Here is a 68,590-nt window from a genome sequence, read left to right on the forward strand (position 1 = left end):
TGAGAGTATGTGTTGTACTTGCCTTACAGAAGGATTCAATGAAGGGGTATGGCACAGTTGGTTTCACACAATGAGCCCTCATTTAATGTTGGCTGTTATTGCTACTATTGTTATTGTTGAAATTGTTGATGTCAATATTGTTATGATTGGCACTCCTGGGAAGCAGCCCCAGGACGCCCTCCCTACTGGGCCTGGTGGGGGATTGGGTCGGCCTTCACTCCTGCTCCACGCCCCCGCAGTTACTCTGCCGATTGTGACGTCAGCTGACGCTGGGGGCGGGTGGGGGGATCTGGCCGGAAATCCCTCTTCCTGTTGCAGATAAGCCCAGCTCAGCCCAGCTGACCCCAGACCCTCTCCCCTGACTCCCCCCATGTCGCAGGATCAAGACCCTGAGGCAGACAGCCTGTTCACCAAGCCCCTCGCCCCGCCCCCATCACCCCGTAAACTTCTCCCAGCCTCCGCCCCGCCCTCACCCAGCCCGCTGTTCCCCAAGCCCCGCTCCAAGCCCACGCCACCCCTGCAGCAGGGCAGCCCCAGAGGCCAGCACCTATCCCCAAGGCTGAGGTCGAGGCTCGGCCCCGCCCCTGCCCCTGCAACTTGAGCCTGGCTGCGACCCCTGCTCTGACGTCTCGGAAAATTCCCCCTTGCCCAGGCCCTTGGGGGAGGGGGTGCATGGTATGAAATGGGGCTGAGACCCCCGGCTGGGGGCAGAGGAACCCGCCAGAGGTGAGCCATGAACTGAGGACTAGATGCCTGGGTGTCTGGGTTAGGAAGGACCTGGGGGACTAGACTCCCAAGAAGCCAGGGGCCTGGACTCCTGGGTCTGACAGAGGAAGAGAGCTAGGGTCCCTCATTCCCGGGACCAAGATTCTAGGCTCCTGGGGAAGGAGGGAGCGGAGGCCTGGACTCCTGGCTCTGAGGGAAGCTCGGGCTGGGGCCCAGACTCCAGGGCCTCCAAGTGTCACCAGCTCACCCATTGCCATCTGGACTTTTCCCCACCCAGAATATTCAGAAGACCTTCATCGCATCCATGGACGTGTGGAACTGGGATGAGGCATCCCCACAGGAAGTGCCTCCAGGGAACAAGCTGGCAGGGCTTGGTAGGCTGCCGAGGCTGCCACAACGTGTGTGGGGAGGGTGTCCAAGTGGGGCCTCTGCTGACCCTAACCCCTTATCGCCTGCAGAAGGAGCCGAATTAGGCTTCTATTTCCCTGATCCGGCACTCCAAGGGGACACGCCGATAGCGACAGCAGAGACATGCTGGAAAGGTGGCTTCGGGCTGGGACCCCTGAGTGCTGGAAAAGAAGAGGGGAGGCTGGGATCCTAGGGCAAAGGGAGGAGGGGGGCGTGCCTAGGCTCCTGGGACTGGGGGTGGGGGGGGCGCGTGCTTGACCCCCTGAGGGTGAAGGAAAAGGGGGCGCGGGGTGCTGAAATAGGGGCTGGGGGGTCATAACTCCCAGTCCCTGACAAGTAAAGACTAGAGAGTGGGTAGTTAAGGGGTCTCTGTCATTGCTCACACTCCTCCCCAAACTCAGGTACAAGCTCATCCCTGGCAAGCTTCCCACAGCTGGACTGGGGCTCCGCGTTACTGCACCCAGAAGTTCCATGGGGGGAGGGTGAGTGTGGGGAGAGGCGGTGGGAGGTGGGGACTGGGGTCCCGAGGCACCGGGGCTGGAGGTGTAGACTCCCTGATCTTTGAGGACTGAGAACACCAGCGCCCTCAAGGTGGCATGACCTGGATACGGGACATCCGGCCCCCAAGTGCCAGGGCTGAGAGCTGAGACCCCTAGAGTTTTTGAGGGGGCACCTGGGCTGCCCTCACTCGGGATCCATTACTCCTCACAGAGCCCGACCCTCAGGCTCTTCCGTGGTCGGGAGACTGGACAGACGTGGCATGCACAGCCTGGGACTCTTGGAGCGGAGCCTCGCAGACCCTGTGCCCCGCCCCTCCCGGCCCGGGCCCCATCCCCGCCGCCGGCTCCGAAGGCGCCGCGGGCCAGAACTGTGTCCCCGCGGCGGGAGGGGCCACCTCATGGTCGCGCGCCCAGACCGCCGGGAGTAACACCAGCTGGGACTGTTCTGTGGGCCGCGACGGCGTCACCTACTGGGGCAGTGGCCTGGGCTGGGAGCCGCACACGGACTGTACCATTTCGTGGGGCGGGCCCGCGGGCCCGGACTGTACCACCTCCTGGAACCCGGGGCTGCGTGCGGATGGCACCATCACTTTGAAGGGGTACCAGAGCTCAGCTCTCACCGTTTCCTCCGAACCGAGCCCGCAGTCGGACCGTGCCAGTTTGGTTCGATGCCCCAAAACTAACCACCGAGGTGAGAGGGCCGCAAAGACTGCGGGGAGGGCAAAGCTGGAGTCTTGAGCCGGCACCCAGGCACCTAAGGGGGCGGGGCTCGGGAAACTGACAGTGAGGGGGCGGGGTTTAGGGACCAGGGGCTCGAGGAAGGAGGGGCCGGTGGCCCGCACTCCAGGTCCTTGGGGAGGAGAGGGCTAAGACACTGGTAGTCTTATAGGGACCAAGGGGATGAGGACCTAGGCTCCTGGATTATATAAAACGAAAGCGATGAAGGCCCAGATTCCTGGGTCTCCGAGATGGGTAGGCCAAACTCCTAAATCTCTGAGACTGGGCCCTTGGACGCTTGAGTCTCCAAGGCTGACTGTTGGGTCCCCTATATGGAGGGATCTGAACTCGTGGATCTCAGAGAAGGGGGGGATCCGGACTCCTGGGTCCCGAGTTGGGAGGACCCGCACCTCTAGATCATTGAAGTGGTGTGATCTAGGGCCGGGAAGACTGAGTGTGCCCCTCCCTTCATCCCGCAGGTCCCATTCAGCTGTGGCAGTTCCTCCTGGAGCTGCTCCACGACGGGGCGCGTAGCAGCTGCATCCGTTGGACTGGCAACAGCCGCGAGTTCCAGCTATGCGACCCCAAAGAGGTGGGGCAGCTCCCCTGCCCAGCCAAATCCTGCCCCGTCTCTTCTGGTTCTATTTAGCCCCGCCCAAGGGCTAGGTTCAATCGCCTAGCCCTCGGCCCCGCCCCTCCCCGGCCCACTCGAGGCCCCGCCCAACCCTTCTCAAACCCAGTCTCCCGCCTGGACTCCTGCCTTAACCAACCCACTCTCCACCCGGCTCTGCGAGGCCTCGTCCAGGTCTGCACTGCACACCGCCCCCAGGCCCGCCCCGCCCCACTATCGCCAAGCCCCGCCCCTTCCCACTCCGACCGAGCCCGACCTCTGTCCTAGGTGGCTCGGCTGTGGGGCGAGCGCAAGAGAAAGCCGGGCATGAATTACGAGAAGCTGAGCCGAGGCCTGCGCTACTACTATCGCCGCGACATCGTGCGCAAGAGCGGGGGGCGCAAGTACACGTACCGCTTCGGGGGCTGCGTGCCCAGCCTAGCCTATCTGGACTGTGCAGGGGGCGGACGGGGAGCAGAGACACAATAAAAATTCCCGGTCAAACCTCTTCGCGCGTGCTCCTCTGCTGCATTCTTCTCGCTGATACTGACTACACCAGCTAGGGAGCCTAAGTGTGCAGCTCCGCATGTTGGAATTTGGCTTCCCCACCTCGGAGACCCAGGCGTCTGGGCCTTCATCTCTTTCCTCTCACATGATCCAGAGGCCTGGATCCTTGCTCCCTAAAAGACTGCAGTGTCTTAGTCCTCTCCTCCCCGAAGACCCTGAAGTGCGGGCCACCAGCCCCAAGTCTCTTAAGCGCCCAGGTCCCTAAGCCCCGCCCCTCGCCGTCAGTTTCCCGGGTCCCGCCCCCTTAGGCCCCGCCTCTCGACCCCGCCTTCATTCCCTCCGCAGTCTTCGCGGACTTCCCACCTCTGTGGTTAGTTTTGGGATAAGGAACCACTCACCTCCAGTGCTGGGCAATGACCAAAGGAGACCCAGACTCAGGGAGCCTGCCATGTGCCCGCCCTGTGATGAGACATGCAAAGAAACTAAACCCAAAGCCCATAGGGCCTACTGTGTCCCTGCCCTGTGTCGGGATTTGTAAAGGAATCAGACCCAATCATGAGAGTATATCTGCTGTGTCCCCTTGAAGAGAAGACTCAGACCCTGAAAAGGGCTTACTGTGCTGTGTGTCCTCCCAGTGCAAGGGATCGTCAAAGAATTAAAACCAGTGCTTGCACCCCAACACCACTCACTCTTTCCCCACTCCAAGCTGGAGGACACAGGACTCAGACCTACACTGTAAAGAAAGCCTACGCCATTCTGAGAGCCACTGAGCCCCTAAAGAGAGCCTGCTGTGTGGTCGTCCTGTGAGCGATGCTGGGGATACAGCAGGGACCAAGACAGCCCTGGACCCTCCCCTTAAGGAGCTCACAGTCCAGTGGGAAGACAGACCCATCACCAGAGTGTTTTGAGCTGGGATGAGAAGACTCCAGGGGATTGAGGGAGGGCCAAAAGGAGAGACCTGATCTAGCCCAGGAGGAGAAGGGTCAGGGGAGACTCCCTGGAGGAGACAGCTGATTTGAGAAATCAGGTGGGCAAAGAATGTTTCAGGCAGAAGGAACAAGATCAAAGGCCCAGAGGTGGACGATCTCATACCACTGCTCAAAAGTATCAATGTGGGCCAGGCATAGTGGCTCACACATGTAATCTCAGCACTTTGGGAGGCTGAGGCAGGAGGATGGCTTGAGGCCAGGAGTTCCAGACCAGCCTGAGCAACATAGGAGAGACCCCCATCTCTATTTAAAAAATTAAAAATAAACGTGGCTACAGCAGCAACAGGGACCAATTCATAAAGGATCTGTGGGCCGTGGTGAGGAGCCTGGACTGTCTCCAGGGCTCCTGGGGAGCCATCAAGGGTTTTGTTTTTTGAGATGGAGTCTCGCTCTGTCACTCTGGCTGGAGTGCAGTGATGCAATTTCAGCTCACTGCAACCTCCGACTCCCAGGTTCAAGCAATTCTCCTGCCTCAGCCTCCCAAATAGCTGGGATTACAGGTGCGCACCACCACGCACAGCTAATTTTTGTATTTTTAGTAAAGATGGGGTTGCGCCATGTTGGTCAGGCTGGTCTTGAACTCTTGACCTCAGGTGATCCACCTGTCTTGGCCTCCCAAGGTGCTGAGATTATAGGAGTGAGCCACCGTGCCTGGCCCCCATCAAGGGGTTTTAAGCAGGGAAAGGGATTTCGATTTTAGGAAGATCTCATTGCAGGGGATGAATACATGCACGTAAACAGGTAATTCCACAAATAATCACAATGTTGATGGACACAGAATGTGTAAGAAGAGGTTCCTGACCCAGTTCCGTCTGGACACTGCACCCCAGATGGTATGTGAGAAGCTTTAAAGGCCAGATAGGAGAGGAAGGAAAGCAGTTCTCTTTCATAGCTCCCTCTCCTAGTCCCCAGATGCCTCCTTCATTTCCACAAGAAATTCTTGCATTCAGCAAATATTTATAGAGCACTACCTGTGTGCCAGGCACTGCTTTAGATACAATGGTGAATGAATAAGGCAGACAAAAATTCTTCCTTTATGATGATTCTTTTCTATTGAGGGAGGCAAAAAGAGGTAAACATAATTTAAAAGAACAGACATAGCCAGGTGCAATGGCTCACGCCTGTAATCCCAGCACTTTGGAAGGCCAAGGCGGGCAGATCACCTGAGGTCAAAAGTTCAAGACCAGCCTGACCAACATGGAGAAACCGCATCTCTACTAAAATTACAAAATTAGCCAGGTGTGATGGCGCATGCCTGTAATCCCAGCTACTCGGGAGGCTGAGGCAGAAGAATCACTCTAGCCCGGGAGGTGGAGGTTGCAGTGAGCCGAGATCGCACCACTGCACTCCAGCCTGGGCAACAAGAGCGAAACTCTGTCTAAAATAAAAAATAAAATAAAATAAAAAAGGCCAAATTGGCCAGGTAGGGCAGCTCACGCCTGTAATCCCAGCATTTTGGGAGGCCGAGGTGGGCAGATCACCTGAGGTCAGGAGTTCAAGACCAACCTGACCAACATAGTGAAAATCCCCTCTCTACCAAAAATACAAAAATTAGCCGGGAGTGGTGGCGTGCGCTTGTAATCGCACCTACTCAGGAGGCTGAGGCAGGAGAATCGCTTGAACCCAGTAGGCGGAGGTTGCAGCGAGCCAAGATCGTGCCACTGCACTCCAGCCTGGGCAACAGAGCAAGACTCAGTTTAAAAAAAAAAAGAAAGAAAGAAAAGGGCCAAATTGTGTAGATCATTTATAAGGACATTGGCTTTAGACTAAAAGTCAGACCAGTGTTCCTCTGGCTAGGTGGACACATTGCAGAGGGCAGCTGGAAGTCAGGAGACCAGGGAGTGGGCTACTGCAATAGCCCAGTCTGAAGGTGATGATGGCTTAAACCAAATGTGCTAGAGGACGATTATGGATATATTTACAGGCAGAACCAACAAGATTTCTTGATAGGTCAGCTATCGGGTGCAAGAGAAAGATTAGAGAAAAGGACAACTCTGTGGCTAGAAGGACAGAGTTAGCCATTTTCCCAAATGGAATCCTTTCTGCCAGACCCTTCACAGATCCAAGCTTTAACTCCTAACCCCACCTGCCTGGGATGCAAGACAGGTTCTTGAGCCTTTGGCCACTCAAATCTTTGTTAATCTGTGCTTTCTGAGGTTTGGGAAAAGATGGTAACGAGCAGGGAGGTAAAATCCGGGCATTCCTCATACCCTGACGAGTGACACCTGGGGAGAGACTGGTTTGTTTTCAATCCCCTAACAACTGGCGCTGTAATTATTTAATATTATAAGGGTAGGGATTTTTGTGTTCTGTGCAGCATGCTTTCTCAACCCGTAAAGTGCCTGATGGCCGGATACGGTGGGTCACGCCGGTAATCCTAACGCTTTGGAAGGCCGAGGCGGGAGGATTGCTTAGAGACAAGGAGTTCGAGTCCAGCCTGGGTAACACAGCAAGACCCCATCTCTACAAAATGCACATATATATATATATATATCTCCAGGAGTGGCGGTGCGCATCTGTAATGCCAGCTACTCGGGAGGATGAGGCAGGAGAATCGCTTGAACCCAGGAGGCGGAGGTTGCAGTGAGCCGAGAACGCGCTACTGCACTCCAGCTTGGGCCATAGAGTAAGACCCTGTCTCAAAAATTTAAAAAGAAAAAAAATTTTTTAAAGAAAAGAAATACCTGATACAGAAAAAGCGTTCAATAAATATTTCTTGCATTAATAAAAGTACTTTCGCTGGGACATTTTTCCCCACACCTACCCTCCAGCCAGCCCCGGGATCTATAACGCTCTCTCCGAGTGAAGATAAGGAAGTGATGAGACCGGGTAACCACAGGCGCCCGAGCCCCAGCCGCGCAAGCTCACGATTGGGCCAGAAGTGATGATGAACAAGCATTTAGCCCAGTAGAAAGTCGTAGTTCTCTTGCTGGGCGTGGCTTGAATGACTTCGGTGGACTCCTGGGAGGGAGCTGAAGCCGCTCGGAAAACTCCCCTAGTCCCCACCTCTCTCAGCTTCCGGCTGGTCGTAGTTCCGCTTCCTGTCCGACTGTGGTGTCTGCTGAGGGTCACATTGAGCTGCAGGTTGCATCCGGGGTGCCTTTAGGTGAGTGTGGAGGGTTCTGTAACCTGGGACCCCAGTCTAGCGGGCTGAGGAGCCGGACCCCAGCTTCCCTGAGAACGGGTTGAGGCTTCCGGCTGGCGGCGTCCGGCCTCCCTGGACCCCGGGGCCCTGTTGTTCTGTTCTTCGTAAGAGCTAACAATGATACGGTTGTTCCTTGATGCCGGGCAACATCCCAAACAACTTCAATTAATTCATTTAACTCTCCCACCAGCCCTATGAGATATGGCCCGCGATTATCCCCTTTTGTCAGTAAACAGGCTCAGAGATACCAAGCGACCTAGCTGAGCCTACACAGCAACCAGGATTTGGCCCAGGAGTTTGTCCTCCAGGGCTTTTCTTGGCTAATTCACAGGCGTGGCCTCTCGCGTCTTGCCTGGGCCGCAGCCTGGCTCCCAGGTGTCCAGTCCATCCTCCCTTTTGGACGTTGGAGGGGCCGCAGCGTCATCTCCGATGCACCCTCATCCTCAGATACCGGGTCGAGATCTCGCCGGTAACGATCCTTCCTACTGCGTCTGTGTCCCAGCAGCTGGTGTTTTACCCCACCTCCCCACCTAAAGACTGTTTTAATGCTCTCACCCTACTGCGTCTGTGTCCCAGCAGCTGGTGTTTTACCCCACCTGCCCACCTAAAGACTGTTTTAATGCTCCAGACCCCCCACCACTACCTTGCGTCGCTTGAATTTGACACTGCTCTGCAAGTCTTTGTATAGCCTCACGACTCCTAGGATTCCCTGGAATATAGACACTTCTCTCTCAGGTTTCCGATGAACACTGTCACTTCTTCAGAGACATTATATTAAAGGTTTTTAACCCTGGGTCCGCAGAGTTGGTAGAATTCAAAGAATGCTAGTACTTGAGTTGGGGTGGGGGGTGGAATTACATCTGTGTTTTTACTAACCTTTTGAGGCAACAACCTCGGTAGTACTAGCAGCAGCTGTGATTTTGTTAGCAATGAAAATCATAGACATTCTTTTTTTTTTTTTTTTCTCCTTTTTTGAGACAGGGTCTCTGTGTCACCCAGGCTGGTGTGCAGTGGAGAAATCTTGACTCACTGCAACCTCTGTTTCCCTGCGCAAGCGATCCTGCCTTAGTAGCTGGGACCACAGGCACGCGCCACCACACCTGGCTAATTTTAATTTTTTTTTTTTTTTTTTTTTTTTTGAGACAAGATCTTACTCTATCGCCCAGGCTAGAGTACAGTGGCACAATCTCGGCTCACTGCAACCTCCGCCTCCTGGGTTCAAGTGATTCTCCTGCCCCAGCCTCCTGAGTAGCTGGGATTACAGGTGCACGCCACCATGCCCAGCTAATTTTTTGTATTTTTAGTAGAGATGGGGTTGCGCCATATTGGCCAAGGTGGTCTCGAACTCCTGACCTCAGGTGATCCATCCACCTGGGCCTCCCAGAGTGCTGGGATTACAGGTGTGAGCCACCGCTTCCGGCCAATTTTAATATTTTTTTTGTAGAGATGAGATGGGGTTTCACCATGTTGCCCAGGCTGGTCTTGAACTCCTGGGCTCAAGTGATCCTCCCACCTCAGCGTCCCAAAGTGCTGGGATTACAGGTGTGAGCCACCGTGCCCCACCCAAAATCACAGATATTCTTATATCACATTATAACTGCAAATGTCACAAAATACTATATTCACTCATGATTACTTCAAAATTGTATTTTTTTTTTTTTTTGAGACAGTGTTTTTGCTCTGTTGCCCAGGTTGGAGTGCACTGGCACAATCTCGGCTCACTGCAACCTCTGCCTCCTGGGTTCACGTGATTCTCTTGCCTCAACATCCAGAGTATCTGGGATTATAGGCACCTGCCACCACGCCCAGCTAATTTTTTATTTTTAGTAGAGCCAGGGTTTCTTTTTTTTTTTTTTTTTTTTTTTTCAGACGGAGTCTTGCTCTGTCACCCAGGCTGGAGTGCAGTGGCGCGATCTCGGCTCACTGCAAGCTCTGCCTCCCGGGTTCACGCCATTCTCCTGCCTCAGCCTCTCCGAGTAGCTGGGACTACAGGCGCCCGCCACCACGCCCGGCTAATTTTTTGTATTTTTGGTAGAGACGGGGTTTCACCGTGGTCTCGATCTCCTGACCTCGTGATCCGCCCGCCTCGGCCTCCCAAAGTGCTGGGATTACAAGCGTGAGCCACCGCGCCCGGCCAGTAGAGCCAGGGTTTCACCATGTTGGCCAGGCTGGTCTTGAACTCCTGACCTCAGGTGATCCACCCCCCCCCGCCCCCGCCCCCACCACAAACTGCTAGGATTACAGGTGTGAGCCACCACATCCGGCGAATATTGTATTCCTTAATGAATCCTCAGCTTGATATAACTGGTTTTCTTTGTGATGCTGTGCAGGTTTTTTTCACTTCATGTACTCATGGAACCTATGCAATTTTTAAATACATTTAAACATATTTAGGCTGGGTTTGGTGGCTCCCTCCTGTAATCTCAACGTTTTGGGAGGCCAAGCCGGGCAGATCATTTGAGGTCAGGAGTTGGAGACCAGTCTGACCAACATGGTAAAACCTCGTCTCTACTAAAAATACAAAAAAATTAGCAGGGCGTGGTGGTGGGTGCCTGTAATCTCAACTATTCAGGAGGCTGAGGCAACAGAATTGCTTGAACCTGGGAGGTGGAGGTTGCAGTGAGCCTAGATCGTACCACTGCACTCCAGCCTGGTTGACAGAGCAAGACTCTGTCTCAAAAAAAGAAAAAAAAAATTCAGCGAGAGGTTTATGGGATTCATCAGACTGCGGAGGAGTTTGTGGCACCAAAAAGATTAAGAATCTTTGCAGTGTAGATTATGCCAACAACGGAGGCAGCCCACCATTTATTTTTATGCCATTTAAGCTTAGGAAGTCACTTAGACACCCTGTTCCTTCCTCGTCTGGGCAATGGTGATAGTAATAATTCCTACCTTTTAGAGTGGCTGTAGGAGTAAAGTGTGTAGAACAGCGCCTGGCATGTAGTAAGCACTCAGTGAGTGTTAACTCATGTTATCTGGGGACCAGGCTTGATTTTGCTGAGGAGTTGTACCCCAACCTTGCTGTGACCTCCACACTCAGATGTGTGGATTCGCCCTGCCCCTCATCTCTGTGTATGTTGAGAGGCAGGAACTTGTTCACACCCAGCCCATTGTTCTGTGCCTGCCCTCTTCCATTGATCCTGGGTAGTCTGGCTTGCTCAGGGCCCCTGCCGACACGCACTCCTTTCGCCTCCAGGATTCAGCACCATGGCGGAAGACATTGAGACCAAAATCAAGAACTACAAGACTGCCCCTTTTGACAGCCGCTTCCCCAACCAGAACCAGACCAGAAACTGCTGGCAGAACTACCTGGGTAAGCAGGACCTTTCCCTGGCCACATACCTCTAGTCACTCACCGCTTGCCTCTTCCTAGGGGACCCATCCACCCCAGCCTCCTCCCTTTTATTCTGAACATCCTTACTCTGGAAGGCCCATGCCTCTCATCACCTGCTGTTCAGGTTCAGGCTAGGGTTACAAACTTTAGTTTCTGCAATGATTTTTTTTTAATTTAAATTTTTTATTATTATTATGGTTTTGTTTTTTTTCTTTCCAGAGACGGGGTCTCACTCTGTCACCTAGGCTGGAGTGCAGTGGTGCAATCATAGCTCACTGCAGCCTCAACCTCCTGGGCTCAAGAGGTCCCCCTACCTCAGCCTCTCGAGTAGCTGGGACCACAGGCCCACACTACTGCACTTGGCTAATTTTTTTGTAGAGAAGAGGTCTCAGTTTGTTGCCCAGGCTGGTCTCAAACTCTTGGCTTCATGCGATCTTCCTGCCTCAGCTTCCCAAAGTGTTGGGATTATAGGTGTGAGCCACTGCGCCTGGCCCCTACAATGATTTTTTTTTTAAGCTGTATGTGTGTGTGTAATGTAACATGCACAGAAAGCACATAACAAACATGTACAGCTAAATGAATAATTCTAAAGTGAACCCCTTGTGCAACCATAACCTGGATAGAAAAGCAGACATTGCCTACATTCTCATCTCCCTGCCTTCTTTTTTTTTTGGAGACGGAGTTTCACTCTTGTTGCCCAGGCTGGAGTGCAATGGTGCGATCTCGGCTCACTGCAGCCTCTGCCTCCCAGGTTCAAGCGATTCTCCTGCCTCAGCCTCCCTAGTAGCTGGGATTACAGGCATGTGTCACCATGCCCGGCTAATTTTGTATTGTTAGTAGAGACGGGGTTTCTCCGTGTTGGTCGCTCTGGTCTTGAACTCCCGACCTCAGGTGATCCGCCCGCCTCGGCCTCCCAAAGTGCTGGAATTACAGGCATGAACCACCGCGCCTGGCCTCCCTGCCTTCTTTATATCCTGTCTGGAACACAACACCCTGCTCTCCCCAGGAGAGCAGTGACCCCACTAACTGGGGGTGATCACATCTTTGTTTTGTTTGTTTTTTGTTTGTTTGTTTTGTTTTTAGACTGAGTTTTTTGCTCTTGTTGCCCAGGCTGGAGTGCAATGTCACGATCTCGGCTCACTGCAACCTCCACCTCCTGGGTTCAAGTGATTCTCCTGCCTCAGCCTCACGAGTAGCTGGGATTACAGGCGCCCGCCACCATGCTGAGCTAATTTTTTGTTTGTTTTTTTTTTTTTTTAGTAAAGACGAGGTTTCACCATGTTGATCAGGCTGGTCTTGAACTCCTGACCTCAGGTGATCCACCCGCCTTGGCCTCCCAAAGTGCTGGAATTATAGGCATGAGCCACTGCACCTGGCCTCACAGCTTTGTTTTTTTTTGTTTTGTTTTGTTTCGTTTTGTTTTGTTTTTTTTGTTTTTTGTTTTTTTGAGACGGAGTCTTTCTCTGTCCCCCAGGCTGGAGTGCAGTGGCTCGATCTCGGCTCACTGCAAGCTCCGCCTCCCGGGTTCACGCCATTCTCCTGCCTCAGCCTCCCGAGTAGCTGGCACTACAGGCGCCTGCCAACACACCCGGCTAATTTTTTTGTATTTTTAGTAGAGACGGGGTTTCACCGTGTTAGCCAGGATGGTCTCGATCTCCTGACCTCATGATCCGCCCCCCTCGGCCTCCCAAAGTGCTGGGATTACAGGCTTGAGCCACCGCGCCTGGCACAGCTTTGTTTTTTAACACCGTGTTTATTATTTTATTTTATATATGTTATGTGTGATGTTATATTGTTATGTTATTGATGGAGTTTCTTTCTTGTTGCCCAAGTTGGAGTGCAGTGGCATGATCTCGGCTCTCTGCAACCTCTGCCTCACAGGTTCAAGTGATTCTCCTGCCTCAACCTCCGGAGTAGCTGGGATTACAGGCGCCCGCCACCACACCCAACTAATTTTCTTTTTTTTTTTTTTGAGACAGAGTCTTTTATTTTATTTTATTTTATTTTTTTGAGACGGAGTGTTGCTCTGTTGCCCAGGCTGGAGTGCAGTGGCGCGATCCCGGCTCACTGCAAGCTCCGCCTCCCGGGTTCTCGCCATTCTCCCGCCTCAGCCTCTCCGAGTAGCTGGGACTACAGGCGCCCGCCACCACGCCCGGCTAATTTTTTGTATTTTTAGTAGAGACGGGTTTCACCGTGGTCTCGATCTCCTGACCTCGTGATCCGCCTGCCTCGGCCTCCCAAAGTGCTGGGATTACAAGCGTGAGCCACCGCGCTCGGCGAGACAGAGTCTTGCTTTGTCGCCCAAGTTGGAGTGCAGTGGTGCAATGTCGGCTCACTGCAACCTCCACCTCCTAGCTTCAAGCAATTCTCTGCCTCAGCCTCCCTGGTAGCTGGGATTACAGGCGCCTGCCACCACGCCCAGCTAATTTTTTTTTTTTTTTTTTTTTTGTATTTTTAGTAGAGATGGGATTTTACCATCTTGGCCAGGCTGATCTTAAACTCCTGACCTCGTGATCCAGCCACCTCAGCCTCCCAAAGTGCTGAGATTACAGGTGTGAGCCACCGTGCCTGGCCAACTTTTTTTTTTTTTTGAGACAGAGTCTCACTCTGTTGCCCAGACTGGAGTGCAGTGGTACAATCTCGGCTCACTGCAACCTCCACCTCCTGGGTTTAAGCAATTCTCCTGCCTCAGCCTCCTGAGTAGCTGGGACTACAGGCACGTACCACCACACCCAGCTAATTTTTTGTGTTTTTAGTAGAGATGGGATTTCACTATGTTGGCCAGGCTGGTCTCCATCTCCTGACCTCGTGATCCGCCTGCTTTGGCCTCCCAGAGTGCTGAGATTACAGGCGTGAGCCACCGTGCCTGGCCAATTTTTTTGTATTTTTAATAGAGACAGGGCTTCACCATGTTGTCCAGGCTGGTCTCGAACTCCTAACCTCAAGTGATCCATCTGCCTCGGCTTCCCAAAGTGCTGGCATTACAGGCGTGAGCCACCATGCCCGGCTACCACCGTGTTTAGATTCACCTCTTTGTGAACTTTATAAATACTGTGTGTATTCTTTTGTGTTTGGATTTTTTCATTCAGTACCTTCTCAGATCCATACATGCTGTGGCATATAGCTTGCTCATTTTCATTGCTGTCCAGTTATGCCTGGACACTTGGGTGATTTCCATTTTGGAGTTCTTACAAATGGTGTGGCTGTGAACATCTTTATAAATGTAATTTTGCTGGGCATGGTGGCTCACGCCTGTAATCCTAGCACTTTAGGAGGCCGAGGCGGGCAGATCAAGACGAGCCTGGCCAACATGGTGAAACCCTGTCTCTACTAAAAATACAAAAATTAGCTGGGCGTGGTGTCAGGCGCCTGTAATCCCAGCTACTCGAGAGGCTGAGGCAGGAGAATCACTTGAACCCAGGAGGAGGTAGAGGTTGCAGTGAGCTGAGATCGCACCATTGCACTCCAGCCTGAGTAATAGATCGAGACCCTGCCTCAAAAAAAAAAAAAAAAAATGTGTTCCAACTCTTGATCTGGGCTGACTTGAACCCCTTTCTTCACAGACTTCCACCGCTGTCAGAAGGCAATGACCGCTAAAGGAGGCGATATCTCTGTGTGTGAATGGTACCAGCGTGTGTACCAGTCCCTCTGCCCCACATCCTGGGTATGTGCCTCCTGCCAGGGCCCTTGGGATGCTGGGGTGGGGTCTTAGCAGAGGGGAGTGTGGTGGCTTGGTGGGAGCTCATCTGTGAGGGGCAGAGGGAGGACAGGGCACCACACTGTCCCAGGACTCAATGCCTTTCCTCCCGCCTAGAATTGCCTCCCTTTCTCCTTCTGCTGATGCCTCTCAACCAGTCAGTGCTCTCAGCTGAGGTGACCAGGGCACTTTGCTAGATGTAGGTCACTCATGCACTCTCCAAATACACACTCAGCACTGGGTTCCCATCCCTGTGTAGCTCACAATTCTGTGCAGTCCTGTCCTTTTTTATTAGGAACATTTTCTTTTCTTTCTTTTTTTTTTTAGACAAGAGTCTTGCTCTGTCGCCAGGCTGGAGTGCAGTGGCAGTGGCGCAATCTTGCCTCACTGCAACCTCCGCCTCCCGGGTTCAAGCGATTCCCCTGCCTCAGCCTCCCAAGTAGCTGGGACTACAGGTGTGCACCACCATACCCAGCTAGTTTTTTGTATTTTAATAGAAACGGGGTTTCACCATGTTAGCCAGGATGGTCTCAATCTCCTGACCTCGTGATCGACCTGCCTCGGCCTCCTAGAGTGCTGGGATTACAGGCGTGAGCCACCGCACCCAGCCCTATTATGAACATTTTCAAAGTAGAGAGAATAATTCATTGACCTCAAATACATCCATCACCCAAAGTGAATAGTTATCAAGATTTTTTTTTTTTTTTTTTTTTTTTGAGACGGAGTCTCGCTCTGTCGCCCAGGCTGGAGTGCAGTGGCGTGATCTCGGCTCACTGCAAACTCCGCCTCCCGGGTTCACGCCATTCTCCTGCCTCAGCCTCTCCGAGTAGCTGGGACTACAGGCGCCCGCCACCACGCCCGGCTAATTTTTTGTATTTTTAGTAGAGATGAGGTTTCACCGTGGTCTCGATCTCCTGACCTCGTGATCCGCCTGCCTCGGCCTCCCAAAGTGCTGGGATTACAAGCGTGAGCCACTGCGCCCGGCCAAGTTATCAAGATTTATCCACAGTTTCTTCATCTACCCCTTTTCTTTTTCTTCTTTCCTTTGCTGAAGTATTCTAAAGCAAGTCCCAGACACGTCATTTCACCCCTGCCTACTTCAGTGTGGACTTCTAAATAATGACACAGTAAGACAGTCCTTTCAGCCCTGATCTGACCAAATCTGTCGTCAATATTTAATAGCTCTTTGCTATGCCCCTGCCCTTTGCTTAAAAAAAAAAAAAGTTTTTAAAGACAAGGTCTCATGATGTTGCCCAGGCTGGACTCGAACTCCTGGGCTCAAGTGTTCCTCCTGCCTCAGCCTCCTGAGTAGCTCGGACCACAGACATGTGCCACTGTGCCTGTCTCTCTCTCTCTGTCTCTCTCTCTCACTCGCTCTCTCTCTTTCTCTCGCTTGCTCTCTCTCGCTCTTTCTCACTGTTTCTCTCTTTCCTTTGTTTCTTTTCTTTCTTGAGCCTTGCTCTGTTGCCCAGACTGGAGTGCAGCAGCATGATCTCGGCTCACTGCAGCCTCAGCCTCCTGAATAGCTGGGACTACAGGCATGAGCCACCACACCTGGCCCAATTTTTGTATTTTTTTGTAGAAATGGGGTTTCACCATGTTGCCTAGACTGGTCTCGAACTCCTGAGCTCAAAGCAGTCTGCCTGCCTCAGCCTCCCAAAGTGCTGGGATTATAGGCATGAGCTACCGCACCCAGCTGAATCTTTCAAAATAAAAAAAAATTACCCTTTAACTTGGCAATTCCACATCTAGGGATGGTACAAAAATCTTCATGTACAAAGATGCCCATTGCAGAGTTGTTTGTAATGGAGAATATTTGGAAATAACCCAAGTTAAAACATTTATCTTGATAGTCTTTATGGAGACTGTGGTGATCTACATGCTGGCACATAGAAAGAATGCTAAGACACAGGAAAAGCAAGTTGCAGAACAATCTGTATAGTAGGAGTCAATCTGCAAGGATGGAGTTTTTATGGTGTGGTGTGTGTATGTAAATAAAGTAGGCACACACCACTGGCATTTATTATGAGCCAGCTATATTGTTAGCCCTTTTTTTTTTTTTGAGATGGAGTCTTGCTCTGTCTCCCAGGCCGGAGTGCAGTGGTGCAATCTCAGCTCACTGCAACCTCCGCCTTCTGGGTTCAGGCGATTCCCCTGCCTCAGCCTTCTGAGTATCTGGGATTACAGGCGCCTGCCACCATGCCCAGCTAATCTTTGTATTTTTAGTAGAGACAGAGTTTCACCACGTTGGCCAGGCTGGTCTCAAACTCCTGACCTCAGGTGATCCACCTGCTTCGGCCTCCCAAAGTGCTGGGATTACAGGCGTGAGCCACCACGCCTGGCCATGTTAGCACTTTACATCACATAAGGTCAACATGCTAAAACAACCGTATGAGGTAGGTACTATTATTAGTATCCTCATTTTACAAAATTGGAAACTGAGGCCCAGACAGGTTGAGTAACTTGCCCAAAGTCACACAGCTAGGAAGTGATGGAGCAGGGATTCAGGTTCAGCCTCTCTGTTGTCCATGCTTTCATCCACTGTTCGTTCTTGCACCAGTGGTCCTCACCCTTTTTAGCACCAGGGATGAGTTTCATGGAAGACAGTTTTTCCACAGGCAGGGTTGGGGATGGTGTAAGGATGAGTCCAGCATATTACATTTATTGTCCACTTTATTTCTGTTATTATTACATTATATAATAAAATAATTATACAACTCACCATACTATAGAATCAGTGGGAGCCCTGAGCTTGTTTTCCTGCAACTAGATGGTCCCATCTGGGGGTGATGGGAGATAGTGACAGATCATCAGGCATTAGATTCTCATAAGGATCGTGCAGCCTAGATCCCTCGCATGCGCAGTTCACAATAGGGTTCGCACTCGTATGAGAATCTGATGCTGCTGCTGATCTGACAGGAGGTGGAACTCAGGCAGTAATGCGAGCATTAGGGAGTGCTTGTAAATATAGTTGAAGCTTCTCTCGCTCACCTGCCACTCACTTCCAGCTGTGGGGCCCAGTTCCTAACAGGCCACAGACCAGTACCTGGTAGGTATAGGTTGGGGCTCGGGGACCCCTGCCTTACAGCATAAAATGTGAGCGTGTATGTATGTAAAAACGTTTATGCTTGTAACTGCCTGTGAGGTCCACAAAGAGTAGAGTGTTACTTTCAGGGAGTGTTAACTTGACATAGGCCTTATATGGGCCTTTTCATATTTTTTTATTTATTTTTTATTTTTTTTAGGGACAGTCTTACTCTGTCACTCAGGCTGGAGTGCGGTGTGCAGTGGTAGTATCATAGCTCACTGGAGCCTCGAACTCCTGGGTTCAAGCAGTCCTCCTACCTCAGCCTCCCTAGTAGCTGTGACTGCAGGTGCATGCCACCATGCCTAGCTAAGTTTTGTAATTTTTGTAGAGACAGGGTTTTGCCACGTTCGCCAGACTGGTCTCAAACTCCTGGGCTCAAGCGATCCTCCCACCTTTGCCTACCAAAGTGCTGGAATTATAGGCATGAGCCACCATGCCCAGCTTATTTTTTATTTTTTGTAGAGATGGGGGTCTTGCTGTGTTGTCCAGGTTGGTCTCAAACTCCTGAGCTCGAGCAGTCCTCCCACATCGGCCCCGCAAAGTGCTGGGATGACAGGCGTGAGTCACCACACCCAGCCTCCATCATTGTATTGTTTATACTAAACATCGCCTGTGGTCAGTGGTGGGATTGCACTGTGTATTCTGTTTGGCACCTTTTTTGCACTTGACTATGTATCTTGAAGATCCATCCATTCATGCCAGAAGATAAATCAGCCTCGTTTTTTTTTTCACAGCTGCCTGCTATTCCATCTCCCCTATTTGGACAAACAGCATAGTGTTGACTTGAGGTTTTCAAAGTAGGGCCCAACCTTGGAGCTCTGTACAGTGACAGATCTCCCCATCGACAGCTCTGCAGTGGGCCTGGGGTTTTCCTGCCCATTACTCTCCTCCCAGCATGTCAGCTTGTTCAGAACAGCGATTTCTGTCTTTTGGGGTCACTGCTGATTCCCCAGCCCCTGGAATAGAGGTTGGCACACAGCAGGTACCTATGGATATTGGTTGAACAAACAGGTGGGCAAAGTGAGGAAGATAAGAAGTCCATCCATTCCGTTTCCCCACTGCGGAGGGAATAACACTGTCTTTCCACAGGTCACAGACTGGGATGAGCAACGGGCTGAAGGCACGTTTCCCGGGAAGATCTGAACTGGCTGCATCTCCCTTTCCCTGTCCTCCGTCCTTCTTCCAGGATGGTGAAGGGGGACCTAGTACCCAGTGATCCCCACCCCGGGATCCTAAATCATGACTTACCTGCTAATAAAAACTCAATGGAAAAGTGCGACTGTGCATGTGAACGGGCTAGGCAGTGGCAAGAAGCTGGGCTAGAATCAGTGCCCTGACCAGGGAGGGGCTTGAGTATTTTTTCTGTTTTGTTTTTGCTTTTTGTTTTAATTTAATTTAATTTTTTGTTTGTTTGTTTATCATGGAGTCTCGTTCTGTCACGCAGGCTGGAGTGCAGTGGCACGATCTCTGCTCACTGCAACCTCCACCTCCGGTGTTCAAGCAATTCTCCTGCCTCAGCCTCCCGACTAGCTGGGACTACAGGCACACCCCACCACACCCGGCTAATTTTTGTATTTTTAGTAGAGATGGGGTTTTACCATGTCGGCCAGGCTGGTCTCGAACTCCTGACCTCAGGTGATCCACCTGCCTCGAACTCCCAAAGTGCTGGGATTACAGGCATGAGCCAGCATGCCTAGCATTTTTTAACTTAATTTTATTGAACCTTGACCACCCTCTCTGTGCCAGTCAATGAGTCAAATAGTTGATTATACAGAATAACCTAAGTTTCTATGTGTGCACCCACCCTACATAATTTTAAAGCAAATTATATAGATTATAATATAAAATATATAAAGATTATATTTTATCCAGAAATAAGGAACTATATGTATCTCTTAGAGATACAAATTTTATTTTATTTTGTTTTATTTATTTATTTATTTTTTTTTTTGAGACAGGGTCTCAATCTGTTGCCCAGGCTGTAGTGCAGTGGTGTCATCTCAGCTCTCTGCAACCTCTGCCTTCTGGGTTCAAACTATTCTATCTAGAGATACCTATTTTTTTTTAACATAATTATTTACACCTAAGAAATTAGTTCTTAATGGCCCGGTGCAGTGGCTCACACCTGTAATCCCAGCACTCTGGGAGGCTGAGGTGGGCGGATCACCTGAGGTCAGGAGTTCGAGATCAGCCTGGGCAACATGGCAAAACCTCGTCGCTACTAAAAATACAAAATCAGCCGGGCTTGGTGGCACATGCCTGTAATCCCAACTACTCCAGAGTCTGAGGCAGGAGAATCGCTTGAACCTGGGAGGCAGAGGATGTGGTGAGCTGAGATCATGCCATTGCACTCGAGCCTGGGCAACAGGAGTAAATCTCCGTCTCACCAAAAAAAAAAAAAAAAAGTTCTTAATATCTAATAAGCAATCTCTTGCACAATGTGTAACTTCTCCCTGTGTTGGGACCTGCTCTTTCATGCTGATCATGATGGTAGTTGGAAGTCATTTAAGTAGGCCAAGTTGAGAGCTGTTCTTCATGGTGCCCCCGAAAGAACTGCCACACAATAACAGCCCAGAATATCCCCAACAGACTCGTCAACAGGGACCTAGCCAGCATGACCAGCTGGAACACTCTCGTGGCTGAATTGGTGTGTCCTCAAAGCCTTTCAAATGGCCGGGGCGTGGTGGCTCACGCCTGTAACCCTAGCACTTTGGGAGGCCCAGGCTAGTGGGTCACGAGGTTAGGGATTCAAGACCAGCCTGGCCAAGCTGGTGAAACCTCATCTCTTTTAAAAATACAAAAAAAAAAATAAAAATAAAAATACAAAAATTAGGTGTAGGAGTACGTGCCTGTAATCCCAGCTACTGGGGAGGCTGAGGCAGGAGAATCACTTGAACCTGGGAGGTGGAGGTTGCAGTGAGGTGACATCACACCACTGTACTCCAGCCTGGGCGACAGAGCGAGACTCCATCCCAAAAAAACAAAAACAAAGAACTTCAAATGGTGACAAACTTGTCTGATGCGTTCACATGAGCAGAGATGATTCTTGTATGGAGAAAAATGGCCCCAGAGATAGATCTTGTGAAATAGCTGCTCATGAAAAGTGGCTGAAGGGGCCGGGTGCAGTGCCTCACGCCTGTAATGCCAAGACTTTGGGAGACCGAGGCAGGTGGATAACCTGAGGTCGAGAGTTCAAGAACAGCCTGACCAACATGGAGAAACCCTGTCTCTACTAAAAATACAAAATTAGGCGTGGTGGTGCATGCCTGTAATCCCAGCTATTCTGGATGCTGAGGCAGGAGAATCGCTTGAACTCAGGAGGCGGAGGTTGCTGTGACCCGAGATTGTGCCATTGTACTCTAGCCTAGGCAACAAGAGCGAAACTCCGTCTGAAAAAAAAAAAAAAGAAATGGCTGTAAACAGGATCTTAGTGCACACACAGGGACCTTGAGGGATCGTGGGAGGTTATGGCGTGGGTTGGAAGTAGCAAAGAAAAATTGAAATGAAAAAAAATTTTTTTTTTTGAGACGGAGTCGTTCTGTTGTCCAGACTGGAGTGCAGTGATGTGATCTCTGCTCACTGCAACCTCCACCTCCTGGTTCAAGCAATTCTCCCTCCTGCCTGAGCCTCCCAAGAAGCTGGGATTACAGGCGCCTGCCATCACACCCAGATAATTTTTTGTATTTTTAATAGAGATTTAGAGAGTAGTTTCACCATGTTGGCCAGGCTGGTCTTGAACTCCTGACCTCAGGTTAACCATCCACCTCGGCCTCCCAAAGTGCTGGGATTACAGGCATGCGCCACCGCACCCAGCCAACACCATGAAAATTTCAAATGAAACAGGACAGCCAGTGAAAAGTCAAGGTGCTGGACTCCTTGAGTCCAGCTGCCCAATTCCGCCCAGGGTTTGCCACCAGTGCCAGTGTTTCCTGTACATTCCTTTAGAGATAGCTCATGCATCTGGAAGTATTTGTAAATATATTGATCTGATTGGATATGGTGCCTGTTTCCTCCCTGATCTACTTCCGTTTGCTCACACAGCCCCTGCCACACTGGCCTCTTCAGTGCGCAGGAACTGTGAGCAAATGAGGTACTTCAACACACCAGGCTGGCTCCAACCCTGAATCCTTTACACTTGCTGTTTGCTCGACCTGGAATGTTGGGCCACCGGCTGTCCACAAGCTCACCCCTCACTGCCTTCAGGTCTTCATTTAGCGAGGCCTTCTCTGACCACTCAGCCTTCATCTTCAACTCCTCCCTGTTTGTGCCCCTTCACTCCTTTTTTTTCTCTCTTTTCAATTTTTATTTACTTACTTTTTAATTTTTGGAGACGGAGTCTCTCTGTCACCAGGCTGGAGTGCAGTGGTGCAATCTTGGCTCCCTGCAACCTCAGACTCCCTGGTTCAAGCGATTCTTCTGCCTCAGCCTCCCAAGTAGCTGGGATTACAGGCACGCGCCACCATGCCCAGCTAATTTTTGTATTTTTAGTAGAGACGGGGTTTCACCATGTTGGCCAGGATGGTCTCCATCTCCTGACCTTGTGATCCACACAGCTCGGCTTACCAAAGTGCTGGGATTACAGGCGTGAGCCACCATGCCTGGCCTTGTTTCTTAAGCACTTACCGCTAACATGCCAAATATTATCCTTCATCATTGCACCACTGGAATGTAATTTCCATGCGGGCAGATTTGGAAATATATATTTAATTCCCCTTTTCAGCTTTTTTTTTTTTTTTTTTTTTTTGAGATAAGTTCTTACTCTGTCACCCAGGCTGGCATGTAGTGGCATAATCTCGGCTTACTGCAGCCTCCGCTGCCCAGACTCAAGCCATCCTCCTACCTCAGCCTCCCAAGTAGCTAGGACCACAGGCATGGACCACCATACTCGGCTAGTTTTTTGTTTGTTTGTTTTTGACAGAGATGGGGTTTCACCATGTTGCCCAGGCTGGTCTCAAACTCCTGAGCTCAGGTGATCTGCCCGCCTTAGCCTCCCAAAGTGCTGGGATTACAGGCCTGAGCCACCGCACGCCAGCCTGCTTTTTTTCCAAATGTTCTAATCTTTCTCGTTTTATTATTATTTAAAAAAAATTTTTTTTGACACAAGACCTCACTCTGTCACCCAGCCTGGAGTGCAGTGGCCTGATCACATGTGGCTCCCTGCAGCCTTGAACTCCCAGTCTCAAGAGATCGTCCCACCCCAGCCTCTCGAGTAGGTGGAACTACAGGCATATGCCACCACACCCAGCTAATTTTTGTATTCTTTTGTAGAGATGGAGTTTGCCCATATTGCCCAGGCTGGTGTCCAACTCCTAGGCTCAAGTGATCCTCCCACTTCAGCCTCCCAAGATGCTGGGATTACAAGCATGAGGCACCGCACCCAGCTCAGCTGTTAATCTGGAATTTCAGGTCTATAAATCATGGGGGTGGCAGGGAGCCCATCAAAGCTGCTCACCCAGGCTGGTCTGCCGGCTCGGCCTCTTGTCCACCCCCCTGCCGTGCCCCAAAACACACACACACACACCCTCTCTCCTTCCTGAGAGACCGGTCCAAGGAGGGGCCTGGGCATATATAGGGAGCCACAGTGGGTGGGGCTGGCCGGAGAGGCTGCAGACAGAGGTTAGGAGGGGGCCCTGGGAGTCTGGGTGCAGCATGGGAGGTCTGAGGCTCATGGAGGGGCAGTGCCAAATTAAGGCCAGTGACTGCCCCACCGGAGCCTGGGTGTCCTCTTCTGCAAAATGCCTCCCCGCCAGGGCTGTGGGCACATCGGTACCAGCCTGGGCCCCGAAGAGAGCTGAAGCAACCCCTCGAAGCTGGGGTGTGGCTCAGAGATGGGGGGGTCCAGCTGGCCCTTTACACTCGTGGCCTCATCCCTGCTCATGTGTCCCAGGATGATGGCATCTGCGGCAGCAGCGGAGGCTGAGAAGGGATCTCCAGTTGTGGTGGGCCTGCTAGTTGTGGGCAACATCATTATTCTGGTGAGACTCGCCCCAGTGCTGGGAGCAGAGTGGTTGTGTGGTGGGGAGGGGGCAGTCCTGAGTTTGGGGTCAGGGATAAGGGTCCAGAACTGTCTCTTGGGCAGACTCAGTGGTCAGCACAGCCTGGGTTTAAATCCCAGCTCTGCCTCTCCCCAGCTCTGTGACCTTAGCAAGCAACTGTCCCTCTCTGTGCCTTCTTTCCTCATCTATAGATTGTGTCCTCATTTTATGGGCTGTTGTCATGTGGGTTAATCTATGCATGGCCCCCAGCTCAGAGAAAGTGCCCGACCAATGCTGGCTATCACCATCAGCATCACTATGGATATAAAGTGACCGCCTGGTGCACAGGAGGCCACAAGAAGGAAAAACAACAGTGTCTTTCAATTAATGTTGGGTTTTGGTTTTGTGTTTTTTGTTTTGTTTTGTTTTTGTTTTTGTTTTGAGACGGAGTCTCACTCTGTCGCCCAGACTGGAGTGCAGTGGCTGATCTCAGCTAACTGCAAACTCCGACTCCCAGGCTCAAGTGATTCTCCTGCCTCAGCCTCCAGAATAGCTGGGATTACAGGCACACACCACCACACTCGGCTAATTTTTTTTTTTTTTTTCAGACAGAGTCTTGCTCTGTCACCCAGGCTGAAGTGCAGTGGCGAGATCTTGGCTCACTGCATCCTCCGCCTCCTGGGCTCAAGCAATTCTCCTGCCTCAGCCTTCCGAGCAGCTGGGATTACAGGCACGTGCACCACACCCGGCTACTTTTTGTATTTTTAGTAGAGATAGGGTTTCACCATGTTGGCTAGGCTGGTCTTGAACTCCTGACCTGAAGTGATCTGCCCACCTCAGCCTCCCAAAGTGTTGGGATTACAGGTGTGAGCCACCACAACTGGCCTTGTGTTTGTTTTAGAGACAAGGTCTCGCTTTGTTGACCAGGCTGCAGTGCAGTGGTGTGATCCCAGCTCACTGCAGCCCCCAACTCCTGGGCTCAACTGATCCTCCTGCCTTAGCCTCCTGAGTAGCTGGGACTACAGGTGCACATCACCACATCTGGCTAATTTTTTTATTTTTTGTAGAGACGGGGTCTCACTATTGCCCAGGCTAGTCTCAAACTCCTGGGCTCAGGCAATCCTCCCGCCTCGGCCTCCCACAGTGCTGGGACTGCAGGTGTGAGCCACCTTGCCTGGCCCATTTGTAATTTTTATGGCCATGGCCATGTTCCCCTCCTCGGGGAATAACAGCACCATCAAGGGAGGGCAGGTGGACCAACCATCTCCTCTGTGCCAGTCCACTGCTCCAGCCTTTCCGTGTGGCATCCCCTTTCATCCCTGAAGCAACCAGCAGCTGGGGCGTGGGGGTCGGTTGTCTGGCTGGGCCGTCTCTTCTCTCCTGGCCTCTGCTCACCCTCATCGCTGCTCATGGAGGGCGAGGTCTTTGCCCACTTTACTGAGAGGACAGTGGAGGCTCCGAATGGGGAAGGAACTTGCTCCTGGAGATGCCTGGTGCCAGGGCTGCTGGCCCTGAGCGGACCTTCCTAACCCACCACTCTGTCCAGCTGTCAGGCCTGGCCCTGTTTGCTGAGACCATATGGGTGACAGCCGACCAGTACCGCGTATACCCACTGATGGGAGTCTCAGGCAAGGATGACGTCTTCGCTGGTGCCTGGATTGCCATCTTCTGCGGCTTCTCCTTCTTCGTGGTAGCCAGTTTTGGTGTGGGCGCCGCACTGTGCCACCGCCGGTCCATGGTCCTCACGGTGAGGCCCCGAGGGTGGGGGGATGGGGACACTGAAAATGGAGTTCAGCATCACTGAGTCATAGTAGCAGGTGCCACCCCAGCCACTAGTGTGAGTTCCCCACGGTGTCACACTCAGGGATCCCAGGCATCATCTCATTCAGTCTTCCCACAGCCCAACAACCCAGGCTTGAGTAGCAGGGCTGGGATTTTTTTTTTTTTTTTTTTTTGGTAAAGATGGGGGTCTCACTATGTTGCCCAGGCTGGTCTCGAACTCCTGGCTCAAATGATTCTCCTGCCTCGGCCTCCCAAAGTGCTGGGATTACAGGCTTGAGCCCCTCCACCTGCACCCAGTGCAGGGCTAGAATTTGAACCCCTGCTAGCTGCTTTCCAGAGTCCATGCTCATGAACTCTGCCAATAATAACACAGCTACCATTTAATAATGGTTTACTACATGCCACGAGCTGTTCTAAATGGTTTACCGGATTAGTTCATTTATTCCTCATAGTCCACCAAGAGATACCATCATCATGACCCTATTTGATGGAGATTGAAACTGAGGCTCAGAGAAGTGAAGTCACTTATCCAGGGTCACACATTGAGACAGTGGCAGAGCCAGTTTCAACCTGAGCAGATCAGCTCTTAATCTGTGCCCACAACAATAACCCACACTTCCCAAGTATCTCTCATGCACCTGACACTAGGGTAAGCAGTTTAGAAAATGAGCTTTGTGGCCAGGCACAGTGGCTCATGCCTGTAATCCCAGCACTTTGGGAGGCTGAGGCGGACAGATCACTTGAGGTCGGGAGTCCAAGACCAGACTGGCCAACATGGCGAAATACCATCTCTAAAAAAAAAAAAAAAAAAAAAATTAGCCATGCGTGGTGACAGGCACCTGTAGTCTCCACTACTCAGGAGGCTGGGGCAGAAGAATCACTAGAACCCGGGAGGCAGAGGTTGCAGTGAGCCAAGATCACACCACTGCATTCCAGCCTGGATGACAGAGCGAGACTCCATCTCAAAAAAAAGGAAAGAAAATGAGCTTCCTCAATCTTCCCAGAAGCCCTTCACAGCTAGTGCTTTTCAACCCATTTACCAGATGAGGAAACTGAGGCTCAAAGAGGCTAACAGCCTCTCCCAGGTGACCAGGAGAGCAGGGAGTCCAATTCAGGCCCCAGTGACACAGAGACAGCACTGTGCTTCCTCGACAGCCAAGGGTTTTTCAGATTCCCAGGAGCAGCCACTCATTTGATGAACAAATGCTTATGAGCAGGAGCTACGTGCTGAGCCCTATGCTGGGCACTGGGGCTCTGTGCTGAGTGAAACATAAAAGCCCTTGACCCAGGGAAGCGACGCTCAGAGGAGGAAGACAGCGAACAGGAGGGGAGGTCAGGAGCCGAGGAGGGCGAGGGAAGACCTCACTGTCAGGGAAAGCAAAGACCTAGAGGCACTGGGAGTGAGGCAGGTGTGTAACTGGAGGAAGAGCCTTCCAGGTGGAGGTGGCAGCAAGGGCAAAGGCTCTGAGGCCAGAGCGGGCCAGGTGTCCAAAGCAGCTGGAGCTGAGTGAGTAGGAGGTTGGGGGGTGAGAGGACATGAGGCAGACAGGTGGGGAGGAGAACAGTGAGGAGTGGGGATGGGAAAGAAGCAGGAGGGAAGGCAGGTGTTGTGGACTTTGGCTTTATCCTGAGTAAGATGGAGCCAGGGACCCCCCGCTCCCCTCCCCTCCCTTCCCCTCCCCTCCCCTCTCCTTCCTTCCTTCCTTCGTTTTTCTAGACAGGCAGGTATTGTGGACTTTGGCTTTATCCTGGGTACGATGGAGCCATGGACTCCTTCCCTTCCTTCTTTCCCTCCCTCCCTCCCTCCCTCCTTTCCTTCCTTCCTTCCTTCCTTCCTTCCTTCCTTCCTTCCTTCCTTCGTTTTTCTAGACAGGGTCTCACTCTGTCGCCCAGGTTGGAGTGCAGTGGCACAATCATAGTTCATTGCCACCTCGAACTCTTTGGCTCAAATGATCCTCCCACCTCAGCCTCCCAATGAGCTGGGACTACAAGTGTGCACCACCATGTGCAGCTAATTTTTGTATTTTTTGTAGAGATGGAGTCTCACTATGTTGCCCAGGCTGGTCTCCAACTCCTGGCCTCAAGTGAGCCTCCCACCTCAGCCTCCCAAAGTGCTGGTAATACAGGCATGAGCCACCACACCTGCCCTCTTATTTTCTTATCCTGTATTTAATTATCTGGCATAAATATTTAACCAAAGCCCTAAAAATTCACCCAACTAGTTTTAAAAATTCTGTCTGGACCAGGCACAGTGGCTCACGCCTGTAATCCCAGCACTTTGGGAGGCCAAGGCAGGTGGATCACGAGGTCAGGAGATCGAGACCATCCTGGCTAACATGGTGAAACCCTGTCTTTACTAAAAAACAAAAAATTAACCGGGCGTGGTGGCGGGCACCTGTAGTCCCAGCTACTCGGGAGGCTGAGGCAGGAGAATGGCGTGAACCCGGGAGGCGGAGCTTGCGGTGAGCCGAGATCACGCCACTGCACTCCAGCCTGGGCGACAGAGCAAGACTCCGTCTCAAAAAAAAAAAAAAAAAAAAAAAAAATTGTGTCTGTGTCTGTTTCCCCTATTAGTTTGTCATTAACTAAGGCATTTTTTCCCCAAATTTCTTTTTTTTTTTTTTTGAGACGGAGTCTTGCTCTGTCGCCCAGGCTGGAGTGCAGTGGCGTGATCTCGGCTCACCGCAAGCTCCGCCTCCCGGGTTCACGCCATTCTCCTGCCTCAGCCTCCCGAGTAGCTGGGACTACAGGTGCCCGCCACCACGCCCGGTTAATTTTTTGTTTTTTAGTAAAGACAGGGTTTCACCATGTTAGCCAGGATGGTCTCGATCTCCTGACCTCGTGATCTACCCGCTTTGGCCTCCCAAAGTGCTGGGATTACAGGCGTGAGCCACCACACCCGGGCCCCAAATTTCTTATAGGAAATTTCTAACGTGGACTAAAGTAGAGTCCGTGGTATTTGAGCCCTGCATACCTCTCACCTGATTTCAACAACATCAGCTGCAGACTGCCCGACACTGTCTCCTCTATTCCCCTTCTCTCACACTTTTTCTTCTGGGTATTTTGAAGCACATTCTAGATGCCAAGTCACTTACCTGTAAATACTGGAGCACACATTTCTCTGAGTGATAAGCACATTGTTTTAAAGCAGTCAGGCGGTTGTGCAATGTCACCTGTCTCCCAGCAGCAGAGTTCACACACACACGCAACCTCCTGTTGCTTTATAGGTGAAGGTGCCAGGTGAAGACAAGAAAAGAATTTGCATTCAACATCAACTATCAAGCTTTTTTTTTTTCTCCTGCCCTCCGTGCCGTTGGCACAACCCAGCAAATTCACCCAAGTTATTTTATATCTTCCAGTACCCAGTCTGTGTCAAATGTCTCTGGTTATCTGAGAACGTCGTTTTATGTTTGTTTGTTTGTTTGTTTTATTTTAAGAGACAGGGTCTCACTCTGTTGCCTGGGCTGGAGTGCAATGGTACAATCTCGGCTCATTGCAACCTCCGCCTCCTGGGTTCAAGCTATTCTCCTATCTCAGCCTCCCGAGTAGCTGGGATTACAGGCACCCATCACCATGCCCAGCTAATTTTTGTATTTTTGCATTTTTAGTAGATGGGGTTTCACCATATTGGTCAGGCTGGTCTTGAACTCCTGACCTCAGGTGATCCACCCGTCTCAACCTCCCAAAGTGTTGGGATTACAGCCATGAGCCACTGCACCCACCTTTGATTGTTTTGTTTTAAGAGACAGGGTTTTGCTCTGTCGCCCAGGCAGGAATGCAGTGGTGCAATCATAGCTCGCTGAGGCCTCCAACTACTGGGCTCAAACGATCCTCCAACCTCAGCCTCCCAAGTAGCTAGGACTAACACTACCACTAGTAGTAACCACGCTTAACTAATTTTTTTATTTTTATTTTTTGTAGCGACGGGGTCTCACTGTGTTGCCCAGGCTGATCTTGAACTCCAGGGTTCGAGCAATCCTCCCACTTCAGCCTCCCAAAGTGCTGGGATTACAGGCATGAGCCACTGCATCTGGCAGAGAATGTCTTTATTTATTTATTTATATTATTATTTTTTGAGACAGAGTTTTCGCTCTTGTTGCCTGGGCTGGAGTGCAATGCTGTGATCTCGGCTCACTGCAACCTCCGCTCCACAGGTTCAAGCAATTCTCATGCTTCAGCCTCTCGAATAGCTGGGATTACGGGCATGCGCCACCCCACCCGGCTAATTTTGTATTTTTAGTAGAGACGGGGTTTCTCCATGTTGGTCAGGCTGGTCTTGAACTCCCGACCTCGGGTGATCCGCCTGCCTTGGCCTCCCAAAGTGGGGGATTACAAGGGTGAGCCACTGTGCCCAGCCCCGAATGTCTTTGTTTTTTAATTTTCTTTTCTTTTCTTTCGCTTTTTTTTTTTTTTTTTTTTTTGCTGTCATCTGTTTATCCCAGATATTTTTCTCTTTTTATAGTAGACATTTATTTACTGATTCTAAGTCAATACGTAACTTTGGCAAATATGTTACTTTTTAAATTTCATTTTCCCTTGACATTTTATTATAAAATACTCCTGGCTGGGCGCAGTGGCTCACTCCTGTAATCCCAGCACTTTGGGAGTCTGAGGAAGGAGGATCATTTGAGCTCAGGACTTTGAGACCAGCCTGGGCAACATAGCAAGACCCTCTCTCTACAAAAAATTTAAAAATTAGCCAGACATGGTGGCATATTTCTGTAGTCCCAGATACTCAGAAGGCTGAGGCAAGAGGATTGCCTGAATCTGGGAGGCAGAGGCTGCAATGAGCTATGATCCTGCCACTGCACACCAGCCTGGGCGACAGAGTGAGATCCTATCTCAAAAATAATAATTTTTTTTTTGAGATGGTGTCTCGCTCTGTCGCCCAGGCTGGTGTGCAGTGGCAGGATCTCAGCTCACTGCAACCTCCACCTCCCAGGTTCAAGCAATTCTCCTTCCTTAGCCTCCGGAGTAGCTGGGATTACAAGTGTCGCCAGGCTACAGTGCAGTGGCACAATCTCAGCTCCCTGCAACCTCCACCTCCCCGGTTCAGGCGATTCTCCTGTCTCAGTCTCCCAAGTAGCTGGGACTACAGGCCCGTGCCACCATGCCTGGCTAATTTTTGTATTTTTAGTACAGACGGGGTTTTGCCATGCTGGCCCAGCTGGTCTCAAACTCTTGACCTCAAGTGATCCACCCACCTCAGCCTCCCAAAGTGCTGGGATTACAGGCGTGAGCCACCAATGCCCAGCCCTAATTTTTGTATTTTTAGTACAGGAGGGGTTTCACCATGTTGGCCAGGCTGGTCTCGAACTCCTGACCTCAGGTGATCACCCCCTCGGCCTCCCAAAGTGCTGGGATTATAGGCATGAGCCACCACGCCTCGCCTGTCTCAAAAATAAATTAATTAAATATTTCAAAACAAGAAAAGTTGGAAGACTTAATACAGCGAACACCTGAACACCCACCACATATTACAGATGCTGCTAGTCACACTGCCCCAAACTTTTTAAAAACTTGCATTTCCACAATGATGCGTCCCTGATGGGGTGTGGCTTCACGGGCTCTGCCCGACGGGCTGTCCTCCCTCTGTCTCCCCAGTACCTGGTGCTCATGCTCATCGTCTACATCTTCGAGTGCGCCTCCTGCATCACGTCCTACACCCACCGTGACTACGTGAGCCCGGCGAGGCCTGGGGAGGGGCCTGACCTGCATGGGAGGGGCGAGGGTCCCGGCGCGGCGGGACGGAGGTGGTCCTCTCTCCCCACCCAGCCCTGCCGGCCCTTGTTCTTCCCTGTTATCCGCAGATGGTGTCCAACCCATCCCTGATCACCAAGCAGATGCTGACCTTCTACAGCGCGGACACCGACCAGGGCCAGGAGCTGACCCGCCTCTGGGACCGCGTCATGATTGAGGTGGGCGGGGTGGACCGGATGCTGGGAGGGCCCAGGGCTCCGTCCACAGAGGCCGATAGAGCTCCCGATGTGCCAGCTTGTAGAGGAGTGAGTGCCTTAGATCTCTAGGAGAGCAGGGCTGCGGTCACCACCGTTCTGCAGATGAGTAAACAGGCCCAGAAAGGGAAAGTCCCTTGCCCGAGGCCACGCAGTCGGTAAGTGGTGGGAGCTGGGATTGGAACCCCGCAGCCTAGCTCCTGACCTCCTTGCTCTTAGCCTACACATACTACTTCAACAGAAATGTTGCTAATAACAATGATAGTAACAGCAACATTCACTGAGCTGGGTTTCACACTGTTCAAAGGACTTGTATTTTTATATTTTGATATGGGGTCTTGCTCTGTTGCCCAAGCTGGAATGATCATAGCTCACTGCAGCCTCCAACTCCTGGGCTCAAGTGATCCTCCCGCCTCAGTCTCCCCAGTAGCTGGGAATACAGGTGCACCCCACCACACCCGGCTAAGTTTTTTAAATTATTTTTTGTGGAGACGGGGGTCTTGCTCTATTGCCCAGGCCGGTCTCAAACTCCTGGGCTCAGGATTGGAGCGATTCTCCCACCTCCGCCTCTCAAAGTGCTGAGATTACAGGCATGAGCCACGACTGCCTGGCCTCAAAGCACTTTTTTTTTCTTTTTCTTTTTCTTTTCTTTTTTTTTTTTTTTTTTGAGACAGAGTCTTGCTCTGTCGCCCAGGCTGGAGTGCAGTGGCGCAATCTCGGCTCACTGCAAGCTCCGCCTCCCAGGTTCACGCCATTCTCCTGCCTCGGCCTCCCGAATAGCTGGGACTACAGGCACCTGCCACCGCGCCCGGCTAATTTTTTGTATTTTTAGTAGAGACGGGGTTTCACCATGTTAGCCAGGATGGTCTCCACCTCCTGACCTCATGATCCGCCGAATCGGCCTTCCAAAGTGCTGGGATTACAGGCTTGAGCCACCGCACCCAGCCTTTCAAAGCACTTTTAAACCTTTTTTAATCCTCACGACCACCCCATAAGGGAGATTAGCCTTTTAGTGATGAGGAGACCAAAGCAAGAGGTTGAATATCTTGCATGAGGTCACACACCTGGTCGGTCACAGAACTGGAAGGATTCAAACTCAGACTTCCAGGTTTGAAGAGATACAGTCTTCATCAAATCCAACATGATATTGCACTGGAAGAGGAAGAAAATGGCTGGGCGCAGTGGCTCACACCTATAATCCCAACACTTTGGGAGGCAAAGGCGGGCAGATCACTTGAGTTCAGGGGTTCAAGACCATCCTGGTCAACATGATGAAACCCTGTCTCTACAAAAAATACAAAAATTAGTCAGGTGTAGTGATGTGCGCCTGTGATTCCAGCTACTTGGGAGGCTGAGGCAGGAGAATCGCTTGAACCCAAGACGGGGAGGTTGCAGTGAGCCAAGATGGCGCCACTGCACTCCAGCCTGGACGACAGAGGGAGACTCTGTCTCAGAAAAAAAAAAGGGGGGGAAGAAATTGAGGACTCAAGGAAAACTGAGGCGTCAATGTGGCCCAAGTCCTCTAGCTAGCCAGGATTTGAACCCATGTTTGAAGGGTGCCCAAGCCTATGTTTTCCTCATTCAGGAGCCACAAATTAAACACCTGGACTCCTTACCAAGGCCAGGAAAAGCCAGAAATCTGCCCTTTTTGTGTTATTTTATCAGCATAGTTGTTGATGAAAATATTTTATTTTATTTTATTTTTTGAGACGGAGTTTCATTCTTGATTTCCAGGCTGGAGTGCAGTGGCACGATCTTGGTTCACTGCAATCGCCACCTCTTGGATTCAAGCAATTCTCCTGCCCCAGCCTCTCAAGTAGCTGGGATTACAGGCACCCACCACCACACCCAGCAAATTTTGTATTTTTAGTAGAGATGGGGTTTCATCATGTTGGTCAGGCTGGTCTCGAACTCATGACCTCAGGTGATCCATCCACCTCGGCCTCCCAAAGAGCTGGGATTACAGGCGTGAGACACCGTGCCCGGCAAAAATATTTTAAAATAAGTCAGAGGTGCAGGTTTAATCCAAACCCCCCATCAGCCTCCTGGTCCTGGGACAAATATCGTCTGCTCCGTGCTCACACACACAGACACCCACCAGACACACTCGCTTGGAGGCCCAGGACATGGGGAAGTTGGGCCCAGCTATGTCAAAGGGCAATCCTGCCCCTCCTTGCTGTGTGACCTCAGGCAAGCGACTGTCCTCTCTGAGCCCGAGCCTGCCTGACCCCCTGCTTTTCTCTCCAGCAAGAATGCTGTGGCACATCTGGTCCCATGGACTGGGTGAACTTCACGTCAGCCTTCCGGGTGGCCACTCCAGAGGTGGTGTTCCCCTGGCCCCCACTGTGCTGTCGCCGGACAGGAAACTTCATTCCCCTCAACGAGGAGGGCTGCCGCCTGGGGTACATGGACTACCTGTTCACCAAGGTGTGGCTCTCTGCCCTACTGCATCTCTCTGTCCATCTGTCTGTCTTCCTCTGGTCTCTGCTCCCTCTCTGATTCTATCTCTTTCTCCCTCCCTGTGTCTGTCCATCTAGCTTTTTCCCTCTCCTCTTCCCCTTTCTGATTTTCTTTTTCTTTCTTTTTTTTTTTTTCAAGACCGAGTCCCGCTCTGTCACCCAGGCTGGAGTACAGTGGCACAATCTCAGCTCACTGTAGCGTCTGCCTCCCGGGTTCAAGGGATTCTCCCACATCAGCTTCCAGAGCAGCTGGGATTACAGGCGCGCACCACCCTCTTGGCTAGTTTTTGTATTTTTAGTAGAGACGGGGTTTGACCATGTTGGCCAGGCTGGTCTCGAACTCCTGAGCTCAAGTGATCCACCTGCCTCGGCCTCCCAAAGTGCTTGGATTACAGGCGTGAGCCACCGCGCTGGGCCCCCTCTCTGATTTTCTAGTGCTCTCCCAACTCTCTCTCAAGTCAGCAGGATGCACCCAGAGTCTGTCTGATCCAGACCTGGCACTTGCAACTTTACTTAGATTGTCTGAGAATAAGAGCAATAATGGGGCCGGGCGAGATGGCTCACGCCTGTAATCTCAGCACTTTGGGAGGCCAACGAGGGCGGATCACTTGAGGTTAGGGGTTCAAGACCAGCCTTACCAACATGGCGAAACCCCATCTCTACTAAAAATGCAAAAATTAGCCCAGAGCAGTGGCACGTGCCTGTAATCCCAGCTACTCGGGAGGCTGAGGTAGAAGAATCACTTGAACCCTGGAGGTGAAGATTGCAGTGAGCTGAGATTGTGCCACTGCACCCCAGCCTGGGCGACAGAGCGAAACTCCATCTCAAACAAAACAAAACATCAAACAAAACAATAGAGCTAGGCATGGTGGCTCACATCTGTAATCCCAGTACTTTGGGAGGCCAAGGCAGGAGGATCACTTGAGGTCAGGAGCTCAAGACCAGCCTGAGCAACATATCAAGACCCCATCTCTACAAAAAAGTACAGAAAATTAGCCAGGCGTGGTGTTGCACGCCTGTAATCCCAGCTACTGGGGAGGCTAAGGCAGGAGCATTGTTTGAGTCTAGGAGGTCAAGGCTGCAGTGAGCTGTGATGGTGCCACTGCACTCTAGCCTAGGCAAGAGACTTTAAAAAAGGCAAGAGACTTAAAAAAAAAAAAAAAAAAAAAAAAGGCTGGGCGTGCGTGGTGGCTCATGCCTGTAATCCCAGCACTTTGGGAGACCGAGATGGGCGGATCACAAGATCAGGAGTTTGAGGCCAGCCTGACCAATATGGTGAAACCCCGTCTTTACTAAAAATACAAAAATTAGCCAGGCGTAGTGGTGCATGCCTGTAATCCCAGCTACTCAGGAGGCTGAGGCAGGAGAATTGCTTGAACGCGAGAGGCAAAGGTTGCAATGAGCCAAGTGCCACTGCACTGTAGCCTGGGTGACAGAGGGAGACTGCGAGACTCTGTCTCCAAAAAAAAAAAAAAAAAGCCAGCTGTAAGAGCAAAATCACCCTCAGATTGTCATAGCCATCAGCAGGGCGGCACCTACTTGTGCAGGGCCTGGGTTCAACATCAGCTCCCTGGGGCCCCGAAACCACCCGAGGAGGTGGACAGTGCCATGGTCCCCATTGCACAGGTGAGAAAACCAAGGCTCAGGGAAGGTGGTGACTTTCCCAAGGGCGCACAGTGAGTCTCGCCTTCAGCGGCCACCCTCATGGGTGTCTTCTCAAACCTCCCCCATCCCCCTGCCCAGGGCTGCTTCGAGCACATCGGCCACGCCATCGACAGCTACACGTGGGGTATCTCGTGGTTTGGGTTTGCCATCCTGATGTGGACGGTGAGAAGCGGGGAGCCCACAGGCCGGGTGGGCTGGGGGTGGGGAGTGGAATGCCCTCATCTCGCTGCCTCCTCGCCAGCTCCCGGTCATGCTGATAGCCATGTATTTCTACACCACGCTCTGAGGGACAAGAGGGGAAGGCAACATACACACCCCGGACTCCTCTGCATCCTCCTCCTGCTTCCTCCGCTGGGGCCTGGATGGCTGCCTCACCTCTCACCTCCCAACCTCCCTAGCCATTACCTCCTTCCACTTCCAAGATCTTTTTCCGGGATCCTGAGCCCTACTGTGCCTCAGGTGTGCCCTGAAACCCCAGGGCTTGTGTGCACGTATCCTGAGCCCTTGACCTCACTCCACTTGGCTGGTTCCTGCCCATCTTTCAAGGGACCTCTCCATGATCCCACCTCCCATTCACAGACACCTTTCTTGTAGTTCTCTGACCTCCTCCTTCATGGCAGGCGTCACCATTCTTGCTGAACAGTTTGTGATTACCATTTGAGCTCTGGAAGCCTCTATTGCCATGAGAGTTCTGTCACGGTCACTTTACTGTCCCCATCATCAGCCAGCACGGGGCTAAGCACATACTAGATAGTCAATAAATAAATAATGAATGAATGAATGAATGAATGAGTTTTTGTTTTTTTCTGGGTCAAGGGAGAGTGAACAAGAACTGTTCTAGGCCAGGCTCAGTGGCTCACGCCTGTAATCCCAGCACTTTGGGAGGCCGAGGTGGGCAGATCACCTGAGGTCAGGAGTTCAAGACCAGCTTGGCCGAAATGGTGAGACCCCCCCCCATCTCTACAAAAATGCAAAAATCAGCTGGGCATGGTGGCGCACATCTGTAATCCCAGCCACTCCAGAGACTGAGGCAGAAGAATCACTTGAACCCGGGAGGTGGAGGTTGCAGTGAGCCGAGATTGCACCATTGCACTCCAGCCTCGGCAACAAAACGAGGCCCTGTCTCCAAAAAAAAAAAAGAAAAGAACTATTCTGATGGAAGTGGCGGAAACCCAACTATCACTGACTGAAGTGTAAAATGGAATTTATCAGCTCACGTAACTGAGTCAACGGTGCTGGCTTCAGGCATGTCTGGATCCAGGTGTTCAATCTAAGTTTCCAGGAAACCCGCTTCATTCCCTGACAGGATTTCTCTGGCAACTCCAGACTTAACGTCTTTATAACTAAGCAACGCAACAGAGGGAAAGAGCCTCTCTCCCAAGGGCTGTAGCCAAGGTCCAGAGTTGAATCTCACTGTCTTGGCTTAGGTTCTAGGCCCATCATTAGGTTGGGAGAAGGAGGGCACCTGGCTTGGTAATCCTGCTAAGGATGCATGCAGTGGCAGTGTTGGAAGGGGAGTTGTTTATCAAAGGAAAATCCAGATACAGGGCTGTTGAGACTTATAGGTGATAAAAATCCTTCTCCTAGGGATATAGCTTCCAGCAAGTTCTCTAAGGGGTCCATGACAGCAAACCATTAAGAATTGAATTATGGCTGGGCACAGTGGCTCACACCTGTAATCCCAGCACTGAGGTGGGCAGATTGCTTGAGGCCAGAAACTTGAGACCAGCCTGGCCAAAATGGCGAAACCCCATCTCTATTAAAAATACAAAAAAGTGGCCGGGCGCGGTGGCTCACGCTTGTAATCCCAGCACTTTGGGAGGCCGAGGCGGGTGGATCACGAGGTCAGGAGATCGAGACCACGGTGAAACCCCGTCTCTACTAAAAAATACAAAAAATTAGCCGGGCGCGGTGGCGGGCGCCTGTAGTCCCAGCTACTCGGAGGCTGAGGCAGGAGAATGGCGTGAACCCGGGAGGCGGAGCTTGCAGTGAGCCGAGATTGCGCCACTGCACTCCAGCCCGGGCGACAGAGCGAGACTCTGTCTCAAAAAAAAAAAAAAAAAAAAAAAAAAAAAAAAAAAAAAAAAAAATACAAAAAAGTACGTAGGCGTAGTGGTGTGCACCTGTAGACCCAGCTACTCAGGAGGCCGAGGCACAAGAATCGCTTGAACCCAGGAGGTGGAGGTTGCAGTGAGCTGAGATTTCACCACTGCACTCCAGCCTGGGAGACAGAACAAGACTCATCTCTTAAAAAAAAAAAAAAAAAAAGAACCGAATTATCACTGTTTGTTCTCCCTGAAGCAGTGACTAGGCCTTCCCAAGAGGGCCTGGGGGCTTCCTTCCCCATCAAATAGTTTCTTGGGGTTCCCATTTACTCCAGTGGTCTGCAGGTAGTCAGATTTCACTTTTTAAAAATATGTAATGGATAAAGAGGTCACTATTTATTAGAGTGAAAAATCGGAAACTACCCAACAACCATCACCAAAGGGATGGGTTGTGTAAATCACGTTATGTCCTTGGACTGAAATGCTCTGTGGCTGTTGTGTGCCTATGGTCCCAGCTACTGGGAAGGCTTAGGCAGGAAGATCGCTTGAGCCCTTGAGTTCCAGGTTGCAGTAAGCTATGTTCACACCTATGAGTAGCCACTGCACTCCAGCCTGGGCGACACAGCAAAATTCCATCTCTAAATAATAATAATAATAGGCTGAGCACGGTGGCTCATGTCTGTAATCCCAGCACTTTGGGATGTCCAGGTGGGAGGATTGCTTGAGCCCCAGAGTTTAAGATCAGCCTGGGCAACATATCAAGACCTTGTCTCTATAAAAAATTTTAAAAGCAGGACGCAGTGGCTCAGGCCTGTAATCCCAGCACTTTGGGAGGCTGAGGTGGCAGGACTGCTTGAGCTCTCGAGACCAGCCTGGGCAACATGGCAAAACCCCGTCCCTACAAAAAATACGAAAATTAGCCAGGTGTGGTGATGCATGCCTGTATTCCCAGATACTGGGGAGGCTGAGGTGGAAGGACGTCTTGAGCCCAGGAGGCAGAGGTTGCAGTGAGCCGAGATCACACCACTGCACTTCAGCCTGGGTGATAGAGCTAGACTCTGTCTCAAAAAAAAAAAAAAAAAGAAAATTAAAAAAATTATCTGGGTGTAGTAGTGTGTGCCTATGGTCCCAGCTTCTTAGGAGGCTGAGATGGAAGGATTGTCTGAGCACAGGAGGTCGAGGCTGCAGTGAGCCGTGATCATGCCACCACACTCCAGCCTGGGAAACAGAGCAAGAACACGCTTCAAAAAAAAAAAAAATAAATAAATATATATATATAAAATAAATAATTATAATAATACTTTTTAAAGGAGATAGCTGTATGTGAGTTGATTATAAAAAGATCTCATGATAACTGGGAAGCCCATATGAGGATGTTCATTAGTAAAATAAATGACCATCAGCAAGGCACTGGGTAAATTAGCTATGCTATATCCATCCTCTGCAATACCACATAGCGGTAAAAAAAAAAAAAAAAAAAAAAGAACTCTGTTTTAACATGGAAAACGCGCTAAGAAATACAGAGTAGGAAAAATGGAAAACTATATACAGTACTTTTTTTTTTTTTTTTGAGATGGAGTTTCGCTCTTTTGCCCAGGCTAGAGTGAAGTGGTGCGATCTTGGCTCATTGCAACCTCCGCCCCCTGGGTTCAAGGGATTCTCTTGCCTCAGGCTCCAAGTAGCTAAGATTATAGGCACCCGCCACCATGCCCAGCTAATTTTTGTATTTTTACTAGAGACAGGGCTTCGCCATGTTGGCCAGGCTGGTCTAGAACTCCCGACCTCAGGTGATCCACTCACCTCAGTCTCCCAAAATGCTAGGATTACAGGTGTGAGCCACCACACCTGGCCCATATAGTACTCTTATTCCTGCAGGGTTGATCAAACGGAGCTTTAGTCTTTTTCTTCCTTAAAAAAATGAGTTAATGTTTTTATAATAATGTTTAGAAGAATGGAGGAAAAACTTTGTTGTTTTGCAGAACACTTTTTTTTTTTTTTTTGACGGAGTCTCGCTCTGTTGACCAGGCTGGAGTGCAGTGGTACAATCCTGGCTCACTGCAACCTCCGCCTCCTGGGCTCAAGCAATCCTCCCCTCTCAGCCTCCTGAGTAGCCGGGACTACAGGCACGCACCACCACGCCCTGCTAATTTTTTTTTTTTGGAGACGGATTGTCGTTCTGTCGCCCAGGCTGGAGTGCAGTGGCACGATCTTGGCTCACTGCAAGCTCCGCCTCCCATGTTCACGCCATTCTCCTGCCTCAGCCTCCCGTGTAGCTGGGACTACAGGCGCCCACCACCACACACGGGTAATTTTTTGTATTTTTAGTAGAGACGGGGTTTCACCATGTTAGCCAGGATGGTCTCGATTTCCTGACCTCATGATCTGCCCGTCTCGGCCTCCCAAAGTGCTGGGATTACAGGTGGGAGCCACCTCACCCGGCTTGTATTTTTTATAAAAATACAAAAACCGTTCTCCACCCGGTAGAATACTTCTTTATTATAGCAATATATAAAACAAATATAACTTTAAGCCCGGTGTGGTGGCTCACACCTGTAATCTCAACACTTTGGAAGGCCAAAACAGGTGGATCACCTGAGGTCAGGAGTTTAAGACCAGCCTGGGCAACATGGTGAAACCCCGTCTCTACTAAAAATACAAAAAATTAGCCAGGCACGGTGGCGGGTGCCTGAAATCCCAGCTACTCAGGAGACTGAGGCACGAGAATCGCTGGAACCTGGGAGGGGAGGTCGCAGTGAGCTGAGATCATGCCACTGTACTCCAACTTGGGCGACAAAGTGAGACTCCATCTCAAAAACAAATATATATATATATATATATATGAATTTATATTATATATAAACTTTAAATATTCATAACGACACTATACACTATGATTGATGATATTATTCCACTCTCTCAAATTTGAGAGAATAGCTTGTAGAATTCTTGAAATTCACCAACTTTCTTCATAAAGACATGGGATTGAAATGCATGTGCATGCTTTTGTTAAAAGCATACCAGTTTCATTCTCCTCAGTTTTGCTCATAATCTTGGTATTTTCATACACCCTCAGTGAGTTAACCAAACTCAAGGCCTTTTATTATGGAAAGGGCTAGCACAGTTGTGGTGATGCCCTTAAAAGTTAATATCCTTAAAAGTTAATAACTAATAAGTCAACAACAGATTTTTGACCTAGTTCCCTTTTCCTTTAGAGCAAAAAGAACTTTCACCTGAGCATCTAGCCCAACCCCTAAAGACTGAAAATACCCTTCAAACTCCTTTAAAAGCACCCTACACAGTGGCTCACGCTTGTAATCCCAGCACTTTGGGAGGCTGAGACGGGTGGATCACAAGGTCAGGAGATCGAGATTCATCCTGGCTAACACGGTGAAACCCCGTCTCTACTAAAAATACAAAAAATTAGGTGGGCATAGTGGCATGTGGTGTAGTCCCAGCTACTCGGGAGGCTGAGGCAGGAGAATCGCTTGAACCCGGGAGGTGGAGTTGAGTTGAACCCAGTGAGCCGAGATCACGCCACTGCACTCCAGCCTGGGTGACAGAGAGAGACTCCATCTGAAAAACAATAAAAAAAAAAAAAGCGCACCCTACATAGTCATTTTCATTGTAATAGAGGCAGATTGTACTCTTCCACCTGAAAGTCTTCCACTTGAAATCATCACTTGTCTCAACTTTCTGAAGGATTTTGAGCTTTGGGAAAGGTCTTGGTTCTCTCTGAAGCTGAATTTTCAGTTTTGCAATGTGACTCAGGTAAATATAGGCATCTCCCAAACTATGTGCAAAGTCACTGGGCTTTAGGTCCGTGATGTGCATGATCACATAAGTGAGCAGGGTGTAGCTGGCGAAGGTGTACCCTGGCCCCTGTCTCCTGACCTCTGGTGCAGCTGGCAGGACAGCTCACCGTTCACCACGAAGAACTGGTGGGGGGAGGCCATGCACGGTGGCTCACGCCTGTAATCCCAGCACTTTGGGAGGCTGAGGTGGGCAGATCATCTGAGGTCAGGAGTTCGAGACAAGCCTGGCCAACATGGTGAAACCCCATCTCTACTAAAAATACAAACATTAGCTGGGCATGGTGGTGGGCACCTGTAATCCCAGCTACTTGGGAGACTGAGGCAGGAGAATTGCTTGAACCTGGGAGGAGGTGGCAGTGAGCCAAGATTGAGCCATTGCATTCCAGCCTGGGCGACAAGAGTGAAACTCCATCTCAAAAAAAAAAAAAAAAAAAAACAGAACTGGCAGAGGGGCATTGCGTGGAGGCAGTGTCATCAGAGGAAGATTTTTGGATTCCAAGCACAGATGATGATTTGTCTGTGGTCAGTACTGGTTTGTTCTTTTCCTTTCTTTCTTTCTTTCCTTTTTTTTTTTTTTTTTTTTTTTAAGACAGAGTCTCGCTGTCACCCAGGCTGGAGTGCAGTGGCATGATTTTGTTTTGGCTCACTGCAACCTCCACCTCCCAGGTTCAAGTGATTCTCCTGCCTCAGCGTCCCAAATAGCTGGGATTTACAGGTGCCCCCCAACATGCCTGGCTTTTTTTTTTTTTCCTGAGGCGGAGTTTCACTCTTGTTGCCCAGGCTGGAGTGCAATGGCGAGATCTTGGCTCACCGCAACCTCTGTCTGCCAAGTTCAAGTGATTCTCCTGCCTCAGCCTCCCGAGTAGCTGGGATTACAAGCATGCGCCACCATACCCGGCTAATTTTGTATTTTTAGTATAGACAGGGTTTCTCCATGTTGGTCAGGCTGGTCTTGAACTCCTGACCTCAGGGGATCCACCCTCCTCGGCCTCCCAAAGTGCTGGGATTACAGGCATGAGCCACCATACCCAGCCCCTGGCTAATTTTTGTATTTTTAGTAGAGATAAGGTTTCGCCGTGTTGGCCAGGCTGGTCTCAAACTCCTGACCTCAAGTGATCCACCCGCGTCGGCCTCCCAGAGTGCTGGGATTATGCCTTCTGTTGATGATGTCAGTCACTTTTTGCGATTGGTCAACTCCTTGATCTGAATAATCTGAATCCATATCTTCGTATTCTGCCCAAAATGCCTCCACTGGAAGCCATAAACTGGGCCCAAGTCCCCTTCTTCTCAATGGAGAATCCCAAGTTGTCCAAAAAGGGCTCCACTGCCTCATCTCACATTTTCACTCCATTGGAAGACAGTTCCTTAGTATGTGCGGATCTCTTGATAAATGACAGCAACTCCTCCAAAACACTGTGGTTGTCAGCAGAGGAAACTCACTTCTCAGGCTGCAGTGGGACTGCCTGCCTGCCTGCCTGCCGAAAACGAAAACAGCGGCAGCAGGGAGCGGGTGCCCTGGGGGCATCCTTCCTGCAGCTGCAGCAGAAGATGTGCTCCACCTGCCTCAGGTACTGCAGGTCCCCGTGGGGTGGACGGGGCTCAGCATCCTGCTCCTGCGCAGCAGGACAGAGGCAGTGAGGAGACAGGGTTAGAGACTGGGTTTCACCATGTTGGCCAGGCTGGTCTTGAACTCCTGACCTCGTGATCTGCCCGCCTCAGCCTACCAAAGTGCTGAGATTACAGCCACCATGCCGTGAGCCACCACGACCAGCCCCAAATTCGTAAACTTTCTTAAAACACTATGAGATTTTTTGCAATTTGTTTTAGCTCATCCACTATAGTTAGTGTATTTTATGTGTGGCCGAAGACAATTCTTCTTCTTCTAATGTGGCTCAGGGAAGCCAAAAGATTGGACATCCCCTTTGGGAGGCCGAGGCGGATGGATCACGAGGTCAGGAGTTCGAGACCATCCTGGCTAACATGGTGAAATCCTGTCTCTACTAAAAATACAAACAAAAATTAGCCAGGCATGTTGGCGGGCGCCTGTAGTCCCAGCTACTCAGGAGGCTGAGGCAGGAGAATGGTGTGAGCTTGGGAGGCAGAACTTGCAGTGAGCCGAGATGGCACCACTGCACTCCAGCCTTGGTGACAGAGCAAGACTCCATCTCAACAACAACAAAAAAAGATTGGACATCCCTGCTTTACAACTTGGCTTCTTCACCTAATCATAGATTGTGGTTATCTTTCCAACTCAGTGAATATGAATCGACTAAATTACTTTTTTATTTTTTTGAGATGGAGCTTCGCTCTTGTCACCCAGGCTGGAGTGCAATGGCACAATCTTGGTTCACTGCAACCTCTGCCTCCCAGGTTCAAGCAATTCTCCTTCCTCAGCCTCCTGAGTAGCTGGGATTACAGGTGCCCACCACCACGCCCAGCTAATTTTTGTATTTTTAGTAGAGACGGAGTTTCACCAAGGTGGCCAGACTGGTCTTGAACTCCTGACCTCAGGTGATCCACCCGCTTTGGCTTCCCAAAGTGCTGGGATTACAGGCGTGAGCCACCGCTCCTGGTCCAGTTTTTTGTTTTGTTTTGTTTTTAACTATTGCAATATATTCCAGAGTATAAATGTGTTACAGATCATCGTGATCTCTTTGTTTTGTTGTTGTTGTTGTTGTTTTGTTTTGTTTTTTCCTGCTAGTGTACCAGTTCTATCGCAACCTCTCTCATTAGGTATTTTCATTTTTAGTGTCTACAAGTTTAGCATTTGAAATAGATAACTTTTTTTTTTTTTTTTTTGAGACACAGTCTGGCTCTGTTGCCCAGGCTGGAGTGCAGTGGCACCATCTCAGCTCACTGCAAGCTCCGCCTCCCGGGTTCACGCCATTCTCCTGCCTCAGCCTCCAGAGTAGCTGGGACTACAGGCACCCACTGCCACCATGCCAGGCTAATTTTTTGTATTTTTAGTAGAGACGGGGTTTCACCGTGTTAGCCAGGATGGTCTCAATCTCCTGACCTCGTTATCCTCCCGCCTCAGCCTCTCAAAGTGCTGGGATTACAGGCATGAGCCACTGCACCCGGCCTTATGATCTGTTTGTTGTTCAGTTAATAAGGCAAGAAGCAAAACATTGTGCTAAAGTGGTCTCATTTTTATAAAAATTATATCTACGTATTTCCCATTAAGAACTCCTTTGTTTTATTTTATTTTAGTTTAGTTTTTTTGAGACAGGGTGTCCTGTCACCCAGGCTGGGGTGCAGTGCCATGATCTCAGCTCACTGCATCCTTGACCTCCTCGGCTCAGGCAGTCCTCCTACCTCAGCCTCATGAGGAGCTGGGACCACAGGCATCTGCCACCACATCCAGCTAAATTTTTTTTTAATTTTTTATACACATGAGGTCTGTGTTGCCCAGGCTGGTCTTAAACTCCTGGGCTCAAGCGATCTTTCCACCTCAGGCTCCCAAGCCTGGCCCCATCTATTACTTTCTTCTCTTTTCTTTTCTCTTCTCTTCTCTTTCTTTTTTCTTTTTTTGAGACAGGGTCTCACTCTGTGGCCCAGACTGGAGTGCAGTGGTGCGATCTCGGCTCACCACCGCAACCTCCGTCCCACAAGGCTCAAGTGATTCTCCTGCCTCAGCCTCCGGAGTAGCTGGGATTACAGGCGCATACCACTATAGCCTGGCTAATTTTTGTATTTCTAGTAGAGACAGGGTTTCACCATGTTGGCCAGGCTGGTCTTGAACTCCTAACCTCAAATGATCCACCTGCCTTGGCCTCCCAAAGTGCTGGGATTACAGGCGTGAGCCACGACACCCAGCCCTATTACTTTTCAATAACAAAAATTAATAAAGGGATTTCTAAAATACTGAAAAGTATATGGCTTTACTTTTCAAACTAGAATTTTTGTATTTTTAAATTTTAATTTTGTTTGTTTGTTTGTTTTGAGACGGATCCTCGTTCTGTTGCCCAGGCTGGAGTGCAATGGGGCGATCTCAGCTCACTGCAAACTCCGCCACCCAGGTTCAAGTGATTCTCCCGCCTCAGCCTCCTGAGTAGCTGGGATTACAGGCACCCGCCATCATGCCCGACTAATTTTTGTATTTTTGTAGAGGCGGGGTTTCACCATGTTGGCCAGACTGGTCTTGAACTCCTGACCTCAGGTGGTCTGCCCTCCCTGGACTCCCAAAGTGCTGAGATTTCAGGAGTAAGCCACTGCACCTGGCCTCAAACCAGAATTTTTAAAATGCCACTTACATGGGATATACACACTGGATTTTCCCACACAAGAGCCCCTCCAGGTTGACTTCCCTAACTGGCTTTTCAGCAGGCCCTGGAAAGCTACTCGCCCCACCCTGGGCACATATTAGAACAGCTTGTAAACATGTCAAGGAAACGGGGGATTCCATCCTCATCTGCTCATAAAGTCAGGTGTCCTCAGCCAGGCGCGGTGGCTCAAGCCTGTAATCTCAGCACTTTGGGAGGTTGAGGTAGGTGGATCACTTGAGGTCAGGAGTTTGAGACCAGCCTGGCCAACATGGTGAAACCCCATCTCTACTAAAAAATACAAAAATTAGCCAGGAGTGGTGGCAGGTGCCTGTAATCCCCGCTACCCGGGAGGCTGACGCAAGAGAATCACTTGAACCCAGGAGGCAGAGGCTGCAGTGAGCCAAGATCGCGCCATTGCACTCTAGCCTGGGCCACAGAACGAGACTCTTTCTCAAAAAAAAAAAAAAAAAAAAAAAGTCAGATGTCCTCACCAGCAAGTTGATGGTGACTTAGTTGATGGTGATTGGGATTCTCTGAGAGAAGCAGAGACAGCACTGACTTCTCAAATGGCCCACTACACTGAGCCTCAATGTGCCCCTCTATAAAATGAGAGTTGTAACAGTCCCTATCTCATAGCATAGGGCCCTGTTCTTTTTTCTTTCTTTCTTTGTTTTTTTGAGACAGTGTCTCACTCTGTTGCCCAGGCTAGAGTGCAGTGGTGCAATCACAGCTTACTGCAGCCTCAACCTCCCAAACTCAAGTGATCCTCCTGCCTTAGCCTCCCAAGTAGCTGAAACCATAGGCATGTGGCACCACACCTGGCTATTTTTTTATTATTATTATTTGTAGAAGCAACAGGGTCTGACTACCTTGCCCCAGATGGTCTTGAACTCCTGGCCTCAAACGATCTTTCTGCCTCGGCCTCCCAAAGCACTGGGATTGTAGGCATGTACCACCACACCCAGCCTCCTATTCTAAGAGCTCAGGAAACGGTGGACTGGTGGGCTGTCTAATTATGAATCAGGGATATTCTTGATCCTGTATAATCAGAACCAAATGCAGAAATAAACTTCCTGCTGAGGCTGCAATTGTCTCTAGTGAGCCTCAATGTCAAGTGTTTGGGGCACTACCCATCCTCAACACTCACCAAAGGGACCCTCATATATGCATTTATAAAAATAAAGGCCGGGCGCGGTGGCTCATGCCTGTAATCCCAGCACTTTGGGAGGCCAAGGTGGGCAGATCACTTGAGGTCAGGAGTTCAAGACCAGTCTGGCCAACATGGTGAAACCCCATCTCTATCAAAAATATTAAAAAATTAGGCCGGGCGCGGTGGCTCATGCCTGTAATCCCAGCACTTTGGGAGGCTGAGGCGGGCGGATCACGAGATCAGGAGATTGAGACCATCTTGGCTAACACAGTGAAACCCCATCTCTACTAAAAATACAAAAAAAAAATAAAAACAAAATTAGCTGGGTGTGGTGGCAGGTGCCTGTATGTACTCCTAGCTACTCAGGAGGCTGAGGTGAGAGAACGGCGTGAACCCGGGAGGCGGAGCTTGCAGTGAGCGGAGATCGCGCCACCGCACTCCAGCCTGGGTGGCAGAGCAAGACTCCGTCTCAAAAAAATAAATAAATAAAATTTAAAAAATTAGCTGGGTGTGGTGGCGGGCACCTGTAGTCCCAGCTACTCGGGAGGCTAAGGCAGGAGAATTGCTCGAACCCAAGAGGTGGAGGTTGCAGTGATCCAAGATCACACTACTACACTGCAGCCTGGGTGACAGAGCAAGACTCCATCTCAAAAAAAAAAAAAAGAAAGAAAAGGTCACACTTGAAAATGCTTGGTGTGGCCGGCCATGGTGGCTCATGCCTGTAATTCCAGCACTTTGGGAGGCCGAGGCGGGCGGATCATGAGGTCAGGAGTTCGAGACCACCCTAACCAACATGGTGAAACCCCGTCTCTACTAAAAATACAAAAATTAGCCAGGCGTGGTGGTGTGCGCCTGTAATCTCAGCTACTTGGGAGGCTGAGGCGGGAGCATTGCTTGAACCCAGGAGGTAGAGGTTGTGGTGAGCTGAGATCGTGCCATTGCACTCCAGCCTGGGCAATAAGAGTGAAACTCTGTCTCAAAAAGAAAAAGAGAAAAGAAAAGAAAATGCTTGGTCCTTTTACTGTGAGATGACGAGCTCATGAACTCAGCATATGTCAGCGTGAATATGATGCTTCTGGCTGAGGATCTTTAAAGAATGTTTGTGGAGGCCGGGTGCAGTGGCTCATGCCTCTAATCCCAGCACTTTGGGCAGCCCAGGCGGGTGGATCACGAGGTCAGGAGTTCAAAACCAGCCTGGCCAATATGGTGAAACCCCGTCTCTACTAAAAATACAAAAATTAGCTGGGTGTGGTAGCGTGTGCCTGTAGTCCTAGCTGCGCAGGAGGCTGAGGCAGGAGAATCCCTTGAACCCAGGAGGCGGAGGTTGCAGTGAGCCAAGATCGTGCCACTGCACTCCAGCCTGGGCGACAGAGCAAGACTACTTCTCAAAAACAAAACAAAACAAAACAAAGAATGTTTGTGGAGTTGATGCCAATTGATATGCATAAAACCAGTTTTTTCCTTTATTACTATTATTTATTTTTTGAGACAGAGCCTTGCAGTGTTTCCCAGACTGGAGTGCAGTAGTGCCATCTCGGCTCACTGCAACCTCCACCTCCCGGATTCAAGTGATTCTCCTGCCTCAGCCTCCCAAGTAGTTGGGATTACAGGCACCCGCCACCCCGCCCAGCTAATTTTTTGTATTTTTAGTAGAGATGGGGTTTCACTATGTTGGTCAAGCTGGTCTCAAACTCCTGACCTCATGATCCACCCACCTTGTTCTCTGGGATTAAAGGCATGAGCCACCACACCCAGCCTATTATATATTTTTTTAAGACAGGGTCCCATTCTGTCACTCAGGCTGGAGTGCAGTGGCAGGATCGTGGCTCACTGCAGCCTCAACCTCCCGGACTCAAGCGATCCTCCTGCCTCAGCCTCCCAAGTAGCTGGGACTACAGATGCATACCACTATAACTGGCTAATTTTTACATTTTTTGTAGAGATGGAATCTTGCTGTATTGCCCAGGCTGATCTCAAACTCTAGGCTTAAGTGATTCTCCTACCTCCACTTCTCAAAGTGCTGGGATTATAGGCATGAGCCATTGTGCCCAGCTAGTTTTTTCCTTTAAAAACCACACTGCTGACCAGGCACAGTGGCTCACGCCTGTAATCCCAGCACTCTGGGAGGCCAAGGCAGGAGGATTACTTGAGGTCAGGAGTTCGACACCAGCCTGGCCAACACGGTGAAACCCCGTCTATACTAAAAGTACAAAGAAATTAGCCAGGTGTAGTGGTGCACACCTGTAATCCCAACTACCCAGGAGCTGAGGCACGAAAATCCCTTGAACCGAGGAGGTGGAGGTTGCAGTGAGCTGAAATCACACCAGTGCACTCCAGCCTGGCCGACAGAGCGAGACTCTGTCTAAAAAAAAAACACTGCAAAAGAATTTAATGGCATGAAAAAAATACTTGGGAAATTGTGACATGAGAAAAACAGATCACAATATAGCATGCCAAGTATGATTCCTTCTCTGATAAAAATATAAATATGTGCATGTTTGCATTTTTTTAAAGAAAGTCTTCCAAAGGTTATTGAGGAAGAGGACACATCTGCAGGAGATTTTTATTTCATTCCTTGGGCATTTTGGTATTTTCCAAATACTTCTGATGATTATTGCCTTTGTCCTCTAACAAAAAATCAAGAAATATATCTTAGTTAAAGTGTCACTGCTCTGCTAGACATAAAATGTACACTGAGAGGAGAATTATCCTACTAAACATTTTCAAACTTTATCTGAGCAATTAATGTGTCTGCAATTGGTGGGTTCTTGGTCTCACTGACTTCAAGAATGAAGCTGTGGACCCTCATGGTGAGTGTTACAGCTCTTAAGGTGGCGCGTCTGGAGTTTGTTCCTTCTGATGTTCGAATGTGTTGGGAGTTTCTTCCTTCTGGTGGGTTCGTGGTCTCGCTGGGTCAGGCAGGAGAGAAGCTGCAGACCTTCGCGGTGAGTGTTACAGCTCATAAAGGCAGTGTGGACCCAAAGAGTGAGCAGCAGCAGGATTTATTGCAAAGAGCGAAAGAACAAAGCCTCCACGGCGCAGAAGGGGACCCGAGCGGGTTGCCATTTCTGGCTCCGGCAGCCTGCTTTTATTCTCTTATCTGGCCCCACCCACATCCTGCTGATTGGTCCATTTTACAGAGAGCCGAGTGGTCTGTTTTGACAGGGTGCTGACTGGTGCGTTTACAATCCCTGAGCTAGACACAAATGTTCTCCACGTCCCCACTAGATCAGCTAGATACAGAGTGTCCACACAAAGATTCTGCAAGTCCCCACCAGAGTAGCTAGATACAGAGTGTCGATTGGTGCATTCACAAACCCTGAGCTAGACACAGGGTGCTGATTGGTGTGTTTACAAACCTTGAGCTAGATACAGATTGGTGTATTTACAATCCCTGAGCTAGACATAAAGGTTCTCCATGTCCCCACGAGCCCAGCTGGCTTCTCCCAGTGGATCCCATACCGGGGCTGCAGGTGGAGCTGCCTGCCAGTCCCGTGCCTTGCGCCCGCACTCCTCAGCCCTTGGGTGGTCGATGGGACTGGGTGCCGTGGAGTAGGGGGCGGCGCTGGTCGGGGAGGCTCAGGCCGCACAGGAGCCCACGGAGACGGGGGAGAGGCTCAGGCATGGTGGGCTGCAGGTCCCGAGCCCTGCCCCGCGGGAAGGCAGCTAAGGCCAGGCGAGAAATTGAGCACAGCAGCTGCTGGCCCAGGTGCTAAGCCCCTCACTGCCTAGGGCCAGTGGGGCCGGCCGGCTGCTCCGAGAGCGGAGTCCGCCGAGCCCACGCCCACCCGGAACTCGCGCTGGCCCGCAAGCACCGCGCGCAGCCCTGGTTCCCGCCCGCGCCTCTCCCTCCACATCTCCCTGCAAGCTGAGGGAGCCGGCTCCGGCCTTGGCCAGCCCAGAAAGGGGCTCCCACAGTGCAGCGGGGGGCTGAAGGGCTCCTCAAGTGCTGCCAAAGTGGGAGCCCAGGCAGAGGAGGTGCCGAGAGCGACTGAGGGCTGTGAGGACTGCCAGCATGCTGTTACCTCTCATTAAGACAGGTCAGGGCTGGGCACAGTGGCTCACGCCTGTAATCCCAGCATTTTGGGAGCTGAGGCAGGAGGATTGCTTGAGGCCAGGAGTTCCAGACCAGCCTGGCCAACATAGTGAGACCTCATCTCTCCAAAAAATTTAAAAATTAGCTGGGCACAGTGGTGCGCACTTGTAGTACCCGCTACTCGGGAGGCTGAGGTGGGAAGATCGCTTGAACCCAGGAGGTAGGGGCTGTAGTGAGCTGTGATGGTGCCACTGCATTCCAGCCTGGGCAATAGCAAGACCCCGTCTCAATAATAATAATAATAGGCCAGGACTTGCCAGATGGGGGGCCGGGGTTTGACCTGACCTCTGACCTCTGGGCAGTCAGGTAGGCAGGCCGCCATCTCTGACCCACATCTGCCACTTGGCTTTCGGGCTCCATCCGACCATATACCTGCAGAGTGTGGCTCAGTCAGACCGGCAGCAGTGTGGCCTCACCCAGGCGGGCCTGCCTGCAGGACAGGTTTGTCCGCCCCAGCCCCCAAACTCAGAGGCCGGCTCCTGTGGGTAAGAGGGGAGCAAACAGGTCAGGGCTAGGTCAGGGCCCGGACCCCTTGAGGGACAGGCAGCCATTCGATGGCTGTTCCCCCCACACCTCAGGTGACTACATCCCTCCTCGGCCTCTAACCCTCCACGGCTCTCCAGGGCCCTCCTCACCTTGCACTGAGGGGCCCTTGTGGCTTGGCCCCTTGCCACCTCTCCAGGTATCTCTCTCTCTCTCTCTTGCTCCACTGAGCCAAGCTCTCTCTGTCACCATCTGAGATCACAGAATGGAAATAAGAAACTGTTATATAGCAGTCAAGCCAGGCACATGCCTCTGACTACATCCACTTTTGCTTACACTCCTTCCATGAGGGCAAGTTCGTTCTTTTTTTTTTTTTTTAACTAAAATGTAAAAACGCACATCCTTGCCCTTTCCTCAGGCGTCCCGCACCCACCGATTCCTCCTCTCTGGTCACCGCGTCCTTGGCTGGCGTTAGAAAAATGGCTACAAGCTTCCTGGGAATCAGATAATAAAGCTTACATGAACTCTTCCCAGATTTAAAAGAGCTAAATAAATAAATAAATAAAGCTTACCTTCTAGAGGAGAAAATAGATAAAACCAATAAGAAAAACACGTCAGAGGCTAATAAGTGCTAAGGGGAAAAATAAAATAATGAAAGACAAAACAAAAACCTAGCCAGGGCAGGGTGCGGTGGCTCATGCCTGTAATCCCAGCACTTTAGGAGGCCAAGGTGGAAGGAACTCTTGAGGAGTTCGGGACCAGCCTAGGCTACATAGTGAGACCCTGTCTCTACAAAACAACAAAAAATTTTTAAAAAATCGCTGGCCATGGTGGCAAGCACCTGCATCACAGCTGCTCAGGAAGCTGAGGCAGGAGGATCACTTGAGTGTGGGAGGTCGTCGCTGAAGTGAGCCAAGATCGCACCACTGACTGTCAGCCCAAGTAACAGTCTCAAAAAAAAAAAAAAAAAAAAAAAAGGTGACTGGGCATGGTGGTTCATACTTGTAATCCCAGCACTTTGGGAGGCTGAGGCAGGCAGATCACCTGAGGTCAGGAGTTCGAGGCCAGCCTGGCTAACATGGCAAAACCCTGTCTCCACTAAAAATACAAAAATTAGCTAGATGTGATGGCATGTGCCTGTAATCCCAGCTACTCAGGAGGCTGAGATAGAAGAATCGCTTGAACCCGGGAGGTGGATTTTGTAGTGAGCCAAGATCGTGCCACTGCACTCCAGCCTGGGTGGCAGAGCAAGACTCCATCTCAAAAAACAAAAACAAAACAAAACAAAGCAAAAAACGGTGAGAGGGCCTGGTGCCCCCTCTGGAATGTTTTTCATTGTCTAGGTTTGACACTGTGCTGTGCCATCACCACGTGTGGGGCCGGGGAAAGTGCGGATTCCGGGGCACACGCCTGCCCTTGGAGCAGGGGTGGAGTCAGCTCCATCTATAGGGTCTGGCCTGGGAGCAGGGAGAGGGTGCTTGCCCAGAGCAGGCTCAGACCCTGAGCCTGAGCCTAGGGAAGGGTGAGCCGACCCTGGGGGCAAATGGACCACAATCCCCCCTCCCCATCAACCTTCACCAGCGATTCTGGGATAAATGACACAGACAGCACTGAGAATTCCATGGTAGTCGTTATTATTACTGTTGTTTTTATTAATAGCAGGGGCCCCATCACTCACCTGTGGGTTATCAATTTATTACCTCTCAGTTCCATTTGTCATCTGGTGTCAGGTTAGGCTTTGTCAATAGAGGGCGCTGGAGAGCCACCGAGGAGCCAGAGCCCCTCTGCCTCACTCCAGGGCTTTGTGTTCTTCCTACTGCGCTGTGACCAGCAGGTGGCTGCTATGCTCCACATTATAGGGGGTGACCTCCACTGCCACCCTCTCCTCCTTCTCCCTCCTCCTCCCCCTCCTCCTCTTCCTCCTTCCTCCTCCTCCCTCTTCTTCTTCCTCCCTCCTTTCTTTCATCCCTCTTCCTTTCTCCTCTTCCCTCCTCCTCTTCCCTCCTCCTTTTTTCTCCTCCTCCTCTTTCCTCCTCCTCCTTCTTCCTCCTCCTCCTCCTTCTTCCTCCCCCTTCTCCTCCCCCTTCCCCTTTAAGAGACGGGGTCTCAACCAGGCACAGTGACTCACACCTGTAATCTCTCACTTTGGGAGGCCAAGACAGGAGGATCACTTGAGCCCAGGAGTTCGAGGCTGCAGTGAGCTATGGTAGCACCACTGGACTCCAGCCTGGGCAACAGGGGGAGACCTTGTCTGAGAGAGAGAGAGAGAGAGATGGAGAGAGAGATGGGATCGCACCATGTTGCCCAGGCTGGAGTGCAGTGGCACTCCAGTGCCTTCTTGAGTCTAGCTAGGGACTTGTCACTTAACCCAAGAGATCTATTTAAAAACATGAAGTAGAATCATTGTTTCTCACAGAATCAGCTGCCTTCTCAGATCCTCTGCAAACGGAAACAGAATCATGCAAAACAGAGAAGGTAAAGGGACAAGAAAATGGTCTTTTTGAAGAGCTGCTCCAATAGGATCCCTCGTATTAAAGTTCCTCTCATAAAAATCCATTCAGAAAATTGAGGACACTTTGGGAGGCTGAGATGTGAGGATTGTTTGAGGCCAGGAGCCTGGGCAACAGAACAAGGCCCTGTCTCAAAAAAAAAAAAAAGATACATATATATATCTGTACCCAGAGTCAAGATAAGCAATATTTGTTGTCTAAAAACAACTCTGGTTCAGGGTACATCAGTTAACTTTTTTTTTTTTTTTTTTGAGATGGAGTCTCGCTCTGTCGCCCAGGCCTGAGTGCAATGGTGCGATCTCGGCTCACTGCAAGCTCCGCCTCCTGGGTTCACGCAATTCTCCTGCCTCAGCCTCCCAAGTAGCTGGGAATACAGTCACCCGCCACCATGGCCAGCTAATTTTTTGTGTTTTTAGTAGAGACGGGGTTTCACTGTGTTAGCCAGGATGGTCTTGATCTCCTAACCTCGTGATCCGCCTGCCTCGGCCTCCCAAAGTGTTCAGATTACAGGCGTGAGCCACCGCACCCGGCCTTTTTTTTTTTGAGACTGAGTCTTGCTCTGTTGCCCAGTCTGGAGTGCAGTGCTGCAATCTCAGCTTACTACAACCTCCGCCTCCCGGGTTCAAGTGATTTTCTCCCTCAGCTTCCCAAGTAGCTGGGATTACAGGCGTGCACCACCACACCTGGCTAATTTTTGTGTTTTTTGTAGAGACAGGGTTTCATCATGATGGACAGGCTGGTTTCGAGCTCCTGGCCTCAAGTAATTCTCCCACCTCAGCCTCCCAAAGTGCTGGGATTATAGGTGTAAGCCACTACGCCCAGCCCAAGACAGATACTTTAAGAAAGTAAACTGGCCAGGACAGTGGCTCACACCTGTAATCCCAGCACTTTGGGAGGCCAAAGCAGGCAAATCACTTGAGGTCAGGAGTTCGAGAGCAGCCTGGCCAACATGGTGAAACCCTGCCTCTACTAAAAATACAAAACTTAGATAAGAGTGGTGGCGGTCACCTCTAAATCCAGCTACTTGGAAGGCCAAAACAGCATCATTTGAAACCAGGAGATGGAGGTTGTAGCGAGCCGAGATCCTGCCACTGCACTGCAGCCTGGGTGACAAAGCAAGGCTCTGTCTCAAAAATAAAATAAAATAAAAAGAAAAGAAAGAAGGGAACTTAGGTTAAGTGAAGTCATAAGGGTGGAGTCCTGATCCAATAGGACTAATGTCCTTATAGAAAGAGACACCAGGAGTGCAAACACACGGAGGGAAGGCCATATGAGGTCACAGTGAAAAGGTGGCCTTCTACAAACCAAGGACAAATGCCTCAGGACAAACGAACCCTGCTGGCACCTTGACCTTGGACTTCCAGTCTCCAGAACTGTGAGAAATAAATGTCTGTTGTTTGAGCCACCTAGTCTGTGATACTTTGTTACATAGCCCCAGCAGACCATTACATTCAGTCTATTCTTTGCTTCCCACTGTGCCCTTTCTACCAAGCACCATGCCTAGCACATAGTAAGTACCCCCAAAAAGATGCACAAACATCATCGCCTCCTCTGGGAAGTTGTCCCTCACCCTTCTCCACTCCTTCTCCCCTTAGCTTAAGTGCCTCCTCTCAGCTTCAGTTCCTACACTTTCCACTTGGCTCTTGAAGAATATGTTTTGAGGTCTAATTCCTCTCTAGAAGATGAAATGTTTGAAGGCAGGGGCTGGGTCTTCCCCAGGGCTCAGCACCAATGGCATGCACCATCAGAATTTTGTTTGTTTTGTTTTTTTGAGATGGAGTTTCGCTCTCGTCACCCAGGCTGGAGTGCAGTGGCCCAATCTCAGCTCACTACAACCTCCGCCTCCCAGGTTCAAGCGATTCTTGTGCCTCAGCCTCCTGAATAGCTGGGATTACAGGCGCCCGCCACCATGCCCGGCTAATTTTTGTATTTTTAGTAGAGATGGGGTTTTGCCACGCTGGCCAGGCTGGTCTCCAACTCCTGACCTCAAGTGATTAGCCAACCTTGGCCTCCCAAAGTGCTGGGATTACAGGTGTGAGCCACTGCGCCTGGCCAGCAGTTTAATAAATATTTGAGTGAAAGTAAGTTTCTTGACCTTGACACATGGGCCCTAGAGAGCTAGAAGACCTGAATTCTAAGCTTCATTCCTGTGCAACTGTGGACACTGAGCCTCAAATGTAATCATGATCTGGGGTTTTTCCAGAGTTCAAAGCTTGGGGAAAGTCCTTTGTTCTCTGAAAGGTACAGGGTTATTTTCACATTTGTTATGAACACTTGTGCCGTTGAGCTGAGCTCCTGAGTCTTAGTCAGCTGCCTGGCTCCAGGTGGACTTCCTGCTGTACCTCAGATATACTAAGCTCACTCCTGCTTTGGGGCTTTTGCGCTTGCTACTGCTTCTGGGAACACACTGCCCCCAGGCTTTCCCATGGTCCCTTAATTTTCAGGGTCTACACCAGAGTCAAGGCAGATGATACTGATTGCAAGGAAACAACTCGGTTACAGGGCATTGGGAACAGAAGAAATGCCACTGTTCGGCTCACGCCTGTAATCCCAGCACTTTAGGAGGCCGAGGTAGGTGGATCACAAGGTCAAGAGATCGAGACCATCCTGGCCAACGTGGTGAAACCCCGTCTCTACTAAAAATACAAAAATTAGCTGGGCGTGGTGGCACGCGCCTGTAGTCCCAGCCACTTGGGAGGCTGAGGCAGGAGAATCGCTTGAACCCAGGAGGCAGAGGTTGCAGTGAGTCGAGATCGTGCCACTGCACTCCAGCCTGGGGGGCAGACTCTGTCTCAAAAAAAAAAAAAAAAAAAAGAAGAAGAAGAAGGAATATCACTGCTCTATTAGTTCATTTAATCCCCTCAATGACTTTGAGAGGTGTGTACTTTTTTTCTTTTTTTTGAGACAGGGTCTCACTCTGTCACCCAAGCTGGAGTGCAGTGTCGCAATCACAGCTCACTGTAGCTTCTACCTCCTGGGCTCAGGTGATCCTCTTACCTCAGCCTCCCCAGTAGTTGGGACTACAAGTGCATGCCACCACACCTGGCTAATTTTTGTATTTTTTGTAGCAATGGGGATTCACCATGTTGCACAACCTGGTCTTGAACTCCTGAGTCCAAGCAATCCTCTCACCTCAGCCTCTCAAAGTGCTGAGATTACAGATGTGAGCTACCACGCCCGGCCGGTATGTACTTTTTTTTTTTGATACATAGTCTCACTCTGTTGCCCTGGCTGGAGTGCAGTGGCATGATCTCGGCTCACTGCAACCTCTGCCACCTGGGTTCAAGCGATTCTCATGCCTCAGCCTCCCGAGTAGCTGGGATTACAGGCTTGTATTTTTAGTAGGGACAGGGATTCACCACGTTGGCCAAGCTGGTCTCGAACTCCCGACCTCAGGTGATCCGCCCACCTCGTCTTCTCAAAGTGCTGGAATTACAGGTGTGAGCCACCATGCCTGGCCAATATGTACTATTAATATGCCCATTTATTACATGACCATTTAATATGCCCAGATGAAGAAATTAAGGCCCAGAGGGGTTAAGCAATTTGCCCAACACCTCACAACTAGTAAGTAACAGGGCCAGGATATGATGCAGACAGTTTGGATCCAGCATTCAGCTACCTAAGCTGCAAGGCTCTCTGCTTCTCAGTGTATAGTTAAGCTTAGTTAGTGTAGCATCTGGCATGGGGAGTTGCTCAATAAGCAACTGAAGGCAGGGGCTTTTTATTTATTTTTCTACTTCTCTCAGACATTTAACTCTCCAAATCTTACACTCCAACCCCCCAAGCCAAGCCAACAACCCTTCCTATACCATCTTGCCAGAGCCCAGGATCCCTCACTCCATCTTCTCAAGCCTTCCTGGCCCATAAAAAGGATTCAATAATTTGTAGCAATTAGCTGGGCATGTTGGCATGTGCCTGTAGTCCCAGCTCCTCAGAAGCCTGAGGCAGGAGGATTGCCGAGGCTAGGAGTTTGAGGCCACAGTGTGCTATGATCGCACCTGTGAATAGCCACTGCACTCTAGCCTGGGCAACACAGCAAGACCCCATCTCTAAAAAAACAAAACAAAACACAGGAAACCTGTATTGTAGACCAGCTTATTAAAATAGAAAGAAAATAACCAGATGTGGTGGCACACGATCCCAGCTACTTGGGAGGCTGAGACAGGAGAATCGCTTGAACCTGGGAGGCAGGGGTTGCAGTGAGGCAAGATCGTGCCATTGCACTCTAGCCTGGGTAACAGAGTAAAACTCTGTCTCAAAAAAAAAAGGAAAAAATATGAATAATAAAAAATTGTAGCAATTATCACTAGGCCTTCTCAGTGAGAATCAGTGAGAAACTCCAAAGGTTCTGAGGCTGTGAAGTATTTTCCCAACCACCTTTAGGGTCAAAGTTGGGACAAGATGAACTAACTGTAAATAAGGCTTGTTGAGTGAGAGGACTTCTCAACCAATCCAATCCAGGATCTACCAGACAAGCACTTCCTGAAGGTAATGTGGTTCAGGGGTGATCTCCTGGGTCAGACAGATCTGGGTCTGAATTCCAGCTTTGGTTACAACTCAGGGAGTAACCAAAGCTGGATCCACCCGCTTCAGCCTCCCAAAGTGCTGGGATTACAGGCGTGAGCCACTGGGCGCCCAGCCGGTTTTTTTTTTTTTTTTTTGAGACAGAATCTTGCTGTGTCGCCCAGGCTGGAGTGCAGTGGCACGATCTTGGCTCACCGCAACCTCTGCCTCCCAGGTTCAAGAGATTCTCCTACCTCAGCCTCCTGAGTAGCTGGGATTATAGGCATGCACCACCATGCCCAGATAATTTTTGTATTTTTAGTAATGATGGGGTTTCACCAGGTTGGTCAGGCTGGTCTCGAACTCCTGACCTTATGACCCACCTGCCTCGGCCTCCCAAAGTAATTGGATTACAGACGTGAGCCACCGTGCCCGGCCTCATTTCTTCATCTTTCAAATAGGAAAAACGCAGTGTGAGGTGTGATGAAGAACTCAGGCTTGGATTCAGAAGGTCTGGTCATTCTACTCCTTGCTCAGCCATGGACCATTTGTGTGAGCTGAGATGAGGAGCTTCACTTCTATGAGCCTTGGCTGTCTATTCCAATGCGTGTTGGTGTCATTCTGCCTCCTATGGTGGCTGGGGATTCCCTGGGACCATGCGTGTCTGCACTGTGATCACTGTAGTTGGCAGGATGGAGGCAGTGTATAAAAATGTTTAGGAGCTTAGACTCTGGAGTCAGACTGCAACAGGCCTAGTTCAAATTCCAGCTCTGACAATTACTCCCGGTGAGATCTTAGGAAAATCAGTTTCTTCTCTGAACCTCAGTTTTTGTTTTTTTGTTTTGTTTTGTTTGAGACAGAGTCTTGCTCTGTTGCCCAGGCTTGAGTGCAGTGGCGCCATCTCGGCTCACTGCAACCTCTGCCAGGTTCAAGCGATTCTTCTGCCCTCAGCCTCCCCAGTAGCTGGGATCACAGGCATGTATCACCATGCCCAGCTAATTTTTTCATATTTTTAGTAGAGACGGGGTTTCACCATGTTGGCCAGGCTGGTCTCGAACTCCTGGCCTCAAAGGATCCACCCGCCTCAACCTCTCAAAGTGCTGGGATTACAGGCATGAGGCACTGCGCCAGACCAAACCTCAGTTTTTGTATCTGTCAAATGAGAATAATAACAGTAAATATCCGATAGAGTTTACTATGAAGAGTCAATCTGATGATGTAGGTAAAGCACTTAAAACTGGTCTGGGGCCTCGCACAGTGGCTCATGCCTGTAATCCCAGTACTTTGGGAGTCCAAGGCAGGAGGATCCCTTGAGCCCAGGAGTTTAAGTCCAGCCTGAGCAACATAGTGAGACCATCTCTACAAAATAATAATAATAATAAATAAATAAATTAATTAATTAATTAGTGAGGAATGGTGTTGTGCACCTGTAGTCCCAGCGACTTGGGAGGCTGACGTGGGAGGATCCTTTGACCCGAGGAGGTCAAGGCTGCAGTAAGCCATGATCCTGCAACTGTGCTCTAGCCTGGGCAAGAGAGCAAGACCCTATCTCAAAAAAAAAAAAAAAAAAAAAAAAAAAGCAAACATATTATGAGACTGATTTTTTAAATACCTTTCTCTAGGCCAGGTGCAGTAGCTCATGCCTGTAATCTCAGCATTATGTGAGGCCGAGACAGGAGGATCACTTGAAGTCAGGAGTTCGAGACCAGCCTGGCCAACATGGTGAAACCCCGTCCCTACCAAAAATACAAAAACTAGCCGGGCATGGTGGCAGGTGGCTGTAATCCCAGCTACTCGGGAGGCTGAGGCAGGAGGATGGCTTGAACCCCGGGAGGTGGAGGTTGCAGACAGCCGAGATCGCGCAACTGCACTCCAGCCTGGGTGACAGAGCAAGACTCTGTCTCAAAAATGAATGAATGAATGAATGAATAAATAAATAAATAAATAAATAAATAAATAAATAAATACCTTTTTCTACATGTCAGTCCATTTTCCCAAAACCAGGGCCAATGTGACCAGACCCCATCCCCATCTACAAAATCAGTCCTACTTAATCATAGTGTAGCTTGAAGGTTGGGCTCTCACCACAGCAGGGTTCGAGTTCCAGCAATGCCCGTACCTACTGAGGGACCTGAAATAAACGACTTCACCTCTTTGGCCCTCAGAGGTTAACCTGGCATAGTAATCGCCTCCCTCACGGGGTTATTTAGGTTTCAACGAGTTGATGCACAAGCGTGGCACATGGAAAGGGCTCGATAAACACGAGGTGCTATTACTCCCGCCACAGTGCCAGTCCTCCCTTTTTTACTTTATTTTTTATTTTTATTTTTTGAGATGGAGCCTTGCTCTGCCGCCCAGGCTGGAGCGTAGTGGCACCATCTTGGCTCACTGTAACTTCTGCCTCTCGGGTACAAGCAATTCACCTGCCTGGGCCTCCCGAGTGGCTGGGGTTACAAGCATCCCCCACCACGCCCGGCTAATTTTTGTATTTTTAGTAGAGACGGGGTTTCACCATATTGGTCAGGCTGGTCTCGATCCTGACGTCAGGTGATCTGCCCGCCTCAGCCTCCCAAAGTGCTGGGATTGCAGGCGTGAGCCACCGCGCCCGGCCCCTTCCTCCATTTTAGCGGTTTCGCTCCCTATCGGGGCCAGGGACGCCTCAGGCTGTCTCGGTCAGGACCTACAGCTCCGGTTGTTGTCCCAGGCTCTTCCGCGAGGTGCTCTCCTGTCTCCTGACCACCCCCATTCCTCCCCGCTACAGCTCCTCAGCGAGCGGCTGCTAAGGACGCGCACGACAACACTGCGCGCAGCTGGAAGAGAAAGGGACCTAACTCGCACCGCAGCCTGAAACTGCTCCGCTAAGCTCCCGCCCCGCTGCCCTCTGATCAATCTAAAGCGAAGACGAGCCTTAGGGCCAATCAGAAGCGAGAACGGTGGAGTCATGCCCGCCTCCTTGAGGCGCCCTGGCGTCTCATTGGCTGTGCTTGAGAACGAAGCCCAGACTAAGCCACTTAGAAAGGAGCGGAGCCAGCCAATCAACGGTGCAACCGCCGCGGGGGCCGGGTCAGAAGCCCCGCAGACAAGCACCTCGGGAGATTGGCGAGGGGCGAGCTCGCAGCTAGTCAGCCCCGAAGCCCTGCCCGGGGGAAACCCTGCTGGAGGGAGTCTAACCCCAGGGCCAGTTAATGTTGGGGCAGCGCAATCGGCCGTTCCCTCTGCGGTATGGTGGGGGGCGGGAGTGCTGACACGTCCGCGCTCAGTTACTCCTGGCTGAGCATACAGTCGAGGTGGCAGTGGGAATTGGAAGTGCAAGCGTCACGCTGCCAATCACGGGGCAAGGCACTGCCCCCCCACCCTTGTGTCTTCCCTGTCCCTTTACACTTCCAGGCTTCCAGGCGAGGCAGAGTAAGTCGTGCCAGCAATCGTGGTGGAGTGGACAAGAGAGAAAAGGGAACTGTCCACAGGCACCGAAGCCTGGCTGGCCCTTTTTTTTTTTTTTTTTTTTTTTTGAGACGCAGTGTCTCGTTCTGTCTCCCAGGCTGGAGTGCAGTGGCGCGATTTAGGCTCCCTGCAATCTCCGCCTCCCGGGGTTCAAGCGATTCTCCTGCCTCAGCCTGCCGAGTAGCTGGAATTACAGGCGTCCGCCACCACGCTCAGCTAATTTTTGTATTTTTAGTAGAGATGGGGTTTCACCATGTTGGTCATGCTGGTCTCGAACTCCTGACCCCAGGTGATCCGCCCGCCTCGGCCTCCCAAAGTGCTGGGTTTTCAGGCGTGAGCCACCGCGCCCTGCCTGGCTGGCTCTTTTATTTTATTTTTATTTATTTATTAGAGACAGGGTCTCACTGTGTCGCCCAGGCTGCAGTGCAGTGGTGTGATCATAGCTCACTGCAGCCTCGACCTCCTGGGCTCAAGCGATCCTACTACCACCTGGACCTCTCAAAGCCCTGGAATTATGGGCATGAGCCACCATGCCTGGCCTTGGTTTGCTCTTACGGATCTCCCAGCCAATCAAGTGTGGCAGCAGCCTACACACCCCCTACACACTTCGCAGATGGTAAAGGGTTGAGAGAAAGGTGACAGGGTTTGCAAATGGGAGCTACTTAGGGTGGCAAAATAGAAGCAAGAAAGGCAGGTCAGGCACGGTGTCTCACGGCTGTAGTCCCAGAATTTTGGGAGGCCCAGGTGGAAAGATTGCTTGAGCCCAGGAATTCGAGGCTGCAGTGAGCTATGATTGCATCATTGCACTCCGGCACGGGCAACAGAGGAAGACCCTGTTCATAAAATAAAAATGAAATAATAATTAAAAAAAAAAAGACAGTGGTACTCCTGAGCACTTGCTGAGGGAGCCTCCAGGGCTGTTCAGGTGAAGGAGAATCAGGGTCCAGTCTCTTCATGGAGAGAGTGGGAAAAGGCAGACTCCACAGCAGATCAACGCTGGGGCCCGGCTGGAAATCAATGAAATCTCAGCCTAAGAGGCCTGAAGCCTATGGACCAACGAGACTCAAGGCTCTGCCCCTTCACAGCCAATCAGCTGCGGGTCCGAGGCAGACGCGCGGGAGTGGCGCTGTCCTAGGTGCCTCCCAGGCTGCCCAGCGTGCTCAGCTGGCCTGAGCGGGAAAATGCGGCCGTGCTGCAGCCAATCAGCGTCCGCCTCAGGAACCGGGGTGACCACGTGCGGGAGCCTTGCGTCCCTGGCCTCGCTCCATTCCCCACTTTTAACGGTCACTCAGCCTTAAGCCGTCCTGAGCTCCTGAGCGTATGTGAGGCTGAAAGGGAAGGAGGAACAGGGTCTGGGCCGGTGAGTGCCATAGATTTTCTTACTTTACTTTCTTGGGCTTGGGCCCGGCCCAGGCAAATCTGGGGTATGGGGGCTTGACTGGACCTCGTTGATGATTGGGAAGTGCAGGTTGAGGGCTTTAGCTCTTGGGGCTTTCGTCTGCCTTTGAGAGGCTGGAAATGCAGCCTCCTGGCCACCTTTAGGCCTAGGTTTGGCAGAGGCTAAGCCAGCTTGCCCTCTGAGTTGGTCCACGGCCCCCGAGGCCAGCCTGAGTGGGAAGGGTGTTGTGGGGAAGTTGGAGGCCCTTAACTCTGCATGGGGTCATTGGCCATGAGGTATGGCCTCCGGACAATGAGAGGTTATCAGGGGTCTCTGGACTGAGCCAGGATCTGGTGACTGAAAGGAGAGGCCTGTGGATCTCCAAAGGTTATGTAGGGGCTGGGCGCGGTGGCTCACGCCTGTAATCCCAGCACTTTGGGAGGCTGAGGCAGGTGGATCATTTGAGGTCAGGAGTTTGAGACCAGCCTGGCCAACATGGAGAAACCCTGTCTCTACGGGGTTTCTAAAAAAAATTACCTGGGCGTGGTGGCACACATCTGTAATCCCAGCTACTCAGAAAGCTGAGGCAGGAGAATCGCTTGAACCCAGGAGGTGAAGGTTGCAGTGAGCTGAGATCACGCCATTGCACTCCAGCTTGGGCGACAGAATGAGACCCTGTCTCAAGAAAAAAATGAAAAAAAAAAAAAAAGTTATGTAGGAAGTCACTGGCCAAGAGATGAAACTACTGTGCACTTGAAGGTTTTCTAGGGTCTTTGGAGCCAGCCTGGGCTGGGAGTGAATGTTCTGGACTCCAGGTTGAGATGTTCTTGGCAAATTTCCCAGTATGGGGTCCAGGTTGGATGATGTGGCCAAGAGGTTAGGCCAGTAATCCTCTGGAGATTCCAGGGAGAAGGGTTCTGAATCCCAGCCGAGCTGTTTGCGCTGGATGAAGTATTGCCGTGTCAGTGGCTCTATACAGAACTGGGATTGGATGGCCGGGCATGGTGGCTCACACCTGTAATCCCAGCACTTTGGGAGGCTGAGGTGGGCGGATCATCAGGTCAGGAGTTTGAGACCAGCCTGACCAACATGGTGAAACCCTGTCTCTACTAAAAATACAAAAATTAGCTGGGTGTGGTGGCACACATCTGTAATCCCAGCTACTCAGAAAGCTGAGGCAGGAGAATCGCTTGAACCCACAAGGCGGAGGCTGCAGTGAGCGGAGATCACACCATTGCACTCCAGCCTGGGCAACAAAGCAACGCTCCATCTCAAAAAAAAAAATTAATTAATTAAAAAAAAAAAAAAAGCAGGGCCAGGCATGGGGGCTCACATCTATAATCCCAGCACTTTGGGAGGCCGAGGCAGGCGGATTACCTGAGGTCAGGAGTTTGAGACCAGCATGGCCAACATGGAGAAACCCCATCTCTACTAAAAATACAAAATTAGCCAGGCGTGGTGGCACATGCCTGTAATCCCAGCTACTGGGAGGCAGAGGTTGCAGTAAGCAGAGATCGTGCCATTGCACTCCAGCCTGGGCAACAAGAGCGAAACTCCGTCTCAATAAAAAAAAAAAAAAAAAAAAAACTGGGATTGGGTCGTGTCTGGAGCTTTTCAGTCTCCTTGTCCCACTCTTTCCCATGCCTGTTCTGATCATTCCTAGAAGATGAAGATATCAGGCTGTAGGTGCAAGGCAGGTGCATGGGGAGGATGAACGTCGTAGTGGAGCACAGGAAGAGGTGTGTGAGATATTCTCCTCTTTAGGAAATCACCCAGGTTTTGGCAGGGCGTGGTGGCTCATGCCTGTAATCCTAGAACTTTGGGAGGCCGAGGCAGGTGGATCACCTGAGGTCAGGAGTTCAAGACCAGCCTGGCCAACATGGTGAAACCCCATCTCTACTAAAAATGCAAAACATTAGCCAGGCATGGTGGATGCCTGTAATCCCAGCTACTTAGGAGCCTAAGGCAGGAGAATCACTTGAACTCAGGAGCCAGAGGTTGCAGTGAGCCGAGATCGTGCCACTGCACTCCAGCCTGGGCGACAAGGGCAAAACTCTGTCTCAAAAATAAATAAGTAAATAACATAAAAGGAAATCACCTAGGTTGTCTTTACTGATGATCTTTTTATACTCATGGAGCAGGGTGTTAATACCTAGTTTCATTCAGCTGTTCAGTGGTATTTATGCTTTTGGAGTGCCTTCAGTACACCCAGAGTTCTTTAACCAGGGGTGAGGGTGCAAGGAGTGGTTTATGCGTGGACTTCAAGGAAGTCTAACCCCGAAACCAGTTAATATTGGGGCAGTTCAATTGGCCATTCCCTCTATGGTGTGGTGGGGGCCCGGGGTGCTGGCACGTGAAGTATGCAGTTAATCCCAGCTCAGCAGACAGCCACCAAGCATTATGGCACATGCCTGTAATCCCAGCTACTCAGGAGGCTGAGATGGGGGGATGACTTGAGCCCAGGATGTCGAGACTGAAGTGAGCCATGATTGTGCCACTGCACTCCAGGCTGGGTAACAGAGCAAGACTATCTCTAAAAAAAAAAAAAAGAACAATTAATGGTATGCATGTATATTACAAGGAGGGGAGGGCAAAGAATAAGCAAGAGGATAGTTAACCTGTCCAGCCATGAGACTCAGAGTAATCTGTCAATCTCTTGTCATGCATTCATATGCCAAGTGGTATAAGTGTCTACCATTTTCTTTTCTTTTTTTTTTTTTTTTTTTTTTTTGAGATGGAGTTTTGCTCTGTTACCAGGCTGGAGTGCAGTGGTGTAATAATCTCGGCTCACTGCAACCTCCGCCTCCCGGGTTTAAGCAATTCTCCTGCCTCAGTCTCCCAAGTAGCTGGGATTGCAGGCACGTGCCACCACGCCCAGCTAATTTTTGTATTTTTAGTAGAGACGGCGTTTCACCATGTTTGCCAGGATGGTCTCGATCTCTTCACCTTGTGATCCGCCCACCTCGGCCTCCGAAAGTGCTGGGATTACAGGCGTGAGCCACCGCGCCCGGCCTGTGTCTACCATTTTCTAATGTGAACAGTTGGTCTCAGGTCAGGCTGGGTGGCTCACACTTGTAATCCCTGCACTCTGGGAGGCCGAGGCGGGTGGATCACTTGAGGTCAGAAGTTTGAGACCAGCCTGGCCAACATGGTAAAACCTCATCTCTACTAAAAATACAAAAATTAGCCGGGCGTCATGGTGCATGCCTGTAGTCCCAGCTACTCAGGAGGCTGAGGCAGGAGAATCGCTTGAACCTGGGAGGCAGAGGTTGCACTGAGCCAAGATGGTGCCGCTGCACTCCAGTCTGGGTGACAGGAGACTCTGTCTCAATAAAGAGAAGAGTTGGTCCCCTGGGTGACATTCTGAACCTGATGGTGACTCCCTAAGAGATTTAGAACCATTGGAATAAAGTGGGTTCCTATATTATTTATGGGGCCTGGGAAAGATGACAGAGACTCCCTCGTTTCTTCCCACGCCTGGTGTTGGCCCATACTTCAAGGTGTCTCACATTCTAGCCTGTACATCCAAGCTCAGTCTACAAATCCCTTACACAAAATCAGGGTCTAGCATGTGTGTACATCAGTCAGAGTCCACTCTCATGAATACAGGCCTGGGGTTGAGTCCTGTGTAGGGGGCCTCAGAATCATTTGGTCCAGGAAATCCAGGGTGCTGAGTTCTCAGAGCATGGTCCAGAAGTGAGGTGGGAGCTCACAGTTCCAGGTAGGCACTTTCTAGATGCCTTTTGACTCAGCCTATGTGAAGGGATACAGCCAGAGGAGGTCCAAGTGAGACCCTTTGCCCAGGTTTAAGTCAACACTAGTGTTCTGTACTGGTCTTGAAACAGCCCCTGTGAGGAAATTGAGGGTCTTGGAAGACTTAGCTCCATATGAGTGCTGAAGAGAAGGGCCATTCACTGTGAATGGATGCAGTGAAACCTGTTTTTCTTTTTCTTTTTTTTTTTTTTTTTCCGAGACAGAGTCTCCCTCTGTCGCCCAGGCTGGAGTGCAGTGGCGCAATCTCGGCTCACTGCAAACTCCACCTCCCGGGTTCACGCCATTCTCCTGCCTCAGCCTCTCCGAGTAGCTGGGACTACAGGCGCCCGCCACCACGCCCGGCTAATTTTTTTGTATTTTTAGTAGAGACGGGGTTTCACCGTGGTCTCGATCTCCTGACCTCGTGATCCGCCCGCCTCGGCCTCCCAAAGTGCTGGGATTACAAGCGTGAGCCACCGCGCCCGGCCTCGAAACTTGTTTTTCGACTTCTAGTCTAATTCTTTTTCCAGTTAATCCACAAAGGGTGTGTTATGAAGGGGTCTCCATGACCTAGATTCAGCTCACCTGGGTATGACTATAGCTGGTTCTTGGATCATATAGAGCACAAATTTAAGGGAAAAAGGGAACTAATTCACTCCTTGTGGTGTCTCTTTTCTGGAAGTCTTGGATGTACTTAACCAGAAAGATGGAATATCTTTTCTTCTTTTTTTTTTTTTTTTTTTTTTTTGAGACAGAGTTTTGCTCTTGTTGCTCAGGCTAGAGTGCAATGGCGCGGGTTGAAGCGATTCTCCTGCCTCAGCCTCTCGAGTAGCTGGGATTACAGGCATGCACCACCACACCCAGCTAATTTTTTAAATTTTTTGTAGAGACAGGGTTTCTCCATGTTGGTCACGCTGGTCTTGAACTCCCGACCTCAGGTGATCCACTTGCCTCCACCTCCCACAGTGCTGGGATTACAGGTGTGAGCCACTGCACCTGGCGAAAGAGTGAACATACTTAAAGTTCATGTAAGATTTGGATAATCACTCTTAATCTATATAAAATGCTGTGGGGAATTTAACCACCTTCATTTGTGGAAAGAGATGGGTTCACGGGAAGAGTGGCGAGTTCACAGAATTTTTCTAAATTGAATCTTGTTCAACTTGGCTTGGGAAGAGGGCTTGATATTTAAAATAAGTGAAATAGAGGGAGAACTTTTTCACAAAACAAATGATCATCCCTCTCATTGGTCTATTCTGATGGTTTAATTATAATATTTAAGGAGAATTGGTATTTGTGTTGCTGTGTTGACATTGTTACATCAAGCTGGGTTGAGCCTCAAGAAGTTCATGATACAAGGATTTCTGGGAAGCTCTGACTTTGCAGCCAGGGTGTGCCCCGAGCCCCTTGCACATTTTCCCCTTAGTGTCCCATTGGTCAAGCCTATCAGTAAGAATAAGAACTACCAGATTTCAGGCCAGGCGTGGTGCCTTACACCTGTATCATAGCATTTTGGGATGCGAAGGCGGGAGGATCATGAGGTCAGGAGTTCGAGACCAGCCTGGCCAACATGGTGAAACACCATCTCTAATAAA

The 68,590-nt window shown here is 50.5% G+C and overlaps 4 protein-coding genes, 1 long non-coding RNA gene and 1 pseudogene across 9 annotated transcripts in view; 4 read left to right on the forward strand and 2 right to left on the reverse strand.

The window, feature by feature from the left end:
- The first annotated feature begins 266 nt into the window (after positions 1-266).
- On the forward strand, positions 267-3,469 carry ETV2 (ETS variant transcription factor 2). Of its 4 annotated transcripts, XM_055240048.2 has the most exons (7): positions 270-726; positions 1,004-1,100; positions 1,185-1,268; positions 1,536-1,616; positions 1,846-2,325; positions 2,831-2,943; positions 3,250-3,469. In XM_055240048.2, the coding sequence occupies exons 2-7, from the start codon at positions 1,031-1,033 to the stop codon at positions 3,448-3,450; spliced, it is 1,029 nt and encodes a 342-aa protein (XP_055096023.1). In that variant the 5' UTR covers positions 270-726; positions 1,004-1,030; the 3' UTR covers positions 3,451-3,469. The 4 variants fall into 4 exon arrangements, with proteins under 4 accessions (XP_055096022.1, XP_055096023.1, XP_055096024.1 ...); XM_055240047.2 differs by having other exon boundaries at positions 267-726; positions 1,004-1,268; XM_055240049.2 differs by lacking the exon at positions 1,536-1,616.
- Positions 3,470-7,408: 3,939 nt separating this feature from the next.
- On the forward strand, positions 7,409-18,997 carry COX6B1 (cytochrome c oxidase subunit 6B1). Its single transcript, XM_055240057.2, has 4 exons — positions 7,409-7,563; positions 10,799-10,915; positions 14,500-14,600; positions 18,811-18,997. The coding sequence occupies exons 2-4, from the start codon at positions 10,810-10,812 to the stop codon at positions 18,862-18,864; spliced, it is 261 nt and encodes an 86-aa protein (XP_055096032.1). The 5' UTR covers positions 7,409-7,563; positions 10,799-10,809; the 3' UTR covers positions 18,865-18,997.
- A 2,693-nt stretch (positions 18,998-21,690) lies between these two features.
- On the forward strand, positions 21,691-36,341 carry UPK1A (uroplakin 1A). Of its 2 annotated transcripts, XM_055240051.2 has the most exons (8): positions 21,695-23,127; positions 23,609-23,696; positions 25,243-25,443; positions 31,083-31,157; positions 31,289-31,396; positions 33,680-33,859; positions 35,635-35,718; positions 35,798-36,341. In XM_055240051.2, the coding sequence occupies exons 2-8, from the start codon at positions 23,610-23,612 to the stop codon at positions 35,840-35,842; spliced, it is 780 nt and encodes a 259-aa protein (XP_055096026.1). In that variant the 5' UTR covers positions 21,695-23,127; position 23,609; the 3' UTR covers positions 35,843-36,341. The 2 variants fall into 2 exon arrangements, with proteins under 2 accessions (XP_055096027.1, XP_055096026.1); XM_055240052.2 differs by lacking the exon at positions 35,635-35,718 and having other exon boundaries at positions 21,691-23,127.
- On the reverse strand, positions 24,737-31,410 carry LOC129461160 (uncharacterized). Its single transcript, XR_008650405.2, has 3 exons — positions 31,330-31,410; positions 28,574-28,697; positions 24,737-25,474 (listed from the first exon to the last, which is right to left on the reverse strand). It is a non-coding gene; the product is annotated as an uncharacterized lncRNA (long non-coding RNA).
- Positions 36,342-39,464: 3,123 nt separating the features above from the next.
- LOC129460232 (thymidylate synthase-like) lies at positions 39,465-46,840 on the reverse strand (annotated as a pseudogene).
- Positions 46,841-63,121: 16,281 nt separating this feature from the next.
- ZBTB32 (zinc finger and BTB domain containing 32) overlaps positions 63,122-68,590 on the forward strand; it is a 12,483-nt gene continuing 7,014 nt past the window's right edge. Inside the window, exon 1 of the mRNA XM_055240039.2 lies at positions 63,122-63,224. The gene's annotated coding sequence lies outside the window, so the exon portion shown is untranslated. The remainder of the gene's footprint in view (positions 63,225-68,590) is intronic.

Source organism: Symphalangus syndactylus, chromosome 13, assembly GCF_028878055.3.
Source record: "Symphalangus syndactylus isolate Jambi chromosome 13, NHGRI_mSymSyn1-v2.1_pri, whole genome shotgun sequence".
Taxonomy (NCBI): Eukaryota; Metazoa; Chordata; class Mammalia; order Primates; family Hylobatidae; genus Symphalangus; species Symphalangus syndactylus.

Coding starts and splice junctions, on each gene's coding strand:
- ETV2 (XM_055240047.2), top strand. CDS start 1,031: ATGGACGTGTGGAACTGGGATGAGGCATCCCCACAGGAAGTGCCTCCA. Junction 1,269..1,535: donor AGCAGAGACATGCTGGAAAG/GTGGCTTCGGGC, acceptor CCCCAAACTCAG/GTACAAGCTCATCCCTGGCA. Junction 2,944..3,249: donor AGCTATGCGACCCCAAAGAG/GTGGGGCAGCTC, acceptor CCTCTGTCCTAG/GTGGCTCGGCTGTGGGGCGA.
- COX6B1 (XM_055240057.2), top strand. CDS start 10,810: ATGGCGGAAGACATTGAGACCAAAATCAAGAACTACAAGACTGCCCCT. Junction 10,916..14,499: donor CTGCTGGCAGAACTACCTGG/GTAAGCAGGACC, acceptor CTTTCTTCACAG/ACTTCCACCGCTGTCAGAAG. Junction 14,601..18,810: donor CCCTCTGCCCCACATCCTGG/GTATGTGCCTCC, acceptor GTCTTTCCACAG/GTCACAGACTGGGATGAGCA.
- UPK1A (XM_055240051.2), top strand. CDS start 23,610: ATGATGGCATCTGCGGCAGCAGCGGAGGCTGAGAAGGGATCTCCAGTT. Junction 23,697..25,242: donor TGGGCAACATCATTATTCTG/GTGAGACTCGCC, acceptor CACTCTGTCCAG/CTGTCAGGCCTGGCCCTGTT. Junction 31,397..33,679: donor GGGACCGCGTCATGATTGAG/GTGGGCGGGGTG, acceptor TTTTCTCTCCAG/CAAGAATGCTGTGGCACATC.